Source organism: Spinacia oleracea, chromosome 2, assembly GCF_020520425.1.
Source record: "Spinacia oleracea cultivar Varoflay chromosome 2, BTI_SOV_V1, whole genome shotgun sequence".
Classification (NCBI taxonomy): domain Eukaryota; kingdom Viridiplantae; phylum Streptophyta; class Magnoliopsida; order Caryophyllales; family Amaranthaceae; genus Spinacia; species Spinacia oleracea.
In genome coordinates, this window is record NC_079488.1 from 66,394,240 (window position 1) to 66,466,328 (window position 72,089).

Below are 72,089 nucleotides of genomic sequence, written 5' to 3' on the forward strand. Positions count from 1 at the left end.
CAGTTCGACTGCGCGCCTATCCAGGCATTCTTGGCGGACTATCGAGTCAAGTTTGTATACGCATCAGTCTGCCACCCGCAGAGCAACGGGCAAGCCGAAGCTGAAACAAACAGATACTCATAGGCCTTAAGAAAAAGTTGGATGAATTCAAGGGAAAATGGGCGGATACAGCATCTAACTTCGCCTGCAACTCAGCTGATTTCGTCTTCTCTTCCTCCAACTTGGCTGGAAGAAGTTCCAAGTCGGCCTTCCTGTTGCCTGTAGCAACAACATCCAGCTCAAGTTGCGCAATCTTCTCCCGGCATTTACCTTCCGTCTTGACAGATTCTTCAAGGTCACCCTGAAGTTTATCTTTCTCAGCTTGTGATCGTTTTAAACGACGTTGATAACTCCGATAGCACTCCACAAGCTCGGTCGCAGACTACGTCACCTAAGGAAGAGAAAGTTTGGAATAAGAAGTAAGAGAACGTTTCAAACCAAGAATAAATACAAAAAGACAGCAATTAACACAACTACAAAAAGAGATACGTACTGAATACAAGTCATGCATCAGCTGGGCAGTCGGCGTCTCAATCTCTTGCGGCACACCGTCGGCAGGAGTGACAACATGACGCAGGGACCGATAACCCAAGGTACCCCCATCCTTTGGATGGTCAAACAGAATGGACTCACCTCTTAACACATCGACAAACGGCTGCCAGTGTTCGCTATTATGGCCAGGAGGGAAGGCGAGGCCGGCTAGAGTATCGGGAGACAGAGCAACCGTCTTATCCTCAATATAATCGCCAGAGCGAACTATAACACCATACTTCGAGGCCGAACTGGCAGATCGTTTTATACTCGGACTGTGCCTCGAAACGGGCAGGGGAGGACAGGACGGCTCCATTATCAGATCACTCAACACCTGCTTCCGGTTAAGTTTAGCCATCAGATCAACGTCTACAATCTCAACAGACGGAGCAGGCTTCTCTGAAGTTTGCACAGGTTTATCAACGCTGGCATACACATCCTTCACTTTCTCCTGAGCCGTCTTCTCAGCAGCATTTTTGGACCGTTTGGGGGAACTGGTGTTTGTCTGAAGAGAAGACCTCTTCCGAGTAGCATGTCCCCCGCAGCCGGAAGGAAGAGCAACATAGCGATTACCAGTAGACATCTCAGGCTGGTCGGATGAAGTAGGTTCAGCTGCAGCGGAGATTTTTGTTCGAATAAAACGAGGAACATCACCTCTGTTCAAGACGACTGAAGGAGTCACAAATCTGGTGGACCGACCACGACAAGCCTTCGCGCAGAAGGTGGCAACAGTGTAATATTTCTCGGAAGGCGGGTCTGGACACTTTTCAACCACCCTATAATTTTTATCAAGACCGAGTGAGGCCTTGTTCAAAAGATGATGCCCTGAGAAAAAGAATGGCGAGTTAAGAGAATATATCACAAGGCAAAAACACAGCATAAAAGCGAAAATATTAACAAGTACAGCAGCATGTAAGGAATATAAGCAAACGACTGCATTTACCAAGGGGATGTGTAGGAGCAAGACCGACTGCACCCAATGCAGAAGGACCAAGAATATAACCGGCAGGGGGAAGCCAAAATGCCGGCAGGGTTTTGGGCTTAGACAAACCAACATCAACATAATCAACCAGCAACCTGTCATATGCACGCTGCTCACGAGGCCCAAGGTCAGCTTGGTCAAACTGCTCCATCCTAGGTTTAGGCTGGTAGAATGTCCACCGAAGGGGATAGTCGTCAGGAACGGCCATGAAATAGAAATGATCTTTTCAGTCCTTGCAACTGGAAAGTCGAGGACTTACAGTCTGACGCTGATTCCTAGTATAGATCGTCCACCACCCAGTATCCTTCCCGTCGGGTTTCAGCCAATGCAGTTTTTTGAAAAGATTAAGGGTCAAAGGCCATTGCTTATATGAGAATAGCCAAGTATATGCTACCAGGTTACGAATAACTATGGGAGACAACTGGACAAGGCCGACATTCCAAGCTCGCAGAACTTTCTCAATAAACGGGTGCAAGGGAAAGCGTAGCCCGTAGTCAAACATCTTGGTATATACAACAACGTGTCCTTCAGGACAGTCGCCCGCCGTTTGCTTCGCTATCGGCACAACCAGCCGATAACCCTAAGGTAAACCCAAGAAACGACCACCAACCTCAAGATGCCGGTTGGCATTGGCCTCTTTCACGAAATCACCATCTATCTCAGTGGTGAGAGCAGCAGCCTCATTAGGGGGAGGGGCCGGAACCAAAAACGCAGCGGCCTCACCTTCGAAATTCACATCGGCATCCAAGGCCTCCTCTTCAAACACTTGCTGCAAAATCGCAACATCCTCCTCCTCTTCAACAGAGTCGGCAATGGGTGGAACCCTTAATCCAGGAGACCCGGATTCAGAAGACTCCAATATGGAGTCGCCAGGGGTTGAGGGCACATCACCACTGCCGGCGGAATTAGCCTCACCCGCATCATGGACGGCTGGCTCCTTCCCGGCCCGCCGATTACTTGTAGACGGTTCAGCGTCTGACGGCATGGCCCTAGAAACATATATATTGCCGATGTTAGTACCGTACTCCCCAAGACCAGAACCGCCAGGCTGAGTAAATTCCCGGTAATCCCGCAAGTGGTACCTAACCGAAATCGGATCTACGTCTAAAATCGGCTCCCCAGCTGGCACGTTATGCTCACCCGACCTAAGTTCCCTCTCCATTCGTGCCCGCAGGCCGTGTAACTGTTGTGAACGAGAAAACAGAGCCGCATTCATAGGTATAAAAGGGCCGGTAACAGGATTCCCACCCATAAACTGCGCAAAAGGAAGTGGTGTGTCGGATTTTACCCCCCACCCAGTATTCCTAACATTGCTACCGGCCGTATTCGTATCCATATTCAATTCAATGCCAGAATCACTACTTGTGTATGAGAGATTTATAACATTATCACCCCCAAACCTACCAGTCATGTTTCGGCTACCCCCACTCACAACACATGCAAACAAAAGTAGAAACACCCGACAAAAAGAGAAAGTAAAGCCAGAAACCGTACCTAATTCTGGCAATTCACAACAAAAATCACTCTCAACAGCCGCAAAGTCTCTCAACAACCCAACTGAAAGAACAAACGAGAAAGTTAGACAACCAAACCCTAATAAAACACCGGACAACCTAAAAACCAGACCGAGTTCGAAACTTACCAAAAGAAACAACCAAATCCCAACGGAAGAAGGGCGACAGAAAGAATCGAGCACAAAAGGGAGAAAAAAGAAAAGAGATAGAGAGAGAGAAAGATTGGCAGCACAGAGAGTCAAAAGAGAAGAGTGAATTGCAGAGAACAAAGAGAGAGAATGGAAATGGGAAGAAAGGGAAAACAACGGTTATTTAAGGAAAACGAAAAGAAGTTGAAACGACAGGAAGCAGATCTGGGCGGTTGAAAAATACAACAACTTCCAACACATATCGGATGGCTGGCACGTGCCCAAAACACTTTTCAAATCTCCCGCCACGCGTGGCATGGAAGCTGAACTGTCGCCACGTGTCACTCAAAGGGGCTAGTTAGCCTAAAAACTCAAGGGGGCTAATCAGCCAAGAAAGTCAAGGGGGCTAGTCGGCCAAGAAAGTCATGGGGGCTAGTCAGCCTAAAAACTCAAGGGGGCTAGTCAGCCTAAAAACTTAAGGGGGCTAGTCAGCCAAGAAAGTCAAGGGGGCTAGTCGGCCAAGAAAGTCAAGGGGGCTAGTCAGCCTAAAAACTCAAGGGGGCTAGTCAGCCAAGAAAGTCAAGGGGGCTAGTCGGCCAAGAAAGTCAAGGGGGCTAGTCAGCCAAGAAAGTCAAGGGGGCTAGTCAGCCAAAAAACTCAAGGGGGCTAGTCAGCCAAGAAAGTCAAGGGGGCTAGTCAGCCAAGAAAGTCCAGGGGGCTAGTCAGCCTAAAAGCTCAAGGAGGCTAGTCAGCCAAGAGGTCACAGGAAGCTCTCCATTTAAAGCGACCAATCATTGTCCTAATGGGGGCTAGTCGTGGCATCAGCGCAAGAATTGAGCACAAAAGCACATTACATACGACCACTTTCAGAACAATCACACCCATGGGGTGTTGATCGTCCCTAAGGGGGCTAGTTGTATGGGGGGTTTAACCCCGCTTTTCGTTTCTTTCTTTATCAGAGAAACTACAAACTGTCAAAGACAGCTGTAGTCACTATGAGGGGGCTAGTTGTACGGGAATCCCTACCGGCAAGCCGGTAGGACAGCCCATAACAGCTGCAACAAACGTCCATATCCAAAGGAGACACTAAAGCGCAGTCGGTACCACAGGTATTTGACCTGCAGTCGGCTACACTCTGACACCGCCATCGGTCAGACCCAAATGAGAGGATCCGGAACCAAAGGGTAATAACCCGGGTCCTCCGTACAAGCAACCCGTCTATATATACGGATCCCCATCAATGCCAAAGGTACGCAATTCAACCCCAATCATTCTTACTAGCATTTATTACACAGCTACCAGCATAATCTGACTTAAGCATCGGAGGGGTAATTCTCGGATGACCCCCGAGGCTAGTTAACGGTTTCACTGTGCAGGATACAATAAGCAATCACAGTCGGAAGCCAGTCATCCCTTTCCTGTTTCAAGTCCACAACCGGTACAGTAACCAAGAAGAATATGTCGGTTTGCTTTCTGATATTTTGCTTGCGATTTCGTGAGATAGGATAATTGATTTGATTAAATCATGGTGGAAGAGGTTTAAGGATGCAGGGTGTGTGAGAGAAAGTCTTGGACTATACCTACTAGAGGCTTTAAAAACTATACCAAGAATATAATAATAATAAACTTTAAAGTGGGGCAAAAACAACAGAAAAAAAAAGGAAACCATGATATTACCTGGCGCTAACTCAAAGTTAGTGAGAGAAGTAAAATTTCGTCCAAAGCGCCAAAATTCCAGTCCAATTGTTTGGCGGCAAAAACAAGGTGAATTGTAATCCACATGTTCTTCTTCTTCATCAATCTGATACAATCAACCATTTCTGGAACTCAAATTTCTCAAATTCCCTTAGATTCGTGATGAGGGTTTGTCACAAAAAAATCCCAAAACAATCGATGGAGGAACTCTTGATTTAGTCTCCTCGAATTCAATAAATCTATCGATAACCGTTCTGTGAGTGAACTCTGTGTTATCAATGGCGAAAGACGCTGTGGGCGGCGGAAGGAGAAGATTACAGCTAGATAATCAGGTATGGATGAACAAATTAATTATATTTATGTTTCCATACACAACAGATATTACATCAGTTCTTTCTTGTTAATTATTGTTATTACTAATCAATAATAGGGTTTAGGGTTTGGGGCAACTGTAAATGTGTATTATTAGGGATAATTAGTACATACATAGTTGAAACATTAATTAAAATCATTTCGTTGGTGTACGAGTAAATGAATTGATAACTAATATATAATAATGATGACATTTATACGCTCTAAATTTGATGGAAATTATTTTCAGTGTTTGTACCAAGTAAAACCAAACTTGATTAAAAAGTGTAAGTTGGTATAGGAAAATTAATATGATCTAACTTATTTGGTATTGTTTAATCATATCAATTTTATGAATATTGCAATTTGGTATAGTGTTTGTATTGGGTGAACAATGTGAATTTGGTATTAGATTATTTTGATGTGCTGTTGGTAACTTAAACTTCCATGTTCCCCAAGGCTGATGATAGTGAACTGGATGAAATGACATTCCAAGTGTTGGGTGAACAATGTGATATATCTAGTGATGAAGGTGTTGATGAAAGTGGGGATGATTTAGCCGATGAAAGTGGTGAAGGTGTTGATGAAAGTGGTGATGATTTAGCCGATGAAAGTGGTGAAGATTTAGCCGATGAAAATGGTAATGGATACAGAAAGGTGGATGAAGAAGACGCTGAAGATGAATGTGGTTATGAATCTTATGATTATGATAGTGGGGATGATTATGATGAGGAACTGGATGTGGGAGAAGATTTGAATGAGGAAGTTTTCATGGGTAATGACGATGACCTTAAAGACGATAATGATGTTGATGCTGAAAATCAAGCTGAAAATGATGTTGATGGAGAAGAAAATGACTCATTAGTAGGAGAAGGTGTGGGTAATGCTGTAGGACAAGGTAGTGGATTGAAAGGAAATATTTCTGGAGTGTATACAACCCCTACAAGGAGGAGAGAAGGCCCTGCATTAGCCAGCCCTGTAGTTGGAATGTCATTTCCTAGTTGGGAAGGTATGAATAACTATTACCGTTTGTATGGGGAACAACAAGGATTTGGTGTAGTCTGTGTAGGGGGAAGAAGTTGTCCCAAATTAAAACAAGAAAATGGGAAATCAAATTCCCTAAAAACTTATGTGTGGAGGTGCGAGTGTTACGGAAGAACCACTTACAGGCGCATGGTCAATGGGAAAAAAGTGAGTATGGCCTTGGATCCACTTGTGAAGAAGAAGTCCAAAAAGTGTAATTGCCCTGCTATGTTGTATGGTGCTCGTGAGCAGGATAATAGTTGGGTGGTGAAGAGTGTTGTAAACGAACACGTGAATCACAATCCAACACCTACAAAGTCTAATCATATATCGATGTATAGGGTGAAGAAAATTACTGATACAATTTTAAGTCAGATTGTAAATGATCATGATTCAGGGGCGCCAATTACACAGATTTTCAACAACTTAGCTGGTAGACGGAACGGGGTTGAGAATATTGGGTTTACCAAAAAAGATATGCATAATATTTTGAATAAGAGGATGCGATTGAGGCTTAGAGACGGAGATGCTACGGCAATGATAAACTATTTAGATAGAATGACCAAGGACAACCAAAATTTTTTCCATCTGCACCGCGTAGATAAATCAGGGAAGTTGAGGGACGTTATGTGGGTTGACGCTCGTAGTAGAGAAGCGTATAAGTATTTTGGGGATGTGGTTTGCTTTGACTCGACCTACCTCACAAATAAGTATGAGTTGCCGTTTTCGAACTTTGTTGGGGTAAATCACCATGGGCAGACCATATTATTAGGATGTGCTTTATTATCCCACGAAGATGCAGAGACATTTGTGTGGTTGTTTCGGTCGTGGTTGTCCTGTATGGGGGGAAAAGCGCCAGCAGCAATGATGACTGACCAAGATGCTGCAATGAGGAAGGCGATTCGGATAGCAATGCCAATGCCACAAACTCGACATCGCTGGTGCATGTGGCACATAATGCAGAAGTTTAGCCGGAAACTAGGGTCGTTGAATGATTTCTCCCAAATAAAAGTTGCGTTACATAATGCCATATACAATAGTTTAACTCCTGTTGAGTTTGAGGAGCAATGGGCGGTTGCTATCAAAACATTTAAACTCGACACAAAGGAGGAGACAAAGAAATGCTATAAGTGGCTTGAAGGTATGTTAATTTCCAAAATTTTGAATTTCATGTGCTAAGTAGATGTACCAAACTCCGTTATTTGTGTTGTTTGGTACATATTTTTGTTGTACTCCCTTATATATATAAGAAGTTGGTACTTCAAATTGTGATTTATGAAAATGCAGACTTTGTCTCTTACATTTTGGATCCCTGGCAGGTTTGTACAACCAGAGAGAAATGTGGATACCGGCTTATGTGAAACATATATTTTGGGCAGGTATGCAGACTACTCAAAGGGTGGAGAGCATAAATAGTTTTTTCGACGGCTACTTGAAGAAGAACACGAGGTTGTATCAGTTTGCTCCAAGATATTGCAAGGCAATGGAAAGTAGGGCGAATGATGAAAGAGCTGCGGATGTGAACTGTAGTCGTTTCAGTAGACCGTTAGTGGGTGAGTTTGCTGTGGAAAGAAAGTTTCAGAAGATATACACGGACGCGAAGTTTGTTGAAGTTCAGCTACAGTGCATGCGCGTATGCTATGTTTCCCCCATAAGTTCGAAACCGATTTCTGACGTGGAGGTGGAACACCTTTTATCAGACAAAGTGTGGGTGTGGTCCAAGTTTCTGAAGAAGGAAATATCCTTGTCTGGTAGAAAGCGTACATATGTTGTACTCTTCAACAAAGAAACGTCAGTTGCGAAGTGTGATTGCAAACACTTTGAGTGCCATGGCATAGTGTGCCGGCATATAATCAAGGTACTGGACGTGGAGAATGTGGAAACAGTACCTGCTGCTTATATTGTTGATCGTTGGAGGAAAGATATCCAACGTAAGCACACCCTTGTCAAGGTTGCGTATCATGATCCAGAGAAGACTGAGGAAGTTAAGCGATACGACAAAATTATGAATGCCATAGAACCGGTTGCTCTGCGTGGTTCCCTCGCAGAGCAAAAAATGGACATTGTTATTGAGATGATTCAGAAAACTGTGCTACGTTTGGATGAGAGCGATGTACTTACATCAGCAGTGGGCGATAACGAAGGCGGTGGTGCTGCTTCTGTTGGCAACAGAAAGAGCAGCGATGCTCCTCTAACTCCTGGGTCTGTTAACAAACCTCCCAACAGTTACGGGGAGGATACACCATCTCTATCCCCACCTGTGGTTGTTAAGGATCCTGTTCCACGTGGTGGTGTGAAGGCCCACAGGACTCGTGAGAAACGATTCCTTGCTGCCGGTGAGATCAAAAAGCCTGCTAGAAAGCAAGTACGGAAAAATAAGGACGTTGTTGCGGAAGAAGTTCCTGGACCGAGTCTAGCGAATACCAACATACCAGGCCAAAATAATCAAGGTTGTATACAGAACAACTACCATCCTCGATGGGGGTCCAACCAAATTGTGAGCTGATTTATCCTCATCCAATTCTGTTATAAATTTGACAACATTGTGGAGTGTGTACAGAGTATAATGTTTGTTGTGGTTTATGGTTTCAGGGTATGCATGGTCAGCTTCGCGGGAATGGAGGTGAATTGCAACAACTCGTAGGAGTTCAGAACGGTCGGGAACCTGGTGGGCATATTTTATATCCGCAACACAATTTCATGAATGGTGCTCCCCTTCAAAACTTACAGGTGAATTGTAATGTTAATATGAATTTTCTTTTGTGTGTAGTCTGTTTTGGTGTAAACTGATTCTGTGACATGTAGCAGCAGCCATCCGGTAGAGTTTGTGGAGGCGTTGCTACAAATTTGTTTCCAGTGGAACAACAACAAATCCGCATGTCAGTGGGGGGGATTCGTATGTCCCAAGAGGATGTAATGCTCTCTCAAGATCCATGTCAGATGGTTTTGTCACAGAACATGAGTGGTGTGCAACTGTCCCAAATTTCTCAAAACCAAGGCGGAGTTCAAATGTCACAAATCCAATGCGTGCGTCTATTACCTCAAATGCCGCAAAACTTGAATGCCTTGCAAGTATCGCAGAACGCAGGCTCCCTAAGGTATTTTACCAGTAATGTTGCTGGAACTTTCCAAGGTTCTGGAAATCAGTGCATGCCGGGCGTAAACCAGAATTATCAAGTCCATGGAAATCATACGTTACAAGGACACATAGATAATCCAAATTACCAACACACAAGCAATAATGTGTTTCAAGGTAATCAGTGCTTTGTAGGAAATACTAGCACTCAGGTTTACCAAGACAATGTTTCACGCAACCCAATTTTCACCAAAGACCTCCTTAGTTGCCACGACTTGTCAAAAAATTAATACGTAATTCATTTGATAGGGTACTTGTAGTCCGTAATAAGTTGTTGATTATTTATATTTAATTTATAACACTTGGTAATAATGTAACATTGTATAACATTGTTTATTAGTTGTTAAATTTAGAGTTCGTGAGATAGGTGTTGTTCGGCCTACATTTAGTGTCTGTCTATAAGGTGTCTGCCTATAAGGTGTTTGGTACAAAAAGTTTCTTAGATGATGGTGTAATTTAGAGTTCGTGTATAAGATGTTTGGTACACACAATAATAAATAGTTATTTGGTTGTCAACCTATCGGTGTAATTTAGAGTTCGTGTATAAGATGTTTGGTACACACAATAATAAATAGGTATATGTTAAATTTAGAGTTCGTGAGATAGTTGTTTGGTACACAATAATAAATAGTTGTTTGTTAAATTCAGAGTTCGTCTAAAAGCACTGACAAATAATTGTCCTTTAATACAATAAAACGTAGTTTAGATACAACACAAAGCACCTAGTACATAAGGTGTAGTACATGCCGAGATACAAGCCGAGAGATATTAAAGTTTAGACATTAGACTAATACATATTAAAGTTTACACATTAGACTAACAGACATTAGACAAATGGACATTAGACATTAGACATTAAGCCGAGATACAAGCCGAGATAATCGAACCCACAGGTAAAAATTTGTGGTTGGTTGTGTTGGTAATAATTTTCGCTTAGTCTAGTTAATAACCTATTTAAAGTAGTGTCAAAGTTGTTGCTGTCACGACTTTCATCGTCTCCTCCTTATAGGTCCAACTTACGCGCAAGGGGTTGCTTCCGGGGCTTGAAGACTGGCTGCTCAACATAGATCATCCAACATTATTAGTGAAATATAAAAAGTGAGAACACAACAAAAAAAGAATTAAAACTACAGTTGTAAAATTTGGAACAACATATTCGGTTACCAAATTTTACACCAAGGACTATACTTTTTGGATATCAAACTATCGTTGTTGGTACCTAGTGAATAACCAAATTTTACACAAGGACTATACTAGTTCCGTTTCGAACTATCAACAATATATTCGATTGAACCAAATGAACACAGGGCCTGTACTATTTGGTTGTCAAACTAAGAAGTTGTACGTAAACAAATTTTGTATTAATAATGTTGGTTGATTAATATGCAAGAGGATATCCTAATATAGTCAGAAAGCAACGAAACTAGTAATTAATTACAGACATTTAGAGGTTGAACTAACCTTTGCAATGAGTTTAAACAGGGTCATTGGTTCTAAGTTCTCTTCGATGAACTTAACGACAATTTCACAGAGTTTCCAAATAACTACCACCCCACCACAGTCACGCAGGTTCTGGAACACACTGCATTTATAATTACCTGGAAGTCGATGAACAAGTTGCTTGCAATGTTGCCAAGTAATCCTAGCTTGTGTTATAACCAGGAGCGAGGGTTTATGAGCTTCATAAAGCTTTTTGAAACCCTTTTCGAAAGAAGGCCTCGCCATGGATCTGGCGTTCCAAATAACAACCACTGTTCCCCTCGGGAAAAAGGGGTGGTAGTCCCCGTAGCCAATTGTATCTCCTTTCAAACTAATATCGACATACTCGCGAGGCCATCTCCAAAAGGATCTTGGTGTCACATTGATTTCCACATAATGGAAAAAGGCGTCAATGCTCGATACGTGTACTGCGTCCGCGTCCGACGACATGAACAAGTGACGGTTGAAATCGGGGAAGCTATAAATTGGTAGATTATCTATGTCGATGCCTGGGATGGGGTCTACTATTGGGATCAAAATGTCTGGGTACAACTGGGTAGACCCAGATGCTCTTAACTTCCTTGATGTCCAATCCAAGAATGCCCAAAATGCCAGATGTAGGTCTTGTTGGTCTTCAATTAAGGGTCGGTGCGGCGGCAAAGCGACTCCATCTGGCGTCGCCATTAAATCGCATTGGAAGCTTTCACGATCATAAGACTTCCTCAACAGCTTGTCCCTCAACTGGTTTCTTAAGTCAAATCGGATCGCGTCGCGTATGTACACATTACGGTGATAGTCTTCGTCGTCAACGTAGAACAACGTGTTATTGTAATCTACTTCTGGAACCAACTTAGAAGTGTATAAGGGTTTGAAATAGATAATATTTTTTGGATTCAATAGGAGAGTGGTCCTGCTATTATTACCCACTTCAATGTTGGCGATCTGTGAAGTAATAGATTTTCCTTTGGATGAGTGTTTATGTTTTCGTACGGCGCTGAACATGGTGGAAGGATTAAATGTTGGGGAACTGTTTGTTTGGATGAAATGAACGGTAGGGTGGTTGAAAATGGTTGTGTCTCCCTTAAAAAGAACATATTTACTTGCACATTTATTTCATTTCCATTTCCAACCACCCAAGCCAGTAATTATGAATTTCAATTTGACGTAACGTTGGTACACCATAACTGTACTAAACAACAGACGATCATGAAACTGGTACACCTTATTGTAACAAAATAAGATCATCTGAGTATGTGGTACACTTTAGTGTTATTTGGTACTAAAGAAGAATGCATTTTGATGTATTATGATACGCAGTTGTAATTTTAAAATGGTACTTTTTAATACTAATGTGTACTCGGTAATAATTGTTAGGTACCTTTTTAACATGAAATTGGCACTATTCTAACATGTATTTGGCAGGTGTAAGTTGACAACTTCGAGAAAAGAGAAGCGTTAGGGAAGAAAAGTACCTCAAACGTGACGTTGAACAACGCGTCTTCTATCATGAAATCTGCTTCTTTGTACGAGACGTAAAGCTCATTCACACGCCACATAAGCATCACCCCTCCACACAGATCAATGTTGTCGAATACGGTATTGTCGTACTTTCCCGGGAGGTTATTTATAAGTTCCTTACCGTCGTTGTTGCTGATCCTAGCTTCAGTTACAACTATGAGAGATGGGTGGTAGGTTGCAAAAAGTGAGAAGAATGTTTCCCTAAAAGAAGGCCTTGTCATAGACTTGGCATTCCACACAACCACAACCATTCCGCATGGGATCATCGTTGGGGGGACTCCGGCGAACATCTTTTGCCCTTCTACGCGTATTTCCGCATACGCCCGTGAAGGCTTTGAAAAATTCTTGTCCATGACTCCCACTACCAGACTAGAGAAGAATTGTTCCACCCTCATAACGTGGATTGCGTCTGAGTATGATGCAATGCATATCCGAGCTTCGAAGTCGGGAAAATTATAAATGGGCAGATCTTGAACATCAATATCTGGCTTGGGGTCGATTATTGCAATAAGCTCGGAAGGGAACAACTTCCAAGATATTTCGTCTGCTAAAATGTTGGAACACCATACTAGGAAGGCCCAAAACCCCTGATGTAAATGGGGGTGGTCGGTAATTAGAGGACGGTGTGAAGAAGCAGGTCCTCCTTCGGTTGTAGCCATCACTGCACACGGGAAAGCATCATGTACGTACGGGGTGTTTGTCATCACCGCTGTAAGTTGCAACTCCAAATCTGACTTTATTGCCTCTGGTACGGTGAATTCCGCTTCAAATTCTTCGAGGTCGACGTAGTAGCTAGTGGTGTTATAGTCTACCTCAGGTAAGTTTGATGCTTTTGGCTGGTCGAAGTAAAGAACAGATGTTGGGTGAAAAATAAAATTTTGAGATGGCCCTGAAACCTGGTTTTGGGCAACTCTACTAGAAATGGACTTCATCTTCTTCATGCTGAAAATCTGGTATAATGATGAAGTGATAACTACGGCTGCTCAACTACGGCTACTCACTGAAGTTGAAAATATTTGTAAGAGGTAGGGTTGGAAGTTAAATGTTGTTAAGATTGCTCAAAAGGGAGTTTGTTCCTATAAATACGAAGTCCCAGTTTAGGGTTCTGAACAGGTAGTTGTTAGCATTTACTTTTACTAACATCTTTGGTAGTTGTGTATTAAATTGGCCCTTACATTTTTATTACAATTGAACGACTAGTTTGGTACCCTAGTTTGGTACCCTTTTTAATTCATTGATCATAATTGGTACAACAGTGTTTACTACTTATACAACAAATCCTATATAAATAATGTTCAACTACATTCGTTATAAATGTGGGTTAATTAAACCTTTTAATTAGTTGTGTGGTACGACCCCAATTGAATTTAGTCAATTAACAATTGAATTTAGTGATTCACTTGTTGACAACGATTTGAGTGTATGGTACTTTAAAGTAAACCGTTTGGGCGAATGTATTATTCCGATTGGTAAATTAGGGTAGTGTAAGCCATTCACAATTTATAAGCTGTAAAACCTAAAGTTGAAAAAAAAAATCAAAAGAAAATCAAACATGAAATTCAAGACTCGGGAAAATCAATGTCCTTAGCCAACGTAAGCCACGTGTGCTGCTCACGTGCAAGTCAATGGGCGCCGGGAAAGCTCAGACAATGCCGAAAACTTCCTTTTAGGTCCCTTAAGGTGTGTTTTCACAAAAAAAATTATAAAAGGTCCTTTCTCGCAAAATTTGTGTTATAAAAGGTCCTCAAAGGTCCTTTTTATTCGAACAAATGGTAAAATAGGGTTATCCATTCATACATAATATGGGTAAAAATAAATATTTGGACAAGTATTTGAGTGTTTGGTACGTATAAGTATACATGTTGGTACAATATACTCTCGAGAATGGTAAATTAGGGCTAGCCATTCATACAAGGAATTAACAATGGTTTTAGGAATATATCTTACTAGATTTATATGTTTTTACAATGGTTTTACTAGATTTATATGTTTTAAAAATATACTAGGAATTAAAAATGGTTTTATATATTTTATATGTATTAGGAAAATATATTTTATATATTTTATATGTTTTTTAATATGATAAATATTACCAAACATAATAATCTTAAACTTTGTTCTATTCATAGAAAAAATCGCATCAGGATTTGACACGTGAATTGATACGTGTCATTCCTGGTGTTTGTTTTAATATGATTATACGAAATTTAAAATATTTATAAACAACATATTCCCGAATGACCCGTTATCGAATACACGATTTGACCTAATATGAATCCGAACCCGTTGTAGTCATGTTTGATCAAATACACGATTATGTTTTATGGTATGTGGTTTAGTGGTTGCTAATATTAATATTAATAGTCATTTAAGTTCTGTTGGATTTATTTTTATTGAATTTAACCAATTTTAGTGGTTGCTAATATTAATAATTTGTTTTCAGATGTTGGGGTACCAATCGGTTGCGCACGTTGTACCATACAATAAAGTCCCCTGATATTTTTAGCTCAAAGTAGTTCAAATTCGGTGAGCGGGAAAATTCCCGCCCAACATATCCCCTACAGTGAAGTGTGTCGAATACGCTTCTACATACGTTTGGCACTATATATTTGAACTTGATTTTGTAGAATAGTATGTTGCAGAAGAAAAAAAATAAAATCCATCCTTCCACCCAATTGTCATAATGTCAAGATGTTCGACTGGCCACACGTCTCCTGCCGTCAATGTTGGTGCGACCGCCGGCCACCGGATTCTATGGTGTGAGACCGTAATGTGCCCAACGTGTACCAATTGTATTACCGAACTCCGCATTTCACAGAGTACATCAAATCCGATGAAGCTGTATTACAAGTGCCGATTCTGTGGATGGTTTCAGTGGGTGGATGACCATAACTTAATTAAGGAAGACGATATGGTTCCTTCATCCCTAGTACAATTAGGGTTTGATGTAGTCAAAAATCACCTAGCTAGAATTGAAAAACGTCTAGATTTAGTGTTCCGAATTTGTGTAATATGCCTATTTGTAGTATTTGCAAAGTTGTTTTGGTAATTTGAATTTAATATCCCGATTACTTTGTGTAATCACTTATGTAAATCGTGTTCCGTCGGAATTGGAATCTATTTATATTTCTTTATAATTATTTATATTTCTTTATAATACAAACTCCATATGAGATTCGAAGCACATCAAACACTAAATTGGCAAGTCAATAAAAAACTAAACGTTTACTAACCCGGATTTCATTCATACAGCCTTCTTTTTGCTTTGCACGGGGATCCTTGTATGACTGCCTGAAACATTAAATAAGTATACAAACAGATAATTATGTAAGTACATAAGGGTATACTAAACTATATCTGAAACCTACATTTGGTACCCTTTTTGTTATAGACCAAGGTATACTAAATTATACCTGAAAATCTAATTTGTTATATAACCTACAAGGTTTGGTATTACTAAATTATACCTGAAAATCTAATTTGTTATATAACCTACAAGGTTTGGTATTACAGGTCTGGAGGAAACTTACATGGAACTTCAACCCCACTAGATGATTCACTTCGTCGGGGAAGCATGAATTGGTAAACATTCGTTGGGTAATGGAAGGTTGAATGTCTTTAACACTCCAGAACATCACAACACCGCCCGCACGGCCGGTTGGACCAAACACATCGTGCTGGTATGCCCCAGGTAATTTTTGGGCAAGCAACAACAAGGGGGCTTCACCAATTCTGGACTCAGTAATTATAGTCAGGGCTGGGTTGAGTTTCTGAAATATCTCATTGAAGTGTATCATAAACGAGGGTCGGGTCACACCCCTTGCATTCCATATAACAACCACCAACCCCTTTACTAGCAACGCCTTTGTTAGCTGGCCAGAATACTGGTCTGTAGCACTTACTTGTATTTGATGATATCTCCTACTTCTTCGTTTGACCTCGTGGTAGAACACATCTAGGTCAACAGATTGTAGATGCTTTGAAATTCTCATGACATGTAAGGCATCAGTATAAGAACCCATGAAGATCGGAGTTTTACGGATAGGGACCGCATATATGGGTGTCTGATCTATGTGAAGAACCGGACGTGGGTCGATAAGCGCAAGATAATTTGCAGGGATGGCATCAAATTCTTGCCAAGCTTCCCACTCGATGTACGACAACAAACCACCGTGAATGATCCCTGTAGAATCGTCTGGGGTGGGTAAATGGTAAGGATCAATCCGTGGTCCTTCTCTTAACATGAACGTACCAGGGAACCCGTCCCTGTCCCATGTTTTTGAAAATATGGCTGCTCTAACCCATTCGTTAGAAATGGGGTTGTAATCATCATCTTCGAGTAATTCGTCATATGTTTTAAAGAACATTGTATTGTTTAAATCAATCTCCGGTTCCGTACCTTTCGAAGGGGCGAAGTACATTGAAACACGGGGATGAAAGTGAATTTGTCGTGTTGGTGACATTTCATGCGACACAACTTGTTTAAGAACATTCTCGTGGGGAGAATTATTCTTGTGGGGAGTGGTAGAATTATTATTATGGGGTGTTTTATTCATCTTCAATTGTACGTGGAAAGAGACAGACAACCAAACTAAGTGTTTGTTATGCAAAACTGAACTTTCTGGTTTGTCTGAGATTGTGTGGTTGTGATGTTGTTATCAAATTCAAGTTAAGTGTACTATAAGCTGGTTTTCATTATTATGAGTAGGTGTTCTGCATTTATAAGCATTAAGTGAACTATAAATTTTAAATACATTTTAAAGTACAAAGGTACAAGGGGTTATCCATTCATTCTGTCAACATTCATACCAATATGGAGAGTTCATTTAGTTCGTATAACTACATCTATCATCCCTTCATTTACTTGCATTTACCACACCCACCAAACAAATACGGATACCCTAAAACCCTAAAAGAGGTATCCTCCTTTAAATAGTTAAACCAGAACTCCAAACTTCTAACTGCAAAACACAAAAATTTCAAACCTTTTCATACGGCATAAGAGGTCACTCAATAGGGGACATACAACGTCCAGGTAATCCAAGTTTATCTACTGTAATTGTTTAAATATCTACTATTCACAGCTTCCTTATTGTCAAAGGTGGAGATTAAACGTGAACATTAACTTTAATGTTGTTCGTTCATGGTTCCAACTTTCGATAGATCACCATGTATCAAATTATGCATTTTAATTTAATTTGTCTGTTGTTTTGGGTTACACATATTTGTTTTCGGACTATTTTTTTTTTTTACAAGTAATAATTCAAAAATCTCAAATGTATAATTGTGTACTCATACACCATACACACACTATTATACCCAAAAGTGTTTCCCCGCTTAAATATGTCGTTTGGTACTAAAAGTAAATACATTACGCAAAGAGTCTGGTACATGTAAGTTATGTGAGGTCTGGTATATATAGAGTTTGGTACATGTAAGTTATGTGAGGTCTGGTACATGTAGAGTTTGGTACATGTAAGTTATGTGAGGTCTGGTACGTATAGAGTTTGGGTTCGGTACAAGTATGTTATGAGGGGTCTGGTAGTGTAAGTTGTCATATATAATGAAGATTTTAATACAAATCCGTTCGCTGTTATTTAGCTAAGATTTTAATATAACTCATTGTAGGCCATGGCTTGGAAAGGAAAGGAAAAAGTAGATAATGGTATGGCAGAGGGGCAAACACCGAGAGGAAGGCGCTATACAGCGAGGGAGAAAGGGAAGGCTAAGGCAATAGACACTGACGACATAATGGCCACTTTAGCTGAGTCAGGTGAGCGGGATGTGAAAGACGTTGTCGGCATATTCACGGTACGCAGTAGGGCTAAAGGTCAATTCTTCCCACACTTACTTGCTGCGGTTTCTAGGCACGGGGATGATGCAATTGGGGGTATATTATTTAACCCTAAATGGCCCTTTTTAACTCCGCTTAAGATTATCAGTGCACGACGTTTTAGGAAAGAAGCGTACTGCTTTTTGTATTACTTAGTTGACTCCTACAACATGGCATTTAGCTTTAACTTGCACAAGCTGAAAAAAATATTAATGAAGTGCATGGAGAATAAGCTATTCTATCGCTATCTGGTGAAGTTCTTTGAGCTCTTTAAGCCTATCCAGTATTGGTTAGATGATGTTGTACATAGGTTAGCAGTGCATGAAAAAGAGTCTGGTCATTTTGGACTTTTGGTGCTAGGTCGCAAATATATGGGATTCACTGAAAGGGAAATAACGTTCGACTGGATTAATTTTGGAATGTTTGATCTTTTTTACTACTTACAATACGATGATTGTAAGTATTTGAAGTTTAAGAACGAAATGATAGACATTAATGGGTTAGACACAATGAGCGAGCTTGATTTGTTACTAGAAAATCCGTTTTACTCTGAACATAATTATCCTGAGTCTTACGAAAGGCAGATGGCATTGGCAAATGCAATGCGCTACACGGGGAAATGGTACTTCGATGAAGAATACATGAAGCATGTTGTGGAGGATTCAGCTGACGAAGAAGATAGTTCGAACAGCGACGCTAGTGAGGAGATTTAAAGACTATCATCGGCATTCGATGAATCGTAAATGATATGTGTTGTATTAAATAGTCCCCAGTCACTAGTACTATTTCTTCTTATGCTTAGAAATCCTTATGTTATACTTCATGTTACATAAGAGACGATTTGTATTCGTATGTTTAGAACTTCTTATGTTTAGAACTCCTTATGTATTCGTATTGGTAACCTTGTACTAAATATAACTTCCCTTATGTTGTTTTTGTTATAGTCTCCAATCTCTAGTACTAATTTTTTTTAACAGAAAGGGTAACATAGTCTAGTACTAGCCGGTTGGTAGTTAAAGGCAGTTTCATTATTTTCATTATTATAATAATAAAGGGTAGTTATTTATTTCCCCCGATTGGTAGTTAAAGGCAGTTTCATTATTTTCATTATTAAAATAATAAAGGGTCATTATTTTCATTATTATAATAATAAAGGGTAGTTATTTATTTCCACATTATTGGTAGTTAAAGGCAGTTTCATTATTTTCATTATTAGGGTAGTTATTTATTTCCACATTATTTGGATAAGGACGGACCCAGTGATCGTCTTCTATAAATAGGTCGGACTACGCCACGTTTTAAGAGTGCATATTTAGGAGAACACATTTGTTAGAAAAACGAAAATCAAATGGCATCATCCGCAAACTCAAGATGGTCTAGCGTCCCGCGTAGACCCACGGCGGAAGAACGTGCCATGGCAGAAATTAATGCAAAGGTTCAACAAATCAAGGACGCGAAAAAAAATCAGCGTGAACACATAAAATCAACAATGATAAGAATGAGGTGGGAAGGGAATAGTCGGGCTGAGACCCTTTTCAAGGATTTGCTACAGAGCTATGACGATGTGGAACAAGGCGTTGATGAAATGAACAAGGTAATGGAGAATGGGATACGAAATTGCAAAGAACATATACATCGATTGAAATCCATCCAACGTCAGTTCTTCACATCGCTTCACCAGGCGCTGCGTATTGGTGGTCATGGAGATCTATATGACCATATGAAAGAAATCATTGAGCAATATGATGACGCAGAACAAAGGGTGATTGATCTTAATATAGGAATTGAGCGTATCAAGTCCCCTACACTTGCTCCGTGAGACAATACATTGCTTCGGGAGTGCAATTTCGTATGTTTGCTAAAGTAAGGTGTGACGCATTATAAGTTGTACATATTAATAGTAAGTTAGTGTGACGCCAGTGTTAGTTGTAAATATTATGTTCAAATTTGTCATATTGTGTGACGCAGTGTATGTTGCACACATTACTAGTATTTTAGTGTCTCTTTGTTTATGAAATTAGGGTTTGAGATGTTTGTAAGTGTGTCTTATGATAATAACATTAGATAATAAATTTATTATATTAACATTAGATAATAAATTTATCTTTTCATTGCACACTAATTTTTCCATTAAACATGTATTAATTTTAATATTAAACATGTACAACTAATTCTAATATGTATTAATTTTTAACATGTACAACTAATTCTAATATGTATTAATTTTAAATTTCTGGTACCAATGCAAGGCTTATTCATTAGTGCAGTGCAATTATTGTCTAGGCGTGTTTGGGTAGTAATTAGGGCACAATTATTAACTAGGCGTGATTGGATATTAATTAGGGCACAATTCTTAAAAAAAAGTAACAATTTTCAATACCATTTCGTATACCCAAAACGTATACCAACTAATTTAAATTTTCAAAACGACCATCTAACTCCCCTACTATCGTATGACGTACACCATCGAATCAAGGGAGTTTGGTATCTATAAATACCATACTTAAACCACCATTTTCCAAAACCCATTTTTCCCTCCAAAACACCTTTGTGTAACCACATTTTCTCCTCTTCAACCACCATGGCTTCTTCGTCTTCAAGCTCGGGAGGTACCCCAATTCCCACTCCTCCACACACTCCACCAGAGGACGTCCTTACTTTCGAAGAACTTCTCGAGCATTATTGGCAAGTGTTTGAAGCTGAGGGCATTCATGAGGAACACCCCGACCCGTTGCTCCACCTACACGCTGAATTGGATGCCGATTTAGCAATTCTAGATGTTCCCCTAGGTGTTGCTGGTGATCAGGAATTGGATGCCAATTTACCAATTCCAGATGTTCCGGAAGTTGGTGCAGTGAACGTCGAAGAGGCGATCGAGGATGTTGCTGTAGTGAACGTCGCTCAGGAGATCGAGGACGTACTTGAAGCTGATGTTGAACCTGATGCTGAGGAGATCGATGAGGTTGTGGCTGAACTTGAAGCTGATGTGAACATAAGACCGAGAACTCCTCCTCAAGTGAATGAAAAAAAACGAAGGAGAGGAGATGAGACACCTTCCCCACCACCACACCCGCAAGGAAGAACCTGAATATGTTGTTTAAGGAGGGAAGATGCTTATTCAACAATACGTTGTTATCTATTGTTTAAGGAGTTTATCTGTTTTTTTATGTTATGTGATTTATGTGATTTAAAGTTTAAGTTTAAGTTTAAAGTTTATCTGTTGTTTAGATGTGAATTATGTTGTTTAAAGTTTAAATTTTAAATATTTTAATATATTATGGTGATTGAATGAACGTCATACGATAACCCTATTACATGAACGACTAATTAAAAAATCGGAAATTAAAAAAATACAGTTACATATTTCAGTTAAATATTTTTGTAAATACAGTTACATATTTCAGTTAAATATTTTTGTAAATACATACAGTTATTTGGATTAACTTACAGTTATTTGGATATCATTACAGTTATTATACACTTAAAGGAGTTTACATATAATTACAGTTATTTTGGATCCAACGTTACAATGCATCCAACGTATAACTAAAGATTAACTCAAATCAAGGATGCCAAAAGACTAAAAGAACAAATGGAGAGACTAAAAGAACAAGACAAGTACCTTATTCAACAATAACATTGATAATAATAAAAAGAACGCAACCAAGAGAACAAAGGATAAATAAAAAGTAAGAAGAAAAATAACACAATAACATAAAAACAACAAGTTAAGAAACACAAATGAAATTGATAATAATAAAAAGAACGCAACCAAGAGAACAAAGGATAAATAAAAAGTAAGAAGAAAAATAACACAATAACATAAAAACAACAAGTTAAGAAACACAAATGAAATTGATAATAATAAAAAGAACGCAACCAAGAGAACAAAGGATAAATAAAAAGTAAGAAGAAAAATAACACAATAACATAAAAACAACAAGTTAAGAAACACAAATGAAATTGATAATAATAAAAAGAACGCAACCAAGAGAACAAAGGATAAATAAAAAGTAAGAAGAAAAATAACACAATAACATAAAAACAACAAGTTAAGAAACACAAATGAAATTGATAATAATAAAAAGAACGCAACCAAGAGAACAAAGGATAAATAAAAAGTAAGAAGAAAAATAACACAATAACATAAAAACAACAAGTTAAGAAACACAAATGAAATTGATAATAATAAAAAGAACGCAACCAAGAGAACAAAGGATAAATAAAAAGTAAGAAGAAAAATAACACAATAACATAAAAACAACAAGTTAAGAAACACAAATGAAATTGAAAATAATAAAAAATAAGAAAACAATATAATGAAAGAACAAATTATGAAACGAAAATGGTCTATTTTTCTACCATAAAGAAACTTTTCTTGTAATACGAGCATATAGAGGTAAAACAGTCCTTTTATGAAAAAAATCGTATTTACATAATCAAATTCTTCAAAATCAATCAGCGATTTCAATGAAATCAACGTGTTGTGACATAATTTGATTCATTAAAATCATCAAAAACACCAAAACTCGATTATTACAAAAACTAAATCATCAAACACACGATTATTACAAAATCAAATTCATCAAAACATTATTTGCAGAAGAAGATAATCGATTTAATTTGATGTTGAAAAATATATATCGCAAGAAGAAAGCAAATCGAATAAATAACGCAAAAAACAGAGATGAGAAGACTAGAGCGTTTAATATTCTTTTGTTCTAGGGTATTGTTCTTTTGTTCAAGATAAACGTTCTTTTGTTAAACACGCGCGTTATATGTGTTTTTTATGTCGTTTTATTTCAGGTGCACGCATTGGGTACCAACTATACATATATGACTTTGGGTACCACAGCTATAAAAGTTAATATTGTACCAAACCTATATGACATTGGGTACCAGACTAATAACACATTTTCACACCAAATCATAAGAAGTTTGAAATGAACACAACTTGTAGTACGCGAACTAAAAACACAAATGTAAAAGGGATCAACACCAGCGAGTGTTGGGGGTAACAAATCATAAGAAATTTGACTAAACCAACATTTAAAGGGATCAACTTGTAGAACTTGACGACATTGCAATATAGAACAATGTCGTTAAAATATTACACACATATATTGGTGCCAAAACTACAAAGTATTCCATCCCCTTTAACCAAAATGCATAGTGTAAGGGAAGTATTGGTCACCAAACAACAAAAGCACGGTATAGTTCATACGCAACCGATAAACAAAGTTGATGATTAAACACTCGAACTAAAATAAACATAAGTTCATGACACTAGACTATTATAAATCAACGGCAATGGGTAGCAATTATCTCCGGTATCAATGGACGGCAAGAGTTGTAGTCTGAATTCAAATGGGACAAGAACAGAGCCTTCCGGGCAGCGCCTATCTCCCCCTGCCATGGAAAGTAAATAACCAGTATGTTATGCTAAGTGTATTTTAACATAACGTTATGTTCCAATCAACAAATTTGATTAACATAACACTTACCACATGCATTGACTTTTTGAAAGCATTAGCAGTCTCCCGGATCGCCATAAGCATCACAACCCCGCATGCATGACTGTGTAGGAGGAATAGCATAGTTAATTATATATTAAATGTACACAACTGAGGGAAAATAAACTAAGGGAATATCAACGGCCATATACTTGTCATTATAATCAGGAAAACCAACAACATCCAGGGGCCATTTCCCCATTTGCTTAGTCTGCCATGCCGGGGATGCGTTAAACTCCTTGTCAGTCTCCAGTAAGACGTAGTCAACGGCAGGTATCTGGAATTTAAAAAACTGGTTAAATGAAGCTAACTACACTATTCAATAATGTTTACCACCGCAAAAATTAGTAAGGACTACAAATCTCTAGTCCGTATACCAATTTCTTTAATTCCGCAGAATGCTCTGCAGCGGGATTTTTATACATGTTGTCAATGAACCATATCTTCTGGTCTTTGAGTGCAAAAGCAACACACCACCAGTGTTCGTTTTCGACAACTGGAACAAAAACCTGTAATTTACAAAGTCTAATATCTCTTAAACCTGTCTTCATTCAGTAATAACAATGACACATAGGTGATGAGATATGGACTAACAAAACAGGTACACAATATAATGTTTGGTATTCAATATACCAATTTCTAACGACTTTTGGTACCAATACGGAACAACACCATCAACTGTTTGTATCAAACCTAAAGACAATGGGTCCCAATCACATGCCATGTGAACGTTTGGTACCAATGAATATGGATAATAGTCACATGCATGATGATGTTTTGGTTAGCGATCATGTGTTAAGTCAACATGAGTCAACTATTGCGAACATACAAAATATCTAATAATGAGGGATGAATAGTATAAGATGGTAATACCACAGAAATATCCGAGGAGACCACCTTCCTAAGTGGTTGCGACCACTTCTTGAACAACCCAGCATATGTTTCTTTCGTCTTTAGCTTTTGATGCTGCCAACATAGGATTTAGCATTCAATAAACTGGATCAAACATAACGTATATTAAAGACCTAGTTTTAGTACTCACTGCAAACATAGAGTCAAGCATAAGTCTGCGACAACTCTTTGGAAATTCACTAGCCCACTCCCGGTTGTAGAGATATGCAATTGTACGAACATACTGGGAATTCACATAGGACCTGGGGTGAACAACCGAGTAACACATCTGCTGGTTTGCGTCGTTCCCATCACATTCAATCAACATAGCCCCTCTGCAAAACAACAACGATTTAGTAGATTTCAACAAACAGTGGGGTAATTATCATCTTTTAGAGAATCGAACATACCCTGCTTTCTTTTTGGTGTCGTAAGCCTCTACGTACTTCAAAATAGAACTGTCTGCCTTCGTCATTCTAATACCTGGTCGTTGACGAGCTGTTCTCATTGCTATTGCCTTCTCACTAGGCTTACGGGATCTCTTTGTCGCAGTGCGGGGTTTGGGACTAGGTTTAGGCCTTGCTGCCTTTATTCTTGTTCTCACCTGACCATCACCACCTGGTTCAGCACCATCAAAATCTTCAGGATTGGAACCATGAACAGCACCATGGTCCAAACCTTCACCCCCACCCCTTGTATTCTCGGTCCCATCGGCACCCGGACCCTCTGCATTATCTGCACCTTCAGCTTCACCCGCAACCGGACCCGTTGTACCACCATTTGCTCCTTGGTTCTCATCATCATCATCACCAGGTTTATCTTGATCCGCGGTATTACCAACATCTTCTTCATCTTCGTCACCTTCCTCGCCATCTTCTTCATCATCTTCCTCGCCATCTTCTTCATCACCTTCCTCGCCATCTTCTTCATCACCTTCCTCTTCATCTTCTTCATCTTCGTTTTCGGGGTCCTCCAAAACATCATTTTGTGGCTCCACAAAATCATGTTGTGGTGGCTCTTCTACTGGGCCCTGGGGGTCTGCCTCTTGCTGCACAACAGGCACCACTGGCCCTTCTTCTTGTGGTCCGCCTTGGTCTCCCTCGGTATGACCTTGCTGGACAGGCTCATGACGTGGCTCTTGTTGTGGCTCGTGTTGCGGCAGTGCCTCCATAGGCTCATTCTGCATGGCCTCCAAGTGCTGCACTAGCTCAACCACTTGTTGTGGGGGGGCCTGCTGCACTTGCTCTGCCTCCTCCATAGGCTCATTCTGCACGGCCACCACTGCTGGAACATGCAGAAACTCAAACACGGGCTGCTCCACAGGCAAGGACTGGTAATTCACAAACACATTTTCTTCACCTCCCAATGGTTGTTCCACTGTGTGTTGCACATTGTCTGTTTCATCCTCCTCCAGTACAATGACATCTAACTCACTCAGGACCTTGTTGACCGACTTATCCACCGCCATTGGCTCACCATCCACGTTAATATAAGCATTATCGCTGATTTGGCGATGGGAACTGCTAGCAGGGGAGGGATCTTTTTCAGCAACACCAGGGGAGGGATCTTTTTCAGCAACACCAGGGGAGGGATCTTTTTCAGCAACACTTTCCTTTGCCCCCAGCCTGCGTATGATTACTTGTTCTCGTATCACGGCACGGAGGTCTTGCAGTAAGGGGGCCATCCTTTCCATAACCTAATACCAAGGTCAAACAAATAGGACGCTTTAGTCTAATACATTGACACAATATTATTAATAATGAACAGTCTATAAAAATGCAAATAATACCGTTTGGTACACGTTCAGTATTTACAAATATATTCCAGTTTCTATTATTTGGTACACAGTCCGGTGTACCAAATTTCTTAACCACCATGACACTCATAAGTCTTTCATCTGCTTTAAAAGACTTCACAATAATACTTTGGGGGATTAAGCAGTCCTTAAATGAAAGAATCACCATTCTTTCATTGTCATTGGACTACAGAATCCTCCCAAGGTATTATTATAAGCTTTCTGAAGCTACACTTGTACACTTGTATATCGTCCTTCAAACAACAGCATATAGAATGTGTTTAATACCAATACCAGAAAAATTGATATCAAACTACTGCTACTCATACCAGATCAGCAACCTCTTCTGCCAATGGCCTTCTTTCTCCAAATAGAGGATGGGGCTCCCGGTAAACAACATCAACCGTCTGTTGAAATGAAATAAAACCAAGAATATATTTAAGAAGTACTAATAACAATGTCATATTTAAAGCAACAAACACCACATATATTGATCACAGGAGAATACACACCGATAACCTCCCATAGTCTTCAGTAGGCTTCCTATCATGAAGTTTCACCTTCTCCACTTCCTCCTCAGTCCAGACTTTTAGTCTGGGGAACTCGTCCCAACGGACAGGAAGCCGACATAAACGATCTAGATAAAAAACCTGCCAGAAATGGATAACTAATTAAAACATGCCAGAAAAGGACTACAACATACAACACTTATAATGAACATACTTATTAAATGTCAATTTCAGGAGAGCACTCACCAACAAAAACAAAACACAACCACCAGTCCCAGCCGCATAACCCTGAACTTCTAGCTTCCGCTGGCATGTGATCGCGTAGTCTAGCAGCCATTTGTGACAAAACTCACACCAGTTATACTGATCTGCGTCCTTTGCAACACATACAGCACCTAGCAGTTTCGTCGACATGTTTGCACCATCAGTAGAAGGACAAAGAATCTGTCCCATTAGCACAATCATGAAGTTCTCCATGAACTCAGTCCTTTGACGTTGATTTGCGAGCGGCACTAAGTTGCCGAGCTTGTCCAAGGGACCTAACAACACGCGAGTTGCGTTGGATATCAGTACTGTGGTCTTGTTGTTTGCAGGGTTTTTCTCACCATACTTCACTGCATACGCTAGAGCTTTTCCAGCCGGCAAATCAGAATCCTTTTCAGGGACGGGAAGCCCGCTGTTCCTCAAACCAAACACATCTTCCCAATGGCCAGGTGTGATCGGCAACACATGCCCGTCACCACCTACCAGATAACTGTTGACTCCGTCCAATCTGGTCATCAGCCAATAACAAAGCTGCCTCGGAAGCTTGGATATTTTCAACTCCAACAATCCTCCAAACCCCATTTTTTGCACACAGGCTCTTCTAGAGTCATCAAATCCAGCAATGATCTTTGAGAAAGCATCAGTGCGGCATATAACACTCGGTTGCTACCAACATGCCATTAAGTAAGTCAGAACCTAACATAATATCTGCTTCACAATCACATAATCATAATCTCAAGAATTAAATTACCATATACCTTGCGATCGCAATTAGCCCTTTGGGTAGCAACTACAACATCATGACACTTGGCATATTCACCCCTAGATATTGGATGTTGGGGGATTGGAACCTGATCAGAGGGTACAACAACATATTATTAAACAACTAGTTGATACTAATTTAATGAATACATATTAAAATAACGGTATAGATGTCATTCATACCCGCAGAAACACTCTCCTATTCTTGCCTCTCTTAGTCATTCCCTTATCTTTAAGAGGAGACTTTCCTTTTCTACGCTCTTTATCAACAATCTTACCAACCTTTTTCTTCAGCAACAACTTCTTCTTCACAGGCTTCCCCTGTTCTTCCTCGTCATCAGTATCCCCACGACGCCTCTTCCTAATCACCTTCAAATGTTTCTTCCTCAACCCATGTTGTTCATCTTCTGGATACCGCCTAACATTTTGGCCTACATGCTTCGGATGCTTCTTCCCCACTCTACGGACATCAGCTTCTCCATCTTCCTCGTCATCCTCTTCATCATCATTTCCTTCATCCTCTACATCATTAACTAAACGCCTGCTCTTAGCATACTTCCTACTGCGCTCTTTCATCTTCAACTTAGCACGAGCATCAACTTCAAGATCATCATAAAACTCATCATCCTCCTCTACAACAACAGGACGCCTTCCTTTAGCATTACCCGTTTTCCTGCCCTGATTTTTCAACTTACACTTTACACCAACATCATTTTCCCCCTCATCCTCATCCTCATCTACATACTCTTCGTCGTCGTCTTCTTCTTCGTCCTCTAACTCCTCACCCTCCTCTTCATATGGTGTATCTTCACTATCATCCCCTGATCCAACGAGATCTTCCTCGTACTCTTCATCATCTTCATCAATTTCCGGTTCCACATACTTCTTACGGTTACTAGTGCCGGGTACCTGGGGAGGTTTATCCTTAAAAACTTCATTCATTGCAAATTTCTGCTAATATACGAAAACAAATTCCATGATTACGTAATGCACAAACATATTCATGATTATTTAATGAAAAGACATATACAATATTAAGTAATACCAACCAAAATATTATATGGCTATCATAAAATTATATAAACAACACTTAACAACACTCACCCATTGCTTATTTGATCCGGTGTGACCCTTTTTGAAGACCATCCTGAAATTACAAGGGGCCAATAAAGTGAATAAGAAACTGAATAACGAACTAACAATTACTTCAGGATTTTGAACTTTCAGAACAGCTAGGCATTACCAAACAAATACGACACTGAATAAGAAGCAACAGATGAACACATAACCAAAACATAACAAATATAAGCAATATTAAACCCTACGTTTGGTCAATTTATATAACAATTCAATAAACGAGTAACCATGTTTTGGGATATTCATGACAAAATACACAAACATTAACATATTTTAAGAACATTTTGACCAACATAAGCAGAAATCAGAATAACAATTAAAGAACAATTTTTGTACCTCGGGATTATTAATCAAATTTATTATAACAGAACCCACTCCAAACCATCTAATTAATACGTATTATAACTATAATTCAGAAAAAGATTTATGACTACAAATTCATTACTAACTTGAATCAGATAAAGATTATTTATTACAGAGTACAAAGTCATTTCCAACTACAATAGCATGCAAATTTCCAAACTATGTAAAAAATCAACACTTTCTATATTCCAGAAATCATACAACTTGCATAATAATCACCAACTTATATCAGAATTGCATAAAAATCATACCAAATCCATAATTATAAACCCTAATTATATTATTGTTAATAAAAATCAGATTTTTACCCAAAATCGAAATGAACCCTAGATTATAACAGCAGAATACCTATACAATATTCTTCAATAAAGATTAACTCTTTACCTGAGATTTCGCAATTCACCAACTTCCTCTCGCAAGAAAAAACTTCAACCTCCTATCAATTATATAGTACGGGACGGCAGTTAAGAAGTGCGGCGGTTTTACGGCAGTTACGAAGTTGTAGAATGGGAGGCGGTTAATCGATTGATGATTCCGAATTTGGAGGGAGAAGAAACGAAACGAGCGGGAGACGAACTGCAAGAACTGAAGCTTCCAAGGTAAGTTTTAGGAGAGAGAGTGAAAAGTTGGGTGTTAAATTTTATTACATCAGTTATTACAATTTACAGTTGCCAACAATATTTCCCCAAAATAATTAAAAGGAAAACAAATTATTATTTTTGAATTTTGAATTTTGAAGCTGATTTTAGAGAGAGAATGAGAAATAAAAAGGAGAAAGAAATTGAAAGTGGGCCAAACACCATCATACCCTTGCATTTACCTTTATACCCTTGGTATAGTCTTCAAAGACTCTAGTTGGTAGAGTCTCAGAAACCCTCGGGTGTGTGACGGGGCTTAAGGCGAGGACATGGAGAGAGAAAAAGGGGGGTTGGAGATTGTTTAATTCAAATTGAAATTAAATAAGCATGACCAGTCACAGGAAGACGTGTGTCATGTTAACTTATACTACCGGTTGCTATTATTTAGCAACAGGTTAAGGACCATTTTAAGAAAAATACCCCTAAAAGTTGGGTTCATTCATAATTAATCAATAAGTGGGACTGAATTTAGAAGACGGCCCGAAGGTGGGATTATTAAAATTAACTTTTGCTATATATTAATAATTATAATATTAAAGTTACCGTATGACAACTAGAGTAACTAAAATACATATAAGTATGACTACGTAAATGTAAGAGTTACTATATGATCACGCGATTTTTCGGATCACGTGAACATTGCTGGTCCATGTCATATTTAAATGATGTAAAATACCTAAAATACCATGCATGGTCCATGCTGCCATGCAAGTGGGATCGAACTTAACTTGGATCGAATTAGATTGAACCAACAATTTAGTCCACAAGACCACAATAACCGATCCTATTTCTGTTTATTCTGTATAGCTTCTTCACTTAACCGTTGCTTTTCCCGCGGGATATATCTTAGGGAGTTCCTCTTTTAATTCAAAAGGTATTGCATTTTCGGTGTAAAATAGAATTGTTAGACAATTAGGGTAACTTCTAACATGTTATGGTTAACTTTGTACATTGATTTCTATTTGGATAAATTTTTAAGTTTTATACATTTTTTCAACGGGTTATTATATATTTATCATTATCCATTATGAGTGATTTTACTAGTTACCCCGAGGTAATATAAAAGTAAATATTTTTTAGATAATTTTTTTCGCTTTAATAAAAACTATCTCTTCAGAATCACTAATAATGTATAAAAGTACTCCATAACTATGTAACCCTTTAAAATGTTTATCTATAAACAATTATAATATAAAAGTTAATCAGAACATCTTAAGGATTCGTTCTATTGAACTTATTTTGACTGAACTTACATTATCTGAACTTAACTGTCTTATCTGAACTTAACTGAACTTATCTGAACTTAACTGTCTTATATGAACTTAACTGTCTTATATGAACTTAACTGAACTTATCTGAACTTAACTAAACTTATCTGAACTTATTTTATCTGAAAAAAATTTATTTTGTCTGAAATAAACTTATTTGTGTGTAAAAATGTCTGAAAAAAAACTTATTTTTGCTAAACTTATATTGTCTGAACTTAAATGAACTTATCTGAACTTATCTGAAGTTAACTAAACTTATTTTGTCTGAAATAAGTCAAAATAACTCGAACAAAACAGAGCCTAAAGCTACCAGAACTGAAATAAACTTATCCAAGTGTATAATAAATTTACCTGTGCGTTCAAGACCTTTTGGCGATTTTAAGGGTTTAATTTTTTTGTAATAAGAGAATTTAGTAAGTTAAAATAAGTTAACTTTTATGCTATAATATCAGGAGAACGTATGGATAACTTTACGAGCAATTTCCTTTAATATTTTTTAAAGAACGTCAAATTCCCAAAATACGCTACTTTTTAACTTAATTTCCACCATACCGTCCACGTCAGCATTAAAATCGGTCTTTTTTTTTAACGAAGCGACACTAAACCGCTATCTCAAGTAGCGGTTGACTTAAGTAAACCGCTATCTCAAGTAGCGGTTGACTTAAGTAAACCGCTATCTGAGATAGCGGTTTGTAATCACTATTTATAAATGGTAAAAAAAAAAAAATCGCGTCAGGTAGGGGTCGAACCTACGACCTTCTGCTTAGGAAACAAACGCTCTATCCACTGAGCTACAGACATTAATGTCGATATGTTAAATTTGGTAATGTTTATAATTAATATTAAGAAATGGTTAAAAAGAAATAAGCGCGTCAGGTAGGGTTCGAAACCCACGATCTTTTGCATGGAAACAACACGCTCTATCCACTGAGCTACAGACACAATTGATGCTACAAGAGGTTACTTCTAAGTTATATTTCTATTTAAACTGTAATTCATGTTAAAAATAATTTACAACTAAGCAAACCGCCATCTGAGATAGCGGTTTTCTTTTATTGCAAACCGCTATCCCAGATAGCGGTTTATAACATTGAACCGCCATCTGAGATGGCGGTTTGTTTTAATACGAAACCGCTATCTCATATGGCGGTTCAATGCTGAACTGGATCTCTTTCTCCCTTGCTTACGTGGACGGTATGGTGGGAAATAACTTAAAAAGTAACGTATTTAGGGAATTATTGGATCTTTATACAATATTGAAGGAAATCGCTCTAACTTTACGCCCGCCTTACCGGCCGCATTTATCGTATGCTCTTAATATTCAAGAGTTTGTGGATTCGATAGTTTTTGGGCTTTTAGTTGTTACTCCATAATTTTTTTTTCTTTGCTTAAGATTTTTTGCCCTTCCTCCAATTTTTAATACTCTCAACGTTTGAGATTTTTGCATTATTCACATGTTCTACTTTGACAATTATTGATAATTTATACGTAAGATAAAACATAGTCATATGAATTTTGTTAGATTTGTTTTAATGTGTATTTTCAAAATATTTACTTTTTATATTTTTTGCTTAAAAAGAATTAAATATAATAATGGTCAAAGTTATGCATTGGTGCGTGAAAGTGACAAATATTGCGAGTAAAAATGAATGGAGAAAATATTATTTATCGTATGCTCTTCATGATAAGGCTTTGTGGGAGGACTGAGTTCAAACAGAAAATTTGTTTGGCAAAAGATGAGCAATATCATCAGCAAATACTCTTCACAATGAGGAATATAAATATGTACATGTATCAAGCTCAAGGAAGAAAGAGGTTTTTCTTAGACGACTAGGCGAAAGGACTCACCAAATGAAGACAGTAACTGCCAGCTTATTGTTCAGACATTCGACAGCTAAGTTGATAAGTATTCTTACTGCAGTAAAGTGATCTCAGGAAAGAAGGAAGAACTTGCAGTCATGTAAATTATGTGACTAAACTTACACTAATAATTTTCATGTTGGCTAATGGAGTACGTAATGGTCATGAGTATATATGTGAATCTTGTTTAAAATTAAATCCATGAAAATATATCTGATATGATATTTGTTCCAAGTCTTCCAACAAAACCACTAATGAGAGTTGATACACTATTTAGGTTTTTCAATCACTCGCGCAAAAATGCAAAGAAAACAACAATGTTTATTACCAGCACCACAGAGTAACCCATTCCTAGTTCCTCTATTTCTTCAACCAAACGAGTTGCGCCTTTGGTGATGTTCTAGGGAGTTGCAACAGATCCCGTAACAGCTGTAGCTCTGAATTAGCATCAGGACAATATCCAAATCCACACTCGAAGAACAACTTCTCAAGCACGACTGAGATAGCAAGCAGGTACTCCACGAATATCAGCTCTGCTTGTGATCCAGTGATACCTGTAATTTTCACCTTTAGGAGATGGCCCAACTTGTAGTTGTCATCATAGTCAAGTTTTTGCTGCACAGCATTTCTGTCTGGTGTAACCTGTCAAAAAGAAGTCATCAATTGGTGTTTACAAAAGATTAAGGAGGTCTTCAAACATGAAATTTTCAACCGACAGATGCTATATTGTTATACAAGTACGTAGGAGTAGTTGCTAATAGAAAATAAATTATGCAGACAGATAATATAAATAAAGGTCAGTAAATTGTTTATGATATACTCACTGAAATTTCAAGTTCTTTGATGCTTGGACAACTCTGAACCATGCGAAAAACAAAATCATATACTTCTACACGACCCAAGTCAAGATCTGTGAAACTAACTTTATTTAGGTGGTTAAATGCCAAAGGAAACGATTCGGCAACACCACCTGCGGCCAAAAACTTGCATGACAAGAGAAAAACAGATCAGATTGAATACGAGTGACCAAAACATTATTCACGGAAGTTAAAACAGAATAAAAGCAGTGAGTTATACCCAAGAAAAACGACCCCCAAAATGAAGATGTTGAAGTTCACACGAAGTTGCAAGATCCTTGAAGGAGTCCAATTCTACTGCTTTAGGATTCTTATACTTTTCTATACACAGTGAGATGTTAGCAAGACGAGCAACATTTTTGAAACTTAGATAATTGAATACGCCTTTGATAACTAAGCTTTCAAGACTGGGTACATCAATAACAACATGATCCAAGTCAATGCAGCTTTCAAGGTCTAACAATGTAAGCCTGGGACAACTTGCAATCAAACTCCCGAACACAGCAGGTTTGCATTTAATAAGGACTAGCTTAAGACTTCGGAGATTAACAAAGCCCTTGAAGTGAGGTGGAGGTTTCAGAACAAAATGCTCGAGTCTTATTTTCACCAACTCTTTGCATTCGAAAAAATGATAAGGTATGGGTAAGAGGTCATAATCACCATTTAAAGAAAGAGCTATCTTTTTTACACAAGTCCTCGAAATAAAGGATAGCCATGGACTAAGAAGGATGAATGATCCCTTTCCAGTATACGAAACATGAAGATGTAATTTATGTAAAGGGCCGTTGTGATTAAAGAGTATACTGCTAACAATGTCGGTGGCATTTCGGCCAACAAGTGTCCTTTTTGACATCTCTAGTTGCATAAGGAAAATAACATCAATAATAAGATGTCTATGAGACAACCAATTATCCTTCCATTTTGTTGATAGCACGCTCATCCTAGCTAAGGTTTGAATTGGCAAGCGTTTAAGAATATTTTCAGTTACAATAGTAGGTAGATTACTGATAAAATCTTGATTAGCTTCATCAGTAAGGTTCATAGAAAATTTGGATGAAGCCATTGGAAACCACTGACTCGCTGAGAGATTGAATCAATCGAAATGTAGCTTCATTACTGAGTGAACTGACAGGCCACTGGAAATGTAGCCATTGTACATCCTCACCATATTGAAATTCTCCGATTTTAATTAATATCTGCATATATGATACATCCCACACCAAATTCAAACAAATCCAACAACTACAAACAGGTCCCAAAAAACTCAAAATCAACCAAATTTCATGACAATATAACCAAACAATATTCTGCCAACAATCCAACCCAATTTCATGACAATATAACAAAACAAAATTTTGCCAACAATCAACACAATTTTATGCAAATTATTCCAACTAATAGTTGGGATTCAAATCTAGCCTAATATTAGTCTTCACAACACAAAATATAATCCAATTCATTTTAGGGTTTCGTTTCACTTCAGACATAATTTCAATTCATTGTTGGGATATTCAAATCTTACCTTAATCAAAATTTCCACCTTCTACAGAGATTCGACCCGATTGATCGCCGTCGACTACTTCACTTAAGCTATACCGTGTTTTACTGTTTTTACTTTGTAGCCTTCATCTTCACTGCCACTTTGGGTTGTCTTCCGTCAAGTTAACGCCTAACGTTTTTCTTCACTAAGACAGTAAGGTCAGTAACACCCGTTTCGTCCAGAGGAAGTCTTTGTCACAACACTCACCACGAGTAGAGATGCCAACGAGGCGGGTTGGTAGATTTGGTGGGTCGTGGGTCAGAGGTAAGACGAAGTATATGATTGCAAATTTGATGGTGCAGGCGTGTGCACCGTGCTCTAGGTGCACCTGAAACAAAACGACATAAAAAACACATAAAACGCGCGTGTTTCATTAAATTCCGGGAACAAAAGAACATTTTCCTTGAACAAAAGAACAATACCTTAGAACAAAAGAACATTAAAGGCTCTGTTCTTTTCAGCTCTGTTTTTCGCGTTTTTTATTCGATTTTCTTTCTTCTTGCGATATATATTCTTCTAGATTTTATGTTTTGAACTCAAATTGTGAAGAGGAGAGACAAAGTATGAACTAGTTTTTCTAAAATAGTTCTTAGAGAGTGAAAGTAGTGAAAATTCCCAAAAATTCGTTGATTTTTCTGCTTCAACATCAAATTAAATCGATTCTTCTTATTCAAATCTGAATTCTGCAGCTGAAAATCAAATTTTGGGAGGTAATTTTACAATTTTGAAATAATAAGTTCTAGGTTTTGATGATTTTGATTTTGTAATAATCGTGTGTTTGATGATTTTGATGATTTGTTTTTGCAATAATCGAGTTTTGGTGGTTTTGATGATTTTAATGAATCAAATTATGTAAACACGTTGATTTCATTGAAATCGCTGATTTTGAAGATTTGGATTATGTAATTGCGATTTTTTTCCAGAAAAGAACAATTTTACGTATTAAAGAACATATGCTCTTATTAAAAGAACAGTTTCTTTATGCTCGTATTAAAAGAACAGTTTCTTTATGCTCGTATTAAAAGAACAGTTTCATTATAGTAGAAAAATAGACCATTTTCGTTTCATAATTTGTTCTTTCATTCTATTGTGTTCTTCTTTTTTATTATTTTCAATTTCATTTGTGTTTCATAACTTGTTCTTATTATTTTATTGTGTTATTTTTCTTCTTACTTTTTATTTATCCTTTGTTCTTTTGGTTGCGTTCTTTTTCTTGGTTTAATACATGTAACCTATTATTTTTTTCAGATATTATGAATAATATGCTTGATAATTCATAATAGAATGATGAAAATGATGATTCCGAATCATATATTATTGTTGAACAAGGTACTTGACTTGTTCTTTTAGTCTCTCTATTTGCTCTTTTAGTCTTTTCATTTGTTCTTTTTATAATATTCTGTTAAAAGAGCAAAATAAAAACACGTGCATAGTTCTCATTATGCACTCTTTAAATTTTTTTTATTTCTCCTTCTCTGTTATTCTTTGATTCTACTTCCTATTTTTTCATCTTTTATTTTTCAGCAACTATATATATAATAATTGTACTTTTGAATCATAACCATTAGTCATTTTATAAATACATTTTAGAGAGAGAAAGAGGATAGGATTTATATTCTCTCAACATATATAAGAGAGATTTTTTGAGAGAAAAAGAGTGAGATGGTGAATGAAAGAGTAAAAATATATATTTTCTCCTTATTCTCTCTCTAAAATTCCTTCTGAATGTGTTCTCCTTTGTTGAAAAATGAGTGAATTAAGAAAAACACTAGTTCAATTTGGCTAGTTTTCGAAGCAAGAGAATATCTGGAGAGCGTGATATTTTCCGAGGATTGAGATCAGTTTTTGAAGATTTATAAAAAGATATTGATGCTCCTAATAAATGTTGATCAAGTGTTTAAGGTACGTTTCCTTGTTCTTTCCTCTAATGTTCTTTTCAAATTGTAATGTTCTTTTCACAAGTTTACTTTTACTGTGGCATCAACATAGTTTGTTCTTTTAAATCAACATAGTTTGTTCTTTTATATCAACGTACATAGATTGTTAAAAAAAGAACATATAATGGTTTGAAAAGAACACATAACACTTAAAAAAGAACACAGTCTGATTCGTGGTAAAAGAACAAAAATACTTTTTTTTTAAATATAGATTTAGTTTTAAGTGCATCAAAAAATCGTTGTTTCGTCTTTTTTTAATTAGAACATAAAATCGTTTGAATAGAACAAATAACACTTAATAAAAGAACATAGATCTGATGCGTTGGATAAGAACAAAAATACATTTAAATATAGATCTAGTTTTAAGTGCATCAAAATTTCGTCATTTTTGTCTTTTTAATTAGAACACTAAGTGGTTTGAAAAGAACAAATACAAAAGAACATAGATTTGTTGTTCTTTTCGTCCCTCTCATTCTGTTCTTTTGTTTGATAAGGAAAAAGAAAATTTGTTGTTCTTTTTCATGTATTTTGTTCTCTTGTTCTTTTTTTTTTGTTGTCTTTTTCTTAAAATTTTTTGAGCTTTTGTTCTTTTATTTTTCTTTTGATTTTGTTCTTTGTGTTTTCTAAAAAAGTTGTTGTTCTTTTTTTAATTATTTTGTGTTCTTTTTAACTTTTTAACTTTTTTTACTGTTTTTTAATTTTTTATAATATTATCAATAATATTTTTTTTTCTGTTGCATTTTTCACATGATGTTCTTTTTGTAAAATAGTTGTTCTTTTTATAGTGTACCAGGAGAGAGAATATGTTATTTTCAATTTTGCACATTTTCTTTAATTTTTTAACATTACTGTTCTTTTCAGATTTGGGTTAATGTTCTTTTCGTTTACTCTATTATGTTCTTTCTGTTTAGTTTCTTATGTTCTTTTTGTATTTTTTTTTTTTTTTGCGTTTTGGTGCAGGTGCACGTAGATCTACGTGCAGGCCCCTGCTGAAGGAAATAGTGCCCTTGGTCCAAGTATGCATATAATATTAAGTCTAATAAATGCGGTTCAGTATTAATTAACAAGTTAATAATTCAGTGAGATCAAGTGAGCTGAATGCCTGACTAGAGGCCGCTTCAGTTCAAGTGGAATTAATTATATTAATCCACAGCTTACTCTTGACTGAACCCGTAGGGTCACACAAATAGTACGTAAAACGGATCAAGTATTTAATGACATTAAATACTCCATCTATGGATATTCGGAATCGACGGATCTTGGTTTCAGTGGGAGCTGAGATCGTCAAAGGCAAGTAAATGAATACTCCGGAAACGATGATATTGCCGGACACGGAAATATGGATCGTATCGGAAATATAAATATTATCCAAGTCGTAGATGTTGCCGGAAACGGAAACATGGTACGTATTGGAAAATATTATCGGAAACGGAAATATTGCCGGAATCGAAAATATTGCCGGAAACGGAAATATTGTCAGAATCGGAAATATTATCGGAATCGGAAAATAATTCCGGAAACGGAAATATTAAATATTTGTTCGAAACGGAAATTAATTCCGGAATCGAAAATATTAAATATTGTTCGTATCGGAAATAAATTCCGGAATCGGGAATTTAATCGGAAGCATATCGTACGAATTAGCATCGGACGAGGCCTGCCAGACGAAGGCCCAGCACGAAGCCGGGCCATCGCCCAGCAAGCCAAGCGCGCCACACGAACAGCCAAGGCCACGCCAGACCCAGTGCAAGGCCAGGCCCAGCTGGCCGTGGCAGCGCGCGCAACTGCGAGCATTGCTGCAGCTCGCGTGGGCTTGTAGCTCGCGTGGGCCGAGCGGCCGTGTGGGCTGTGCGCGGGCATGGCCTGCACGCTTGCGGGTCGTGCTCGTGTAGAGTTTGTGTTCACATACGAAACCTAAAGAGTATAGGATTTGTTTAATGATTAAAATTCCTAATCCTAAAAGATAAATTAATTAAATAAGAATTCTACTAGGATTCTAATTTAATTAATTCGTATCCTAGTAGGATTCGATTACTTATTCCATGGTCTATAAACATGAGTTAAGGGCTCATAATTTATATCGAGTATTCAAGTATTCAAAGTGATTTTTGAGAGCAAAAATTCAGTCATATAATTGCCTACAATAGCCGAAAATTCTAAGTACCTTAAGGGCGATTCTAGTTGGTCAAGCTTAAGGCGGATCCGGACGTGCTGTGGACTATCTATGGAGGGACGACACTTGGAGTCCTAAAGACTTGTTCTTGTTCGGTTCGGGCGCAGCTAGGGAGGGCACGCAACAAAGTGTATGCATCTAAACTATGCTAAATGATTATGTGTAAATAATATGCTTTCCTGGCTTTATGGTTTTTCCGCATGATTTATGTTTTGTCATATGAATCATAACCTTACAGTGGTATCAGAGCCTCTTATTATTTTCATAATCTAAATTGCATAAACATGGTTAAATATTACAAATTTGCAAGAATTAAAAAGGGGTGATTAATTTTCGTAATTGTTAATTAATTGCAAATTGCGTTTATTTAATTATACGTACGCAGTTTTTCGGCAGTTTCTTCGTTACTCATCCAAATCGAGTGATTTTTGTGTCAATTCCGCATGTAAAAGGCAATCTAAAATTTTGACAAAAGTAGTTTTTTTGGCCGAACCCAGAATTCTCAAATTCGAAGCCTAACTATGACTTTTCGGAGGTTTTAGTTTTTCGAATGCAAAATTTCGTAAATTTAAGATGTTAAATTAAATATTTGCGATTCTTGTTGATAAATCTTGAATTTTTGATTGACCTACTGTATATGTTTAACAAGTTTGAATGCCTAGCCTTGTTAATTATGCAATTTAATTTGTAATTATGATTAATTTGTTGAAAATTGGAATAATTTAGAATTAATTTGATTTTCATAATTAGTTGTAATTTAATTAGATACCTATGATTAAAAACCACCATAAAAGTTGTAAATTTATGTTAAATTTTAAATTTTTATGACCTAGACTTGAATCCATGTTAATCGGAAATCAATTAAATAATAAATTTTCGATTTTTCGCCCTAAAATTATGAAATTAATATTATTTATTAATTTGTCATTTATTTTGAATATAAATTTTTAATTTTTTTATGCGACTCGCTCATATAACTTGTACGCACAAAGAAATGGACGCTACGTGTTATCCTTAAGGGGTGTTGTATAGTGCGGGCATGCGACGACGAGCAAGGGAGCTCGTCGCCCATGCGGTACGAATGCAGCGAGCAAGGGCATGGTGCACGAGCACAAGGCAGCAGCCCTGCCTTGTGTCGTGGGCTGTGAGCAATGGGCGTGTGGGCAGGGGCGAGAGTAAGGCACGAGCAGTCGCGTGTGGGCAGCAAGCGTGCTGCGCCACAGCGCGCACTGCCTCGCGCAAGCATGCGGAGCCTCGCGCGCAGCGAGCGCAAGCTCGCGTGCCACGAGCGCTACGCACAGCGTCGATGGCTCGCGCGCATCGAGCGCCAGCTCGCATACTGCTGCCTCGTGCGATGAGCGCAAGCTCGCGTGCGGGAAAGGCAGGCGCGCAGCGAGCGATGGCTCGCATGGATCGAGCGCTGGCAAGCGAGCGCAGCGAGCGATGGCTCGCGTGCATCGAGCGCTGGCGCGCGCAGCGAGCACCAGCTCGCGTGTTCGATTGATGCCTTGTGATGGTGGGCAGCAGCGATGCGACGCAGCGCATGGGCTGCGCGCACATGACCAGCGATGGCTGTGTGCGTGTGGCCCATGGGCGTGCGTTGCGTGGGATTGTTGCGTTGCGATTAGATCGTTTTGAAATTTTAATTTGAAATTTCCAGTTTACGTAATTTTAATTAATTTTAAAATTAATAATTTAAATTATTTTCTTGGATTTTAATTTTGAATATTGTAATTATAATAAATTTTATTTATTCTAATTATTTTACTAAAATTAAAATCATGAATTAATTTAAATACGACTGAAATTAAATTAAACTTTTTGGATTCAATTATAAATTTATATGAGCTTTAAATTTTAATTAAATTTGTATGTTTCCGGTTAGACTAGAAATACATTTTTATGTTTAAAATTAGTAAAGCATATGAATTTATTGGTTTAAGTGGGAGCCCTTTTTAGTCATAAACTCTTGATTAGGTCTACAAATCCTTAAGGTTAAAACAACTTGATTAGAATTAATAAGGACTGAATAATTTGTAGATTATTGGTGCCCTTGATTAATTGCTGCAAATGTTTATGTGATGCATAATGTGTTTTACTAACCAGCTATGTGGGCCATTCATGATAATGAATGGGTGAATGGTATATATTGTATATGTACTGTTTTGCAGGTTATGAAGTGACTAGTATGGCCCAAATAGGATAGAAAATATGGTCTGCGTACCATTAATTTGAATGTAATTGGTCTAAAGTACCAAAGTTGTTTTTCAATTCAAATATGGTCTACGTACCATCAAATAGTTGTAATTAGTTTTAATTATAGCTTATCCTATTTGAAGAAAATGATGCCTCCCACGGAGATTTTCAAGACGGACTTTGAAGTTAAAGCTTCAAGATGAAGTCGGGCCATACTAGATCACATTTATCTTATGCATGTTTTAAGTTATTTATTGCTTTTAAATATGTCTTAAAATACATGAGATCAAAGCTTGATTATGTTGCATAATTAAGGATTTTAGTTCACTTAAAATCTAACCAACATAGTAAGAGCCTTAAGTTCCAAACTTAAACATTGAGTTAAAAGGTGCCATGCCAAAATATACACTTGCTTGGATATCCTTTACATCAATCTAGTAATAGCTTTCGCTCAGCGAGGTGTTACTTATTGGTCCTAAAGGGGCAAGGTACACAAATAATTGTGAGTACATGTTAGTTTTGGTGAAACTCAACGATATAAGTAAGGAGTCCTTTTATGTCGTGGCAAAATCGATAGGTTTACCTAATAAGTTCTTAGACGTACCTATCAACCAAGAATAGTTTCTAGACTATTAGCAAAAGGCTTTTGCTTACCTAAGATGTTTTAGGATTAAGTCGACAAATTGTGCTTAGTTCTTCAATGATTTTAGGATCTTGGAATCATTTTATTCACACCTGCCGGAACACATAACTTGAATAAAATGCTTAATGAACATTGAATTATGCATGTATGCTAGAATTTAAGTTTATTAAGAGAAACTGTGAATGGTTATTTATTTGTTTATTCTTTTCAATTGTAGTTTTAACTATGGCAAACAACAATCAAAACATCATCATGGGTTCTGAGCTTATGGTCAAGCTGAACCTAGCAAATTTTCTTGAATGGGAAGCTAAGCTAGTTGAAATAGTCAGACTCAATGGACTTGAGTATGTACTGACCAATCCCATGCCAAGCTACTATGCCAGAGACATGACCCCTGAGAGATTTTACGCCTGGGATGCGGATCTCAAAAAGGTTACGAGTCTCATGCTGAACAATATCCCTGATGATTGGGCTAGAAGGTTTGTAGCCTATGAACCTTTTACGCTCATCAAGAATCTGAGGGATATCTGTCGTGGAAGCACGGAGGACAGGGACCTGAAGGTCCATGAGTTGATTGAATCAATGTCTGGTCTAAAGGTTAGTTCTCCCAACAGGTGTTATAGGATGGAAGTCCAAGAAACACATGTTCAGCTCCTTCGCACTAAACAGAGGGTAGGCGTCCCACTAAGGTTCCATGTGGATCTTATGCGTTCATACTTTGATCGCCTAAGTCTACTAGGAACACCAATAAGCGAAAGGATGGCAGTCTCTATCTTGCTCAATTCACTACACAGTGGGTTTGGTCGCTTCAAGCAACTATACCTAAGTGAACCAAGAGAAGAAACAGTTGCAGAATTTGTTCACCTTGTCAGAAAGGCTGAAATAATACTGGACTGTGAAGCCAAAGATTTACTCAAGGCTAGAAGGAGACCGTTCAAGAAAAGTGGAAAGTCCAAGGGGGATGCTAAATCAAAGCAGGACAAGTCCACATCAAGCTGTCTTTATTGTGATGGAATAGGCCATTACAAAAGAGAATGTCCAAAGCTAAAGGAAGATCAGAAGAACGGAACAGTCGTTCCATCTTCAGGTATTTTCGTTATAGACTGTATACTTGCTAATTCAACTTCTTGGGTATTAGATATAGGTTGTGGCTCACACTTATGTTCCAATCCATAGGCGCTAAGAAGAAGTAGAAAGTTAAGCAAGGGTGAAGTCGACCTACGAGTGGGAAATGGAGCACGGATTGCTGCATTAGCTGTAGGAACTTATTATTTGTCGTTGCCCTCCGGGCTAGTTTTGGAACTGGAAGAATGTTTCCATGTTCCAAGTCTTACTAAAAACATCATTTCAGTTTCTCGCTTAGATGCTAAGGGATTTTCCTTTTTAATAAAAGACAATAGTTGTTCGTTTTATTTTAAAGAGATGTTTTATGGATCTGCTAGATTAGTCAATGGACTTTATTTATTAGATCACGACAAACAAGTATATAACATAAATACCAAAAAGGCCAAAAAGGATGATTCAGATCTCACATATCTGTGGCATTGTCGATTAGGCCATATAAACTTGAAACGCTTAGAAAGACTTCAAAAGGAAGGAATTCTAGAACCATTTGACTTAGAGGATTATGGTAAATGCGAATCATGTTTACTTGGCAAAATGACAAAGCAACCTTTCTCTAGAGTTGGAGAAAGAGCAAATGAACTATTGGGTTTAATCCATACAGATGTATGTGGACCAATGAGTACAAATGCTAGAGGTGGTTTCAGCTACTTTATCACTTTCACTGATGACTTCAGTAGATATGGTTATGTCTACCTAATGAAGCATAAGTCTGAATCCTTTAACAAATTCAAGGAATTTCAGAGTGAAGTAGAGAATCAATTAGGCAAGAAGATTAAGGCACTGCGGTCTGACAGAGGCGGTGAATATCTGAGCTATGAATTTGATGACCATCTGAAAGAATGTGGAATTCTATCAGAATTGACTCCTCCTGGAACACCACAATGGAACGGTGTGTCGGAACGGAGGAACAGAACCTTGCTAGACATGGTCAGGTCAATGATGGGTCAGGCCAAACTTCCATTAGAATTTTGGGGACATGCACTAAATACAGCTGCACTCACTATAAATAGAGCTCCGTCTAAAGCTGTCGAAAAGACTCCATATGAGTTATGGTTTGGAAAGCCTCCAAATGTGTCTTTTCTGAAGATTTGGGGATGTGAAGTATACGTCAAACGATTAATTTCAGACAAACTTCATCCAAAATCTGACAAATGTATCCTTGTGGGCTATCCAAAGGAAACAAAGGGGTATTACTTCTACAATACATCTGAGAACAAGGTGTTTGTTGCTCGAGATGGTGTCTTTTTGGAGAAAGATCACATTTCCAAAATGACAAGTGGGAGAAAAGTAGACCTCGAAGAAATTCGAGTCGAACAACAAACTCTAGAGAATGCTCAAGATGACATTCAGGATGAAACTCGGAGATCTTTAGAAGAATCTGGTGAGAATCATGGTCAATCTAGAAATGTTACCCCGCGTAGATCACAAAGATATAGATCTCAACCGGAAAGGTACTTAGGTATTTTGACGAACGAGAGCTATGACGTTCTATTACTTGAAAGTGATGAACCTGCGACTTACAAACAAGCTATGACGAGCCCTAGCTCCAAGCAATGGCAAGAAGCCATGCAATCTGAATTAGACTCCATGTCTGAAAACCAAGTATGGGATTTGGTCGATTTGCCAGATGGCTACCAAGCCATTGGAAGCAAATGGGTTTTCAAACTGAAAAAGGACAAGGATGGGAAACTTGAAGTTTTCAAAGCTAGATTGGTTGCAAAAGGTTACAGGAAAGTCCACGGTGTGGATTACGATGAAACCTTTTCACCAGTTGCAATGCTAAAGTCTATTCGGATAATGTTAGCAATCGCTGCATATTACGATTACGAAATATGGCAGATGGATGTCAAAACTGCTTTCTTAAACGGCGTTTTAATAGAAACTGTGTTTATGACACAGCCTGAAGGTTTTGAGGATCCAAAGAATGCTAAAAAGGTATGTAAGCTAAAGAAATCAATCTACGGATTGAAGCAGGCATCCAGGAGCTGGAATATACGTTTTGATGAAGCAGTCAGTGACTTTGGTTTCATCAAGAACGCAGACGAATCTTGTGTATACAAGAAGGTCAGTGGGAGCAAAATTGCTTTCCTAGTATTATATGTCGACGACATATTACTTATCGGAAATGACATTCCTATGTTGAACCTTGTCAAGATTTGGCTTGGGAAATGTTTTTCGATGAAGGATCTAGGAGAAGCACAGTACATATTGGGCATCAAGATTTACAGAGATAGATCTAAAAGGATGATTGGACTTAGTCAAAGCACTTACATCAATAAGGTGCTTGATAGGTTCAAGATGGCAGACTCCAAGCGAGGCTACCTACCCATGTCTCATGGAATAACTCTCAGCAAGACTCAGTGCCCAAAAACACTTGATGAGCGTAGACGAATGAATGGGATTCCATATGCATCATTGATTGGTTCAATAATGTATGCTATGATATGTACACGCCCGGATGTTGCGTACGCACTCAGTGCTACGAGCAGATACCAGTCAGACCCAGGAGAGGCGCATTGGACTGCTGCCAAGAATATTCTGAAGTACCTGAAAAGGCACAAAGATGACTTCCTGGTCTATGGTGGAGATGATGAATTAATTGTTAAAGGCTATACGGACGCAAGTTTCCAAACCGACAAAGATGATTTCAGATCACAGTCTGGGTTTGTCTTCTGCCTCAACGGAGGTGCAGTAAGCTGGAAAAGTGCTAAGCAAAGCACAATTGCGGATTCTACAACTGAAGTGGAGTACATTGCTGCACATGAAGCAGCAAAGGAAGCTATATGGCTAAGGAAGTTCATAGGTGAACTTGGTGTAGTCCCCTCCATTAAAGGACCAATAGCCCTGTATTGTGATAATAACGGAGCTATTGCACAGGCAAAGGAGCCTAGACACCACCAGAGAGTCAAGCATGTACTTCGTAGATTTCACCTTCTACGAGAGTTCGTTGAAAGAAATGAAGTCGAAATAAGCAAAATTGGAACTGATGACAACATATCAGATCCATTGACTAAACCTCTGCCGCAGGCGAAGCACAACTCGCACACTGCAGCTATGGGAATCAAGCATATTGGAGAATGGCTTTGATATCCCTGTTTAATGTTTTAAAGTTTTAGAGTTTAAATCTTTGTAAAACATTATTGGTTAATCATTCACAATAAATGAAGAGAATTCATTTTTCCATTTAATTTGTGGTTTATTAAATGATGAGTCCCTTCAATTTGGCGATATATTCAAGATAGACTGTCAGGACCAGTCCTGTGACTAAGAAATGTCTATCAAGTGAACTTGAATGTCAAAGGTTGAAAATGGTCCCTAGTCGGAGTTTTCTATAAAATTGGACGCATAGAAAACGTTAGACGATTAGAATGCAAGATGACTAGTAGTTCTGTTTCTTGAACTATGTGGACATGGAAATGTCATAATCATTTGCATAGATACTTACTTTGGGAAGACTAGTATCGGACAAGACCTATGAAACTTTACTGTAAGAGATGAAAATCTGTCATAAGTAAATTTCATTAAAATTATTAGACACTAAATCCTCAATACCTGAGTGATTTGAGATTACTTGTTTGAGAACTGATTGCTTTGACGTTGACCAACCGTCGCACCGTAAAAGGAGGCTATAAAGGCAACGCTCAGGTAATCACCTATCAAACGAAGTCTAATCTCAAGATCGCAAGATTGGGATTGTCCTCCCATAAATCGGGATGAGATGCTTAAAAGTTGTACAAGGCCACTCGGAGAGCTAGAAACCGTGAAATGCATGGCCGTGCTCGGATGAATCATAGGCTATGATTATCTGTTTATTTGATCAGTTGAACTCTGAAACCGAGGAACACCTCTGGACATAATAAGGATGACAACTCTTACCTTATGTTCAAGAGCAAGCATCGAGCGACAAAGGAATTAGGAAATGCACACTAAGGACAAGTGGGAGACTGAAGGAAATAGTACCCTTGGTCCAAGTATGCATATAATATTAAGTCTAATAAATGCGGTTCAGTATTAATTAACAAGTTAATAATTCAGTGAGATCAAGTGAGCTGAATGCCTGACTAGAGGCCGCTTCAGTTCAAGTGGAATTAATTATATTAATCCACAGCTTACTCTTGACTGAACCCGTAGGGTCACACAAATAGTACGTAAACGGATCAAGTATTTAATGGCATTAAATACTCCATCTATGGATATTCGGAATCGACGGATCTTGGTTTCAGTGGGAGCTGAGATCGTCACAGGCAAGAAATGAATACTCCGGAAACGATGATATAGCCGGAAACGGAAATATGGATCGTATCGGAAATATAAATATTATCCAAGTCGTAGATGTTGCCGGAAACGGAAACATGGTACGTATCGGAAAATATTATCGGAAACGGAAATATTGTCGGAATCGAAAATATTGCCGGAAACGGAAATATTGTCAGAATCGGAAATATTATCGGAATCGGAAAATAATTCCGGAAACGGAAATATTAAATATTTGTTCGAAACGGAAATTAATTCCGGAATCGAAAATATTAAATATTGTTCGTATCGGAAATAAATTCCGGAATTGAGAATTTAATCGGAAGCGTATCGTACGAATTAGCATCGGACGAGGCCTGCCAGACGAAGGCCCAGCACGAAGCCGGGCCCTCGCCCAGCAAGCCAAGCGCGCCACACGAACAGCCAAGGCCACGCCAGACCCAGCGCAAGGCCTGGCCCAGCTGGCCGTGGCAGCGCGCGCAGCTGCGAGCAGTGGGCTGCGAGCATTGCTGCAGCTCGCGTGGGCTTGTAGCTCACGTGGGCCGAGCGGTCGTGTGGGATGTGCGCGGGCATGGCCTGCACGCTTGCGGGTCATGCTCGTGTAGAGTTTGTGTTCACATACGAAACCTAAAGAGTATAGGATTTGTTTAATGATTAAAATTCCTAATCCTAAAAGATAAATTAATTAAATAAGAATTCTACTAGGATTCTAATTTAATTAATTCGTATCCTAGAAGGATTTGATTACTTATTCCATGGTCTATAAATATGAGTTAAGGGCTCATAATTTATATCGAGTATTCAAGTATTCAAAGTGATTTTTGAGAGCAAAAATTCAGTCATATAATTGCCTACAATAGCCGAAAATTCTAAGTACCTTAAGGGCGATTCTAGTTGGTCAAGCTTAAGGCGGATCCGGACGTGTTATGGACTATCTACGGAGGGACGACACTTGGAGTCCTAAAGACTTGTTCTTGTTCGGTTCGGGCGCAGCTAGGGAGGGCACGCAACAAAGTGTATGCATCTAAACTATGCTAAATGATTATGTGTAAATAATATGCTTTCCTGGCTTTATGGTTTTTCCGCATGATTTATGTTTTGTCATATGAATCATGATTTATGTTTTTCCGCATGATTCCGCATGGTTTTTCCGCATGATTTATGTTTTGTCATATGATTTAGCATAATTTAGGAGCATACACTTTGTAGCGTGCCCTCCCTAGCTGCGCCCGAACCGAACAAGAACAAGCCTTTAGGACTCCAAATGTCGTCCCTCCGTAGATAGTCCACAGTACGTCCGGATCCGCCTCAAGTTAGACCAACTAGAATCGCCCTTAAGGTTACTAGGAAATTCGGTTAAGTGTTTGCAAGTGTTTGGCTTATTTTTCTTTCAAAACTTACCCTTAGAATACTTCAATCCCATGTCCATAAATTATGACCCTAGGCCCTTATTTATAGAGGTTTGGAAAGGGAATTGGAATCCTAGTAGGATACGATTTAATTAAACTTAGAATCCTACAAGGGCTCTAATTAATTAAATAATCCTTTTAAGAATAGGAATTTAATCATACACCAAATCCTAATAGATTTAGGAATTGTGCATGGACACAAACACACACACGCACGGAGCCACGAGGGCGCCCACGCGTGCGTGCGCTTGGCCCACGCTACGCAGCCCACGCTACGCAGCCACGCTTTGGCGCGCTGGGCCTGCCTTGCGGTGGGCCTGGCGCTGCCATGGGCTGTGCGTGTTCGCGTGTGTCTTGCTTGTTGGGCAATGGCTCGACTTCGTGCTGGGCCTTCGTCCGGCAGGCCTCGTCCGATGCTAATTCGTACGATATGCTTCCGATTAAATTCCTGGTTCCGGAATTCATTTCCGATGCGAACAATATTTAATATTTCCGATTCCGGAATTAATTTCCGTTTCGAACAAATATTTAATATTTCCGTTTCCGGAATTATTTTCCGATTCCGATAATATTTCCGATTCTGACAATATTTCCGTTTCCGACAATATTTCCGATTCCGGCAATATTTCCATTTCCGATAATATTTTCCGATATGTACCATGTTTCCGTTTCCGGCAACATCTACGACTTGGATAATATTTATATTTCCGATGCGATCCATATTTCCGTTTCCGGCAATATCATCGTTTTCGGAGTATTCACTTGCTTGTGACGATCTCAGCTCCCACTGAAACCAAGATCCGTCGATTCCGAATATCCATAGATAGAGTATTTAATGCCATTAAATACTTGATCCGTTTACGTACTATTTGCGTGACCCTACGGGTTCAGTCAAGAGTAAGCTGTGGATTAATATCATTAATTCCACTTGAACTGAAGCGGCCTCTAGCTAGGCATTCAGCTCACTTGATCTCACTGAATTATTAACTTGTTAATTAATACTGAACCGCATTTATTAGACTTAATATTATATGCATACTTGGACCAAGGGCATTATTTCCTTCAGTCTCCCACTTGTCCTTAGTGTGCATTACCTAATTCCTTTGTCGCTCGATGCTTTCTCTTGAACATAAGGTAAGAGTTGTCATCCTTATTATGTCTAGAGGTGTTTCTCGGTTTCAGAGTTCAACTAATCAAATAAGCAGATAATCATAGCCTATGATTCATCTGAGCACGACCATGCATTTCACAGCTTCTAGCTCTCCGAGTGGCCTTGTACAACTTTTAAGCATCTCATCCCGATTTATGGGAGGACAATCCCAATCTTGCGATCTTGAGATTAGACTTCGTTTGATAGGTGATTACCTGAGCGTTGCCTTTATAGCCTCCTTTTACGGTGCGACGGTTGGTCAACGTCAAAGCAACCAGTTCTCAAACAAGTAATCTCAAATCACTCAGGTATTGAGGATTTAGTGTCTAATAATTTTAATGAAATTTACTTATGACAGATTTTCATCTCTTACAGTAAAGTTTCATAGGTCTGTCCGATACTAGTCTTCCTAAAGTAAGTATCTATGCAAATGATTATGACATTGTTGGAAATCCTAGTGAGAATACAAAAGAAAATGAGTGGGAAGTGGGAAGATGTGGGAATATGAAAAGTCCCACATGGGAAAAACACAAACCATATTAAATTTTTATATTTGGGGGCTTGAGGGAATCATTTGTTTAAGAAATCATGTGAGTGGCATGGGTGGCATGGGTGGACACACAACTCACACACGCGCGCGCGCGCGGGCTGGGCCGTGGGCCTTGGTACTTGGCGAATGCGGTTCGCGGGCGTGGGGTGGGTTTTGTGGTCCGGGTCTTTCTTTTTGGTCAGTGGCGGGCATAAAGAATTAATCAAACCCACTAATCCCGTAACTGCCCCATTAACTCCACTTAATAGCCGTTTTAACTGCCCATTTAATTACCCAGTAAATGTGGTAACCTCCCACTACCCCACTACTAGCCGTTTATGGTTGTTGCAGCTTCCCTATAAATACATCACTTTTGTTTTCCATTAACACACAGTTACAAAAATCATTCTCTACAATTCTCTCTCAAATTCTAAACACTGTTCTCGTTTTTCTGGGCAAATGTTCTGATCTCCAACCGAGGCTTGTGAGTGCACACAAACCTTGGTGTCGTGTTAACCCTGGAGGGCAACCGCAAGTGTTCTACTGCATCGGAGGTAGCGCGGAATTGTCTTTTAGGGCAGTGGTTCGGCCACGGCGCGACAAAGTGCTCAGTTCGTTCATACAATATTGAGATAAGTTTATTCTAATTATATTCCAATTATATTATTGTTGCAACATTATTCTTTTATGGTATTAATTCGTAACAATCTAAAAGATAATTTATCGATGTTGCGTATAATTTGAATGGTGTTGCTAAACCTTTTGATTTCTTATTTGGGTGTGCGCATAATTTGACTTGTGTTTTATATGAGTGATTAGAAATCAATAGTATATTCTTGTGTTTGAGAATGATTGGTTTATGTGATAGTGGTTGACGTACAAATCACAGTTTAGTTGATATTGGTTTTTGTATTAAAATGGGCGGAATTCGTCCATTGGGGGAATGAATTAGGCGAATGAAGTTGATTATAGATTAATAACAACCGATGAAAGAAAATGTTGCAGCTACGCGCTTAATGGGGCGTTCTTATAATCTGATTTGAATTATATGAGAGACTATTTTGTTTCTGCTTTTGTGATCTACCTGTTGTGTGAAGGGAAACACAAAGTTAAAGGAAATTACTCATTAACACCAATCATACGTGTGATACTCTTTTCTTTAATATTGTATATACTACTTTTTAGTTGGTTGGAGGTAATAGGTTTGTTGGATTACTGTTTAATAAACTAATGGGTTTAATTCATTACTGTTTAATATTGTGCAATCACAAGAAATGTAGTTTCCTTTTGAATGTAATTTCCTTTTGAACTGTAGTACATACTTGGCCTAATCAAGCACCAATTCTCATTGTAATTTAATGCTTATTTGGTCAGTTAATCTTCTTGAAACGGTCTAAGTTTCAACGGGACGGAGAAAATGGTGCATGTGTCTGCCTATGTAACTGTTCTGTTACAGGAAGTAGATTTCAGTTATAAGATAGCTGTAGTACACTAATTTGGATGATGGTTTACCAACATGTAATTCATAATTGTAGGTATTGTTTTATTTTATACGAAGTATATATATGTGAGTATCAAGTTTGTTATATAATATAACCTTATTGTTTTTTGTATCCGAAGGAGTATTAACTTTGTTGTATTGTAGAATTTTATTTTGATTTCTTGAATGGTGGAAATTAATTTTGGGTTATACTTTGTATGGTCGATCAATTGCGTTTTTATCTTATATTGGGATATTGGTCTGGGTTGGACTTATTTGGATGAGCGTTTTAGATGGGTTAAAATGCTATGGTCAACTAAATTTTATTTTTGACTGTTGGTTTACCTTCTTTCCGAGTTTGACCTGAGTGATTGTGTTCGAAAAAGAATTGGATAGCCTCATACATTTCCAAGCTAGAAGTTTAGGATAAGGATTGTTATTGTGTAAATTCATAGGCCAAACTTAATTTTATGGAGTTTTCTGATCTGTTACTAATCGTCAAGTGTCGTACTAGTTAGCCAACATGTTTTGAGGTTCTAAAGCGGTTGACTCGGTACTCTTGATTGAGCAATATAGTTGATCTATATCTCTTTGTTATTTCATTTTGCAATTGGAATAAACATTGTGTTTATATTTTCTTGGTTTTTACTTTTGGAGTGTTCATCATTAAGGAGCACATATTCCTAGAAGTTTATATACTTCGTATGTATATTATGAATGCTTTCGTTTTATTGAATTGATACTCCATAATTCATGTGTAGTAATTGGCTGCTACTTCAAGTAAGTACGCTACGACTTTGGTAAAGTTGGTATCGGCTAATATTCAGTTAATAGGATACAATTAAGTGTCACGAATGTCGTATACTACAGATGCACTTGTGATGATGAAAGACATAAGAGTTTGTCACGATGTCAAGTTTGTTAGACTCACATACTCACAGTTGATACGACTGTTTTTCTATGATGCTAGCAATATTAATGAGGTCACCCTACACAACTTGGCGAACAAGTGCAGTGATGATAATATATCCATCAGGCACAGTTGTAAGGAAGTCTTTGCTTACGTTATAATATATTTGTCAAATTATTATTCTTATACGTTTTGCTTGTACCCCTTTTATGCATAATATTTATTTTGATAAATGATTGTGTAATGTGGGAGTGAGCTAGTGATTTAGACTAACTAATAAGTTAATTGGAAAATTGATTATTGTGAATATACTAATAGATCGTTGCAGGCACCTAAAGTACTTAGTAGTATGAGAATTTTCCTAATACTACTATTTGTCTTGGCTTATAATGATTTAATTTAATCCATGTACGTGCATAGTTTATTTGGCCGACTTTAAATGGTGTTTATATGCGGTGATCATATGTTGTTGATTCACATATACTTCAATACTTTTGACGAGACTAAGGTCTCTAATTTCTTAAGCCAAGGTGAAAGTTTAAGGTGAAAATTTTATATGATACTTAATGGCCCGGTAAGGCTAATGAGTTGCAGGTACATTCAATCACTCATTATTTTGAGAAATGTTTGGTAAATGCATGGCGAATGGTTGGTAATCGTCAATTACCTAAGTATAAACTTGTTGTGGCTCCAACATACTACTATTGACAGTTTTTGGGAAAATACTCTCAAAATAATATGCTAATGTTTGTAAGTATAATGCGGTGATCACTTACTCTTGATTTGATGTTGCTTTGCAGTTGAGACGATCACGTAAATACTAGTAAATTTATTTTTCACTAGGCATATTGCAAAGCATAAGCATATTGCACTTTACGGTATGAAGTTTATTTCATAGGGCTGGATCTCGGATGTCAAGAGAACAAGGTTTGTAAGTTGTACGTTGAAGGACTTAAGCAAGCTCCTAAATGACGCATTACAAGTTTGACAAGACTATGTCTGGTAATGTTTTCATGTCATTGAAGGTGACTCTTGGGTTTATTCTAAGCGATATTCTCTTGATTGTGTGCTCGTTTGTCTTTATGTGGATGATATGATATGGTTGACACTAACTTGGATCGAATAAATGAGATAAAAGAATTTCCAAATTTAGAATTTTAAAATGATAAACCACATGGATGAGACATATTTGATTTTGGTAGTAAAATTCATAAGGACTCCAAATGAAATTTATCTTAGTTTGTCTCACTAAGCTGAAAATTTTGCTTAATACATTTTTTTCATTTAATGTCGATCAAGTTAGGACTCCTGTTGATCCAAACTTCCACTTAAAGATAAAAGTGATTTGTTTGTCAATCTGAATATGCTAAGATTGTTGGTAGTGTTATGTTTCGTATGAACTACACTACGCTTGACATTTTATTCTGTGAGTGGATTGAGCAGGTACAACCATAGCCCAAATAATGAGTATTTGGATGCTATAAAGTGATTGCTTCGGTATTATATGGATACCATGGATTAGAGTTTACACTACTCCAAATTTCCAGGAGTGTGGGAGGGATTATGTGATGCTTATTTGGTATCTGTGAATTATAAAGTTGACTCCAATAGTGGTTATGTCTTCACCCTAGCCGGTGGAGCTGTATATTGGAAATCTTGCAAACAATCTTGTACTAACTGCTATGAATAATATATAATATGAATTTATTGTTATGAAGTTGGCAGGTTATGAGGCAAAATGGTTGAGGAATGTGCTTGCAAATATTCCAATGTGGGGGAAACAGCTCCTTCAGTTGCAATCGTTGTTGCAAACAACCTTGCCTACAATGGGAAGAAAGACACATTCGTTTGAGGCATAAGGTCGTCAAAGGTATGTTGTCTATTGGAGTTATAACTTTAGACTGTGTAAAATCTAAAATGAATAATGCGGATCCGTTAACGAAAGGCCTATTAAAAACTAGTTTTGGAAACATCGGAAGGGTTAGGCTTGAGGCCCATTGGATGAATTGTAAAGTAATAAAGTCCTACTCTCTAAGAGTTCAAGGGACAACATTATGATACAATTCGGAAGCACAAAATTTTAATTTTTGTCCATCCCTAGATGTTATTATGTGCTTGCTACTATTGGAACGAGGTTGAGCATACGGCTCTTAATGAACCTATATCCATATTTTTGGTGGTGTGATGTAGCTCACACTTGATGGGATTCACCTACTTAGGTGTGGAAGTGAGGCCGCTTCCTATGAGAACTGCATGGGTTATTCTCTAGAGCACCTATGAGCATCCAGGTAATGGACGTATGGCCAGTATAATGCGTCACTTTAATTGGCGGAGATTCAGAATATCATACATGTTCAATTGTGTTCTTTGAGTAATGAGTTTCTAACCTCCTATTAAGTTCAAAACGAAAGTCACTTAGTAGGAAAGAGATTCTAGCTTGAATGCCACTAAGTGTTAATTCAAGTCGCAAGACATTGACACCTATTCAATTGTTTGTTTTGCCCAGAAATTCAATTCTTTTATTTCTTTCTTTTCCTTCTCATCTTCGAACCTGTGGGGAATTATTGGAAATCCTAGTGAGAATACAAAAGAAAATGAGTGGGAAGTGGGAAGATGTGGGAATATGAAAAGTCCCACATGGGAAAAACACAAACCATATTAAATGTTTATATTTGGGGGCTTGAGGGAATCATTTGTTTAAGAAATCATGTGAGTGGCATGGGTGGCATGGGTGGACACACAACTCACACACGCGCGCGCGCGGGGGCCGGGCCGTGGGCCTTGGTACTTGGCGAATGCGGTTCGCGGGCGTGGGGTGGGTTTTGTGGTCCGGGTCTTTCTTTTTGGTCAGTGGCGGGCATAAAGAATTAATCAAACCCACTAATCCCGTAACTGCCCCATTAACTCCACTTAATAGCCGTTTTAACTGCCCATTTAATTACCCAGTAAATGTGGTAACCTCCCACTACCCCACTACTAGCCGTTTATGGTTGTTGCAGCTTCCCTATAAATACATCACTTTTGTTTTCCATTAACACACAGTTACAAAAATCATTCTCTATAATTCTCTCTCAAATTCTAAACACTGTTCTCGTTTTTCTGGGCAAATGTTCTGATCTCCAACCGAGGCTTGTGAGTGCACACAAACCTTGGTGTCGTGTTAACCCTGGAGGGCAACCGCAAGTGTTCTACTGCATCGGAGGTAGCGCGGAATTGTCTTTTAGGGCAGTGGTTCGGCCACGGCGCGACAAAGTGCTCAGTTCGTTCATACAATATTGAGATAAGTTTATTCTAATTATATTCCAATTATATTATTGTTGCAACATTATTCTTTTATGGTATTAATTCGCAACAATTGCCATGTCCACATAGTTCAAGAAACAGAACTACTAGTCATCTTGCATTCTAGTCGTCTAACGTTTTCTATGCGTCCAATTTTATAGAAAACTCCGACCAGGGACCATTTTTAACCTTTGACATTCAAGTTCACTTGATAGACATTTCTTAGTCACAAGACTGGTCTTGACAGTCTATCTTGAATATATCGTCAAATTGAAGGGACTCATCATTTAATACTAAACCAAGATTAAATGGAATATGAAAAATACATTTCATATATGATAAATGTTCAACCCCAGCGTTTTACAACCATGGGCCTCTAACCCATCTTTAAAACATTTCATGGAATTCAAAGCTATGCTTGATTTCCAGTGCTACAATGTGAGTGTTTCTTCTCACTTGTTGCATAGGTTTAGTTATTATGCTTTGCTAATCTTAATATCCCTTTCATCGAATATTTTTCGAGATAGGATGATAAGATCTTTTGAGTTTGTTTATTATGTGATCTAGTCTTTCTTACTTAAATAGTGGTTCTACGCATTTTGCAATGAAGAACCATCAAGTCAGCAGACATGTGATCCAGCCAAGTTCAGTGAAGAACTTTTTAATGTAAACAACTCAGTTTTATTGCTTCTTAGGCAATAAGTACTTCTACTTCAACTGTATAGGTTGCTAGTGATGCTTTGGTTTGGATTTACTTATCCAAGCAGTTCACGGATATGTGGAATACTTTCCAGCTGTATCTTAGAACATAGAAATTAACATTTTAATATCCCACGCAACAACTCATGGTCTCCAATCCATGTTGCCATTTCAAAACACGATGCTCTATAGCTCGTCTTTATCAATGGTTAACTCCAAAGGGTCTTGCTTGATCCTTTGCCAGTGTTTATGCGTGTAGCATCAATATTTAGCATATCTTTATTTCCTTGAATCAAGAACTATTCCTATGTACCTTTTCAAGTACCATAAGTATTCTTGATCTCAATCTAGTTGATCTTCACTTAGATCAATAGAGATTGGTATATGTTCGTCATGCCTAAAGTCATACGATACGTTTTTGGCGATCCTCATATTATATCATACATGATAAATTCTTTTGCAGAATAATTCCCAATTGAATTCTATTTATGTAACTTTAGCTCATTCAATTTCAGTAGATACTGAATCCAGCTAAATTCTTTGATATATAATATAGGTTTGAGAATCTTACTTAGATTCTTTGATGTTTAACTTAGTAAATGCTTATACATAGTTCAAACATTCATTACTTAGATTTATTCATATGGATCGAATATCTCCAATGGAGTCTTTCGTGTTTGATTTAGTAAATGCCATTACTTAATCCAAAACAATATCATAAGATCTTTGTAAATAGATCTTATGAATACCCAATATGTACTAAGTTTCGCCATGGTCCATCATTGATGAATAATCTCAAATCTAAGTCATTAGCATTTGAATGTTATTTCACAATAGAGAGATATGTGTGTGATACACACAGGACCAATTAAGTTTTTATGTACTCCCACTAAACTTCTTATATATCTATAAGTATCATGTACATTTTATGAAACTAAAATACTTATTAGCTTCACTAAAATACATTTCTAATTCCCAATTGCTTGCTTAAATCTGTATTTCATAAGCTAGCTTTCTTTTTCAAGCATTTATTTGGATCCACAAATCCTATGACATACATAGTTTATTCCAACATTTTATTGAGGAATTATTTTGTCATCCAATTGCCATATGTACCAATATGCAATCATTGCTTGATTTATAGACTTGAGCATTACAATTATGCATGAGGTTTCAACACAATCCACGCCGTGAATTTGCTTGTAACCTTTAGCAACTAATCTAGCTTTGTGTGTGAACATAATTTCATGTTTGATGGTTTTTATCCTTAAAACAAACTTGCAACCAATAGGTGTGAAACTATTCTTGCAAATCAACAAAATTTCAATTTTGTCATCAAAACATTGAGTATGTTTTATGGCCTCTAACCATTTAAAACATTTGAGTCTATTTATGGCCTCTAACCATTTTAGGGAATCTGGGTTTCGTCATAGCTTTCTTACAGGTCACAAACTCATTAATCTACATGATAATAGTTTGACTGCAAGTTGTAGGTTTCTTCACTATCTAATAGAAGAATTGCATAGTTTCAGTGACCTGAACTCCATGTTTCTTCACTATCTAATAGAAGAATCTCATAGTTTCAGTGATTTGAACTCTATGCTTACTTGGGTATAGAACATCAAACAATAGAATATCAATAGCCACTTGAAAGTCCTTTGAATACTCTGTTCTCCTTGAAGCACTTGTAAAGTCTTCTAAGAGATGTCTATTCTTTAAAGCCACTTCTAAAGTCCTTAAAGAATAAGTTCGGATTTTCTGAAGCACTTCGAAAAGCCTCCGGAATGTCCGTTTATGTTTGTTGTTCGCCTCGAAAACTTTCGAGGTCTATTTTCTCCCACTTGTCATTTTGGAAACGAATCTCCAAAAGGACATTATTTCGAGCAAACAAACATTATGTTCTCAAAAGTTCGTGGTAGAAACAATACCCTTGTGTCTCATTTGAATAAATCACAATGAAACATATATCTATACTTGGGCCTTAGTTTGTCGAATGACAAACACTAAGCTCCCACTGAGTTTTGCAACTCTCTAGATATATTTTATGAAAAGTTATTCTGAAATTACTTTTCAATAGCTTTGACGAATTTGGTTTAGTTTGGTGGTAGTTGAGCATTTTGTTTTAGAAATCATAGGAAAAGTCTTTATGATTCATCATTAATCGAATCAAGTACTAATTGACTTCGATTATTCCAACTAAGATATGCCATATCTTATGGACCTAGATTGTGAAATTACAACACACAATCATTGATGATCATATTTGGTCTCAAGTAATCATCAACATGATCTAACCTAGATCTTTATGATTTCTTGCCAAGTGGATTTTATACTTCTGAATCTTTGAACTAGCCAAACAGATTCAACTTATATCACATTTGAGTAAATAAACATATATTCACTCAAATCCATGTGAAATAATAAAGTCATAAAATCTTTCTTTAGCTTTGAACTCTATTGTCTAGGCGTTCTAACAATAGTTCATATCTTTTGTTACTTTCAACAAGTAATACTAGTCGTCTTAAATTGATCTAGAAATCAATGAACTTTCAAAAGTCCATCAAAATAGAGCTTTTGAATGTTAACTTGTTGATATGGTCTAAGCAACAATGCCAAAGATTAGTGGAACTCAAATCAAGGGGTTGATTTGAACCTAGTAAAGTTCTTTAAAGAGTTGTTTGTTTTTGTTTTTCTTGAATGTGAGTCTTTCTGTGTTTGAAAACAGAAATTTAGGTATGTTGATTATGGAACAAAATAGCCATTAAGTTCCAGCCTTTGAAAGGACTTAAAACAAACTAGATGACCCTACAACTAATGTAGCATTTCCATGCTTCATTTCCCACTTGTAGGTCATTAGTGTATCCTAGCTTCCATTGTTTGAGTTATTACCGAAGTAAGAACCTCAAGCGGTATATGATACCAAGGAATTTTGATTGCTAGGTCACTTCTCTTTAAACATAAACTAATAGGTAGAAATGGAATCGTAATTTCCTTTCATTTGTTCCTTTGTTTTCCTATTTCTTGTACCCTTTCTAATAGCCTTAAGAATTGAATTCTCAAGTGTTGACTTTTATACTTTGTTTAGACATGTCCAATGTTACTCCAACAAAGTTCTTACCATTTATGTTGAATATTATGTTTCAACTAGATGATCTTACCAGAAGCTTCTAAGTTCTAAAGTTCTCTAAGCATCGATCTATTCGAATGTCTGGGGACTAGACTCATTCGAGAATTAAATGGAAAATGATTTTAGGTTGTTAACCATTGGTAAAGCTGAGCGTTTAAACTCAATGCTTTATGATCTCAAAACTACATTGTATTTTGAATTCACAAGCACCAATTGGTTTGCCATTCGATTTTGATACTCGAAAACAACTATAAAAGTCGCTATAAGAAACGTACATTTTAAATCGCTCATTTTCTCTCATTTCCGTGAATCGTTCTTGGATTCATTACCAATCGAGGAAATTTACTGTTACCTTTCTAAAAGGATTTATCGCAGTGCAAGATATTTAATTATAAACAATAATTAAAACATACATTGAAGAATGCAAAGTCTAAACATTTATCATGAATAATAACTTGAAAATTAAAGCAATCATGCAATTCAAACAAGTTATTAGCATTTTATTCGAATTTATTGTTCCGGCAGGTGTGAATAAAATGATTCCAAGATCCTAAAACCATTGAAGAATTAAGCACAGTTTGTCGACTCAATCCTAAAACATTTTAGGTAAGCAAAAACCTTTTGCTAATAGTCTAGAAACTATTCTTGGTTGATAGGTACGTCTAAGAACTTATTAGGTAAACCTATCGATTTTGCCACGACATAAAAGGACTCCTTACTTATATCGTTGAGTTTCACCAAAACTAACATGTACTCACAATTATTTGTTTACCTTGCCCCTTTAGGACCAATAAGTAACACCTCGCTGAGCGAAAACTATTACTAGATTGATGTAAAGGATATCCAAGCAAGTGTATATTTTGGCATGGCACCTTTTAACTCAATTTTTAAGTTTGGAACTTAAGGCTTTTACTATGTTGGTTAGATTTTAAGTAAACTAAAATCCTTAATCATGCAACATAATCAAGCCACAATCTCATGCATAATTAAGACATATTTAAAGCAATAAATAACTTAAAGCATGCATAAGATAAATGTGATCTAATATGGCCCGACTTCATCTTGAAGCTTCAACTTCAAAGTCCGTCTCGAAAATCTCCGTGGGAGGCACCATTTTCTTCAAATAGGATAAGCTATAATTAAACTAATTACAACTATTTGATGGTACGCAAACCATATTTGAATTGAAAAACAATTTTGGTACTTTAGACCAATTACATTCAAATTAATGGTACGCAGACCATATTTTCTATCCTATTTGGGCCATACTAGTCACTTCATAACCTGCAAAACAGTACATATACAATATATACCATTTGCGAGGGGGTCGAAAAACAACGAGGCTAATGCGTGACCTCATCCCTCGTGGTTGTGACGATTCTTTTTATTCAATCAAGTGTAATTGGATTTCCTGTGAGTTTACTCCCAATTGACTAGTAATATAGGAGTCGCCATTCAGTTTTTAACGACAATGAGAAAAACTGACAAAACCCGGTTATCGTGACACAAAGGGAGTGCAATTATGTTTGACCACGACGGCCGTAGGTTCCCTTGTGATCCCTGGTGTGGGGATCTCTCAACATACACCCGCAAGGTGGAGATTGAGGGTTCGGGGGACTGTAACTACCGAGAGGAGTACTTCGCTCGTCGATAACTCCAGAGGCAGGATATCCTTACTAGCTCAGCATAAATAACTGAAGGGACATGCGTTAACTATTAAACTAATCTGAGTTGATTTTAGCAATATTTTAACTGAAGGGACCTAGCATGATAATCCAATTTCCCAAAAATATTATATTTGTTAGGCGTGATAGAACAATCAGATTTAGTTAGTTTAAAAGTTCATAAAAAAGGCGAGGAAAGCAATTAAATCATCGAGAAGGGGCACATTACGACGCACCCTTGAGAGGTGCGTCACGGTTCTCAGAAAACTAACCACTTTGACTTTGCTATTTCTCCTTTTTATTTAACGAATCTCAATCATGGGACAGGATACGTTCTGTTCGATTTATGGATCGATTGCGACATAACGCGTGAACAATTTCGCAGCGTGAGGCTTAGGCTAAGGGTTAGAGTCAATACTCAGAATATAATTATGTGTTGTGTGTTGTGTGTGTTTTCACGTCGAATTTAGGGGTCTATTTATAGGGAAGAGTTCGTGGAAAGATAGAATTGCAGAGTTCTAATCCACAAAGAATTAGGAAAAAACACGTCCCAGGTATTTTCAGCGCCCAGGGCTGGGCGTCAAAGATTTCGGCGCCCAGCTCTGGGCGTTGAAAATATGATCCAGGCAATTTCAGCGCCCAGGGCTGGGCGTTGAAATTGCTGTTTGGGCCGTTTTCTTAGTCAGATTCGGATTCCTGAAATCCGTAGTGTTTGAGACTTAATCGAGTCTTTTAGTGCGTATCAATTTCATGACGGAATGCGTCTGGCCCGTTACGAACTCTAGGCTCGTTAGGATTTTAATTAATACGTAACTCTTATTTCCGAATCATATTAGGAATAGGATTCTTTCGGGAATGGGGACAAAAGTAGGTGTCTACACCATTCACCCATTCATTATCATGAATGGCCCACATAGCTGGTTAGTAAAACACGTTATGCATCACATAAATATTTGCAGCAATTAATCAAGGGCACCAATAATCTACAAATTATTCAGTCCTTATTAATTATAATCAAGTTGTTTTAACCTTAAGGGTTTGTAGACCTAATCAAGAGTTTATGACTAAAATGACTCCCACTTAAACCAATAAATTCATATGATTTACTAATTTTAAACATAAAAATGTATTTCTAGTCTAACCGGAAACATACAAATTTAATTAAAATTTAAAGCTCATATAAATTTATAATTGAATCCACATATTTAATTTATTTTCAGTCGTATTTAAATTAATTCATGATTTTAATTTTAGTAAAATAATTAGAATAAATGAAATTTATTATAATTATAATATTCAAAATTAAAATCCAAGAAAATAATTTAAATTATTAATTTTAAAATTAATTAAAATTACGTAAACTGGAAATTTCAAATTAAAATTTTAAAACGATCTAATCGTAACTCAAGGCACGCACCATCACCACGCAACGCACAGCCATAGGCCACACACACGCAGCCATCGCTGGCCATGTGCGCGCAGCCTATGTGCTGCGTCGCATCTGCTGCTGCTCACCATCGGAAGGCGCGCGCCAGCGCTCGTCGCAACACGCTCGCTGCTCACCATCGCTGGGCGTAGCGCTCGTCGCACGCGAGCTTGCGCTCGCTGCGCGCGGCAGTTGCGTCGTGGCGCAGCTCTCCTGCTGCCCACACGCGACTGTCACTGCCTTGCTCTCGCCCTTGCCCACTCGCTCGTCGCACACAGCACACGACATAAGGCAGGGATGCTTCCTTGTGCTCGTGCACCATAGCCTTGCTCATTGCATTCGTACCGCATGGGCGACGAGCTCCTTTGTTCGTCGTCGCATGCCCGCACTATACAACACCCCTTAAGGGTAACACGTAGCGTCCATTGCTTTGTGCGTGCAATTTATATGAGCGAATCGCATAAAAATTAAAAATTTTATTTTCAAAATTAATGACAAATTAATAAATCATATTAATTTCATAATTTTAGGGCGAAAAATCGAAAATTTATTAATTAATTGATTTCCGATTAACATGGATTCAAGTCTAGGTCACAAAATTTTAAAATTTAACACAAATTTACAATTTTATGGTGGTTTTTAATCATAGGTATCTAATTAAATTATTAACTAATTATGAAAATCAAATTAATTCTAAATTATTCCAATTTTCAACAAATTAATCATAATTACAAATTAGATTGCATAATTAACAAGGCTAGGCATTCAAACTTGTTAAACATATAGAGTAGGTCAATCAACAATTCAAGATTTATTAACAAGAATCGCAAATATTTAATTTAACATCTTAAATTTAAAAAAATTTGCGTTCGAAAAACTAAAACCTCCGAAAAGTCATAGTTAGGCTTCGAATTTGAGAATTCTGGGTTCGGCCGAAAAATAACCATTTTTGTCAAAATTTTAGAATGCCTTTTACATGAGGAATTGACACAAAAATCACTCGATTTGGATGAGTAACGAAGAAACTGCCGAAAAACTGCGTACATATAATTAAATAAACGCGATTTGCAATTAATTAACAATTACGAAAATTAATTACCCCTTTTAATTCTTGCAAATTTGTAATATTTAACCATGTTTATGCAATTTAGATTATGAAAATAATAAGAGGCTCGTGATACCACTGTTAAGTTATGATACATATGACAAAACATAAATCATGCAGAAAAACCTTAATGCCAGGAAACATATTATTTACACATAATCATTTAGCATAATTTAGGAGCATACACTTTGTATCGTGCCCTCCCAAGCTGCGCCCGAACCGAACAAGAACAAGCCTTTAGGACTCCAAATATCGTCCCTCCGTAGATAGTCCACAGTACGTCCGGATCCGCCTCAAGTTAGACCAACTAGAATCGCCCTTAAGGTTACTAGGAAATTCGGTTAAGTGTTTGCAAGTGTTTGGCTTATTTTTCTTTCAAAACTTACCCTTAGAATACTTCAATCCCATGTCCATAAATTATGACCCTAGGCCCTTATTTATAGAGGTTTGGAAAGGGAATTGGAATCCTAGTAGGATACGATTTAATTAAACTTAGAATCCTACAAGGACTCTAATTAATTAAATAATCCTTCTAGGAATAGGAATTTAATCATACACCAAATCCTAATAGATTTAGGAATTGTGCATGGACACAAACACACACACACACGGAGCCACGAGGGCGCCTACGCGTGCATGCGCTTGGCCCACGCTACGTAGCCCACGCTACGCAGCCACGCTTTGGCGCGCTGGGCCTGCCTTGCGGTGGGCCTGGCGCTGCCATGGGCTTTGCGTGTTGGCGTGCGTCTTGCTTGTTGGGCGATGGCCCGGCTTCGTGCTGGGCCTTCGTCCGACAGGCCTCGTCCGATGCTAATTCGTACGATACGCTTCCGATTAAATTCCCGGTTCCGGAATTCATTTCCGATGCGAACAATATTTAATATTTCCGATTGGAATTAATTTCCGTTTCGAAAAAATATTTAATATTTCCGTTTCCGGAATTATTTTCCGCTTCCGATAATATTTCCGATTCTGACAATATTTCCGTTTCCGGCAATATTTCCGATTCCGGCAATATTTCCATTTCCGATAATATTTTCCGATACGTACCATGTTTCCGTTTCCGGCAACATCTACGACTTGGATAATATTTATATTTCCGATGCGATCCATATTTCCGTTTCCGGCAATATCATCGTTTCCGGAGTATTCACTTGCTTGTGACGATCTCAGCTCCCACTGAAACCAAGATCCGTCGATTCCGAATATCCATAGATAGAGTATTTAATGCCATTAAATACTTGATCCGTTTACGTACTATTTGTGTGACCCTACGGGTTCAGTCAAGAGTAAGTTGTGGATTAATATCATTAATTCCACTTGAACTGAAGCGGCCTCTAGCTAGGCATTCAGCTCACTTGATCTCACTGAATTATTAACTTGTTAATTAACACTGAACCGCATTCATTAGACTTAATATTATATGCATACTTGGACCAAGGGCATTATTTCCTTCAACAATAACACATACATATATCCAAAATATCTTTCCTAGTGGGATCTAAAGATGATGGACATCGAAAATTACCTTGAACGTGTGTAATTCTCAAGGTACGAGATTTTCGGAAGAGTCACCTAGTAGCCCCCGTCTACAATTAAATACAACAAGCCTAAATCAGAATGGTAATCGACTAGTTAGATATACAACCTAACTTATTACGATCGCGAGTTAGTATTTTCACGAAGGTCGATCAGACTCGCCTACTTCCATACCCAACAATAAAAGTAATAAAATTTTCGATCTTAGCTTTGGATAATAAAACCATTTAAAACTAAATTACGAATTCATCGCGTAAACTATTTATTCGCAATACTTACTGCAGCATGGAGTGCGTAAAATAAAAGCCCAGGTTTTGAAATCTTCTTTTGTCTTAATAAAGCAAAGCATGAGGTAAATAAACATCACTTTCAAAATTTGAGTGTGATTATGGAAATAAGAAGTAGAAGGTCAACCCCCTATTATAATAAGAAAGCAAAACGTATGAATTGCATTTGAATGAAAAACAACAGAGCAAACCATGGCATATTTGAACCAAAGGATAAATAAAGGGTGTTTCTGCTAGCAGGTAAAAATTAATGAATGGAATTACTTTAATCCTCAAGTCATAACGTGGCTTACCAGAAGATGGAGGAAGGAGGTGACTTTGATGACGGCACAAAAACAATAGAGAGAGGAGTAAGGGTTTTGATAGAATCCTCTATTTATAGCTTAGGGTATTAGGGTATAACTAGGAGACTAATTTCAGAAAATTTATAAAATAAATCTGAAAATATACTTGTAGTTTATTTTTATTTTTTTTAAGTTAAAACTCATTAAAAACTTTATTTTAAATTATTAAATTATCGTAAATTATCAAAATAATTTATTATAAAATACCCGAATTTTCGGGGTATTACATCTACTCCCCCTAAAAACAATGTTCGTCCTCGAACTTAAGGTTAACTCTCATGACTATGTGCTAAAAGAACGAAACTCTCATGACAATGTGCTAAAAGAACGAACCTTAGCAAAATGAACCTCAACTTGAAACTGTCATAGAACCAAACCTAATCTTAAGTAGACGGCCATCCTTGTCTTTAAAAGCTTCAATTCATAGGAAAATGATACCAAAGATGACAACTAGAAGGAAGTGATTACTTGTAAGTGGTAGTTTTTTTTTTCTGGAGGTGGAAACGAGCAACTGCACAGAAGTTCTACTGTTAGTGTTGATGTTGATGATAATGCATTCTCAAATCAAAATCAGAATTTTGATGATGATGAAAATGACTCGAAATTCAATGTTAGTGGCAGTGACATTGAAGGTTCAAATTCTGATGAATGGAGTGTGGATGATGAAGATAATGTGGGGTTAGATAGTGATACCGGGATGGTTGTAATGGATAATTATGACCCATATGCTGCTGATGTATGGGTAGATGATGGAGAAGATGATGATGGGGATGGAAATTACTTTGCAAAGTTGTACCGAAATGGGGAAATGTTTGAAGAGAAAGAGGATGGGAAGATTGAATTGAAACCCTGGCAACTTTTTTGTGATAAAAACCATTTGAGGGATGTAGTGAGAGATTATTGTATCCAACGTGGGTTTTCAGTAGTGGTTGATAGAGCCAACAATTCCATTTACATTGTCTACTGTTCAGCCGAGGGGTGTGAGTGGAGGCTACATGCTTCCAGATTAGCAGATGGGTTCACTTGGGCTACCAAGTCAATCAAGAATCCTGAGCATACTTGCCTGGGTTTGGAGATCCGAAACCCTATGGTCACAACAAAATGGGCTAGTAGAGTGTTGTTGGAAGACATTAGGGCCAACAATGATATTTCTGCAAAGTCGTTGAACTTGTTGTTATGGAACACGTTTAAGGTTAACATGGCTACAAGTACATTGTACAGAGTGAGAGCAAGGGCACTAATTGAAATACATGGTGGGTTTGATGAATCATATGCTCATTTGCCTGGTTACTGTGAGATGATAAGGAAAACTAACCCTCAATCAGAATCCTGTTAATCATGTTGATAGACCATTGGCTTTTGTTATAATATTTATTTCATTTAAGGCATGTGTAGATGGACTAAGGCAGGGTGTTAGAGGTTTTGTTGGTGTTGATGGAGCTCATTTGAAAGGGAATTATGGGGGTGTATTGTTATCTGCAGTGGCATTAGATGGGAACAATAAGTTGTTCCCATTTGCATGGGGAATAGTGTCAAATGAAGATGCAGACACTTGGTGTTTTTTTGTGCATCATTTGAGAGATTTGCTAAGATCAACCGGAAGAGGAGATGAATGATGTGTTATTTCAGATAGGCACCAGGTTAGTTTGTTGCATTTCATTCCATTCCATTATATTTGTGTTTATAAATTTCATTTGAATTTTGAATATTGCTAACTCGGGATGGTGCATGAGCAGGGTATTGAAGTTGCATTTAACAAGTTGTGGCCGAAAGTGGATAGGAGATTTGCACCAAACATTTGTCCGGCAACTGGAAGAAGCATTTCCTGGTCTACTCATGCTTTCTCTATTTTGGAAAGCAACAGGGGCCTACTCAACTTTCACATTCAGAAAGGCCATGGAGCAAATAGATAAGGTGGGAAAGGGAGGAAGGTTGTGGCTGGCCAAACTTGGTGATCAGGCTAGATGGAGTAAGCATAAGTTCAATGTTGCGACAAAGTGTGATGTAAACACATCAAATTTTGTTGAGAGTTTTAATGCAACACGTGGTATTGACAGATGTAGACCGGTGCTTACACTTTTAGAAGGTAAATTCACACGTCGTTGAACTGTTTAATATTGTACATTATGTGGTTAGTTTCTTAATTGTGTTAAACTATTAAATTGTTTGTTTTCGGTATTAGGAGGAATACTATGGTGAGATTAGCTACTAGAAGACAAATGTGTGAAGAGTGGACAAGGAATGACATATGTCCAAATATTGTGAAAAGGGTTCAAAAGCTTTGTCATGATTCTAGGACTTGCCATTCATTTCATTGTTCTGAAGGTGAGTTTGAGATATTTGAAGGTAAATCTTACCTACCTGTAAGCTTGAACAATCAAACTTGTATTTGTGGACAATGGCAAATTTCTGGAATTCCATGTAGGCATGGGATGAGGGCCATATTAGATGCACAACTTGACCTTCATGCTTTTATTGATGAGTGGCATTCTGTCCGAAAATACAAGTTAGCATACTCTAGTGGCATAAAGTCTATACCAGACTTTGAGCAATGGCCTGGTATGAACGTGCCAAAGATATTACCATCCGAGCTAACAAGAGGAATTGGAAGGCCATGTAGGAATAGAAAGAGAGATGATACTAAAGAGAAGAAGGGGAAGAGATCATGACTACTACATTTTTGAAATAATGCAACGGTTAAAAAGGGGCTAATGCAACGCCTAGCTTCATGCCGTTGCAATAGAGTGAGCTAATGCAACGGCTTTTAACTGACCGTTGCATTAGGTTATTTAATGCAACGGGTTCAGATAAGCCGTTGCATTAGATATAGATAATGCAACAGCCTTGCAACGACTTCTGTGAAAAAATTAGCGCCCAACTTGCACGACTCCCCCCTCGTTTTTTCCCCAAACTTTTAGAATACCGCCAAACTCGTTTTTTTAGAATGCCTCGCTTTATCCCTCACCCCTTCTAGAACATTAGAATTAAAAAAAAAAATCAAATGTTTTTCATAAAGTCGAAAGAAAAAACCATTCCCAGTTTTATTTTCCCCCAATTCTATTAGGTAGCTACACTAGTAGAAAAAACCCCTGTTGCACCCCCCTTGTTGCAGCGTACATGTATTAATACGCTTCAACAACCAGTCGGTCAACGCGGGTCAAACCATTTAAAGGGTTGTTGCAGCGTACAATTTAATTGTTCCCTGCAAAAAAGTTTGTTGCAGCGTACATTTTAAAAGCCCCCTGCAATAACCCTTTTTGTTGCAGCGTACAATTTAAAAGCCCCCTGCAATAACCGGATAAAAAAATTTCAAAACAATTTAAGCCGCATCTCAAATTTTTTTCTCGCGGTCCTTTCTTCTTCCCTTGCCTTTCCCTGCGTCGTCCCCTAAAGACAAACCCTAAGCCGCGTCCCTCAAAATTTCGAACACTCTTTCTCTTCGTTCCTCTGCATCGCCGGCCACCACCTCCTTCATGCCGACGCTGCTGGGTGGTTGCGATGGTTATTGCGTTGTTGTGGTTGATGGTGTTGTCCTGCCTCCGTGCTCGGCTTTCCTCTGCTTGTCGCCGCCAATAATGGTGGCCTACCAACACAACATCATTTGTAACTAATTGGTAAATTGATTTCAATTTTTCCCTCAATTGTTTTAATAAGTTCTTGATTTAAAATCCCAAAACCCTAACTAATCGATTCAATGTTCTTTTCCCCCTTGCTTGCGCCGCCCGTTCTGGTTGTTGGGTGACTACTAGCTAGCGCCGTCCAATTAGGGTGGGGGATTAGATCTTGCAAGAAAGGCTTCGTCGGAGATTCCAATTTTATGCCCGCCAGGGAACTCGGGGTCGCCTCTCTCTTCGTTTGAGCAGCCGCTACCGCCTTCTTTGCCGCCCTTAAAGCCTCTGGCATCCACAGTGTGAGTTTGTTTATCTCGTTTCTTTCTTTTTGGAGTAAAATGTTGGATTTTTAGGTCAAATTTCATCAATTTGGGAATTCTGAAATTTGTTTTTAGTGAAAAATTGATAGTTTGCCAATTGGGTTTTTGATTTACATTGAGAATGATGATTTGGGTTGATTAATTGAAGGGTTTTAGTTTATTGTTTCAGCTATTTTTAATTTATTCTTATTAATTTTGTATTCAGGTTTAGTATGCTTGTTGATTGTTGTTTTTGGAAGAATTTGAATGCAAAGTTGTGAGATTTTTGTATTTAGTTTGTTGCATTGTCAACTTAGTTCTCATAGCTCAAGTGATCTTAGAAGAACATGGGTTGAATGTAGTCTAGGGGATGACAAGTGACAACCACAATTTAGTATTTGAATAATCAACTAGTCTCTATATCGTGATTTGGTGACTCTTGAATCTGATTTTAGTCAACTCACAATTGAAGTACTATCCAACCTGAAAAATTGATGTACTGATAGAATGATAGATATACGTGTTCCTTATAGTTCTATGAATAACAAGAATTATATGGGTCAAGTTCAACGCAAAGTACATTTTTTTCTTCAATTTCTATACAGAAAATGCCTTATTTTTTTTAATGAAGGCTTGTCAATGTATAGCTTTGCTTCTAATTTGTGGTTTGCTTCAATGTATAACTGAACATAAAGGAAGGGGTTTAAATATAATCATACTACTATGGTGCTTTATGTTCAGTTGTATACTATCTGTAGTTCTGTACGGTTTACAGTTCTTTCATTGAGTTAATCTAGTAGCTCGATCATAATAATTGGCAGAGACTATAGTATAATGCTAGGGATATTTGTATTTTGGTATTGATGTTTTATACATTTGCAACATGAGAGGTGACATGAATTCAATAATGATTTTACATGCTGTAAGACATCTAACCCGGTTTTCCCCAAATCATATGTGCTTTCACATATTGACGAGAAGATGAAGGGTAAAAAATAGACAATGTATACAAAAGCTATGACGATTACAAGAAAGCTATTCACGGTTTGCTCTTGTTTGGTGGAGAAACTGTAAATATTTGTTCTCCTCTCCTGTTATGTTTGTATTGATGTGTTTCCTTATTGCGGCTCAAGTCACTTGTAACAACTATATTTCTGGAGCAGAATCAATTGATAGTTTATGTTTTTGTTGACCTTTTCTCAGACAATTGAACATGAAATCCATCTGGAAACTGTAAGCCAGGGGTCCGAACTATGTTCCCTCCTTTTACTGGA

At 37.7% G+C, this 72,089-nt stretch overlaps 4 protein-coding genes and 1 non-coding gene across 8 annotated transcripts in view; 1 reads left to right on the forward strand and 4 right to left on the reverse strand.

Annotated features, from left to right (window-relative positions):
- Positions 1-23,233: 23,233 nt before the first annotated feature.
- On the reverse strand, positions 23,234-30,318 carry LOC130467905 (uncharacterized). Of its 3 annotated transcripts, none has more exons than XM_056836926.1 (15): positions 30,284-30,318; positions 29,848-30,048; positions 29,068-29,110; positions 28,147-28,872; positions 27,960-28,052; positions 27,184-27,867; positions 26,941-27,078; positions 26,758-26,835; positions 25,044-26,329; positions 24,785-24,968; positions 24,616-24,708; positions 24,120-24,251; positions 23,895-24,019; positions 23,734-23,806; positions 23,234-23,638 (listed from the first exon to the last, which is right to left on the reverse strand). In XM_056836926.1, exons 3-15 carry the CDS (start codon positions 29,107-29,109, stop codon positions 23,531-23,533), a joined length of 3,762 nt encoding a protein of 1,253 aa, XP_056692904.1. In that variant the 5' UTR covers position 29,110; positions 29,848-30,048; positions 30,284-30,318; the 3' UTR covers positions 23,234-23,530. The 3 variants fall into 3 exon arrangements, with proteins under 3 accessions (XP_056692904.1, XP_056692903.1, XP_056692905.1); XM_056836925.1 differs by having other exon boundaries at positions 28,147-28,914; XM_056836927.1 differs by lacking the exon at positions 24,120-24,251 and having other exon boundaries at positions 28,147-28,914.
- A 1,779-nt stretch (positions 30,319-32,097) lies between these two features.
- On the reverse strand, positions 32,098-32,170 carry TRNAR-CCU (transfer RNA arginine (anticodon CCU)). Its single transcript has one exon. It is a non-coding gene; the product is annotated as a tRNA-Arg (tRNA).
- Positions 32,171-33,412: 1,242 nt separating this feature from the next.
- Positions 33,413-35,874, reverse strand: LOC110780252 (F-box/FBD/LRR-repeat protein At1g13570). Of its 2 annotated transcripts, none has more exons than XR_008927920.1 (4): positions 35,609-35,864; positions 34,307-34,407; positions 34,054-34,212; positions 33,413-33,871 (listed from the first exon to the last, which is right to left on the reverse strand). XR_008927920.1 is itself a non-coding variant. In XM_021984678.2 (4 exons), the coding sequence occupies exons 2-4, from the start codon at positions 35,147-35,149 to the stop codon at positions 33,590-33,592; spliced, it is 1,284 nt and encodes a 427-aa protein (XP_021840370.1). In that variant the 5' UTR covers positions 35,150-35,282; positions 35,609-35,874; the 3' UTR covers positions 33,413-33,589. The 2 variants fall into 2 exon arrangements, 1 of the variants encoding a protein (XP_021840370.1); XM_021984678.2 differs by having other exon boundaries at positions 34,307-35,282; positions 35,609-35,874.
- A 30,986-nt stretch (positions 35,875-66,860) lies between these two features.
- On the forward strand, positions 66,861-69,574 carry LOC130467483 (uncharacterized). The gene is made up of 6 exons (XM_056835994.1): positions 66,861-66,873; positions 67,403-68,197; positions 68,301-68,460; positions 68,642-68,874; positions 68,963-68,972; positions 69,088-69,574. Exons 1-6 carry the CDS (start codon positions 66,861-66,863, stop codon positions 69,572-69,574), a joined length of 1,698 nt encoding a protein of 565 aa, XP_056691972.1.
- Positions 69,575-71,992: 2,418 nt separating this feature from the next.
- LOC110792649 (cytochrome P450 87A3-like) overlaps positions 71,993-72,089 on the reverse strand; it is a 1,490-nt gene continuing 1,393 nt past the window's right edge. Inside the window, exon 7 of the mRNA XM_056835995.1 lies at positions 71,993-72,089. This exon is cut by the window's right edge and continues 6 nt beyond it. Within this exon, the coding sequence (XP_056691973.1) occupies positions 71,993-72,089 (97 nt within the window).

Coding starts and splice junctions, on each gene's coding strand:
- LOC110780252 (XM_021984678.2), bottom strand. CDS start 35,149: ATGGCTTCATCCAAATTTTCTATGAACCTTACTGATGAAGCTAATCAA. Junction 34,213..34,306: donor TTGGGGGTCGTTTTTCTTGG/GTATAACTCACT, acceptor TTGTCATGCAAG/TTTTTGGCCGCAGGTGGTGT. Junction 33,872..34,053: donor TCAAAGAACTTGAAATTTCA/GTGAGTATATCA, acceptor TCTTTTTGACAG/GTTACACCAGACAGAAATGC.
- LOC130467905 (XM_056836925.1), bottom strand. CDS start 29,109: ATGGTCTTCAAAAAGGGTCACACCGGATCAAATAAGCAATGG. Junction 28,053..28,146: donor ATAGGAGAGTGTTTCTGCGG/GTATGAATGACA, acceptor CCCTCTGATCAG/GTTCCAATCCCCCAACATCC. Junction 24,709..24,784: donor TGCTTGACTCTATGTTTGCA/GTGAGTACTAAA, acceptor CTATGTTGGCAG/CATCAAAAGCTAAAGACGAA.
- LOC130467483 (XM_056835994.1), top strand. Junction 68,198..68,300: donor TGCTCATTTGCCTGGTTACT/GTGAGATGATAA, acceptor AGGCATGTGTAG/ATGGACTAAGGCAGGGTGTT. Junction 68,461..68,641: donor AATGAAGATGCAGACACTTG/GTGTTTTTTTGT, acceptor GTGCATGAGCAG/GGTATTGAAGTTGCATTTAA.